Source organism: Coffea arabica, chromosome 6c, assembly GCF_036785885.1.
Source record: "Coffea arabica cultivar ET-39 chromosome 6c, Coffea Arabica ET-39 HiFi, whole genome shotgun sequence".
Lineage (NCBI taxonomy): Eukaryota > Viridiplantae > Streptophyta > Magnoliopsida > Gentianales > Rubiaceae > Coffea > Coffea arabica.
The window spans coordinates 17,638,154-17,707,621 of record NC_092320.1 but is presented as its reverse complement, the minus strand read 5'-3'; the positions used below and the strand labels follow the sequence as shown (position 1 = coordinate 17,707,621).

The 69,468-nt window shown below is 36.0% G+C and overlaps 8 protein-coding genes and 1 long non-coding RNA gene across 10 annotated transcripts; all 9 read left to right on the top strand.

Moving 5' to 3' along the window:
• The first annotated feature begins 14,061 nt into the window (after nucleotides 1-14,061).
• Nucleotides 14,062-22,425, top strand: LOC140008650 (uncharacterized). The gene is made up of 3 exons (XM_072053488.1): nucleotides 14,062-14,540; nucleotides 20,704-20,786; nucleotides 20,939-22,425. The coding sequence occupies exons 1-3, from the start codon at nucleotides 14,062-14,064 to the stop codon at nucleotides 22,423-22,425; spliced, it is 2,049 nt and encodes a 682-aa protein (XP_071909589.1).
• Nucleotides 22,426-22,451: 26 nt separating this feature from the next.
• Nucleotides 22,452-23,018, top strand: LOC113693034 (uncharacterized). The gene has a single exon (XM_027211621.2). The coding sequence runs from the start codon at nucleotides 22,452-22,454 to the stop codon at nucleotides 23,016-23,018; it is 567 nt and encodes a 188-aa protein (XP_027067422.2).
• A 10,961-nt stretch (nucleotides 23,019-33,979) lies between these two features.
• Nucleotides 33,980-35,786, top strand: LOC113692555 (zeatin O-glucosyltransferase-like). Its single transcript, XM_027210973.2, has one exon. The coding sequence runs from the start codon at nucleotides 34,234-34,236 to the stop codon at nucleotides 35,698-35,700; it is 1,467 nt and encodes a 488-aa protein (XP_027066774.1). The 5' UTR covers nucleotides 33,980-34,233; the 3' UTR covers nucleotides 35,701-35,786.
• A 3,537-nt stretch (nucleotides 35,787-39,323) lies between these two features.
• On the top strand, nucleotides 39,324-40,958 carry LOC113691842 (zeatin O-glucosyltransferase-like). The gene has a single exon (XM_027210164.2). It carries the CDS (start codon nucleotides 39,392-39,394, stop codon nucleotides 40,847-40,849), a length of 1,458 nt encoding a protein of 485 aa, XP_027065965.1. The 5' UTR covers nucleotides 39,324-39,391; the 3' UTR covers nucleotides 40,850-40,958.
• A 2,879-nt stretch (nucleotides 40,959-43,837) lies between these two features.
• LOC113692011 (zeatin O-glucosyltransferase-like) lies at nucleotides 43,838-45,459 on the top strand. The gene has a single exon (XM_027210343.2). The coding sequence runs from the start codon at nucleotides 43,904-43,906 to the stop codon at nucleotides 45,356-45,358; it is 1,455 nt and encodes a 484-aa protein (XP_027066144.1). The 5' UTR covers nucleotides 43,838-43,903; the 3' UTR covers nucleotides 45,359-45,459.
• A 1,934-nt stretch (nucleotides 45,460-47,393) lies between these two features.
• LOC113691695 (zeatin O-glucosyltransferase-like) lies at nucleotides 47,394-49,224 on the top strand. The gene has a single exon (XM_027209959.2). It carries the CDS (start codon nucleotides 47,666-47,668, stop codon nucleotides 49,112-49,114), a length of 1,449 nt encoding a protein of 482 aa, XP_027065760.1. The 5' UTR covers nucleotides 47,394-47,665; the 3' UTR covers nucleotides 49,115-49,224.
• A 1,512-nt stretch (nucleotides 49,225-50,736) lies between these two features.
• LOC113691938 (zeatin O-glucosyltransferase-like) lies at nucleotides 50,737-52,916 on the top strand. 2 transcript variants are annotated; one of them, XM_027210263.2, is made up of 2 exons: nucleotides 50,737-52,404; nucleotides 52,762-52,916. In XM_027210263.2, exons 1-2 carry the CDS (start codon nucleotides 50,972-50,974, stop codon nucleotides 52,826-52,828), a joined length of 1,500 nt encoding a protein of 499 aa, XP_027066064.2. In that variant the 5' UTR covers nucleotides 50,737-50,971; the 3' UTR covers nucleotides 52,829-52,916. The 2 variants fall into 2 exon arrangements, with proteins under 2 accessions (XP_027066064.2, XP_071909272.1); XM_072053171.1 differs by lacking the exon at nucleotides 52,762-52,916 and having other exon boundaries at nucleotides 50,737-52,518.
• A 6,407-nt stretch (nucleotides 52,917-59,323) lies between these two features.
• Nucleotides 59,324-61,073, top strand: LOC113693875 (zeatin O-glucosyltransferase-like). Its single transcript, XM_027212628.2, has one exon. It carries the CDS (start codon nucleotides 59,518-59,520, stop codon nucleotides 60,952-60,954), a length of 1,437 nt encoding a protein of 478 aa, XP_027068429.1. The 5' UTR covers nucleotides 59,324-59,517; the 3' UTR covers nucleotides 60,955-61,073.
• A 1,033-nt stretch (nucleotides 61,074-62,106) lies between these two features.
• On the top strand, nucleotides 62,107-63,357 carry LOC113691485 (uncharacterized). The gene is made up of 4 exons (XR_011815939.1): nucleotides 62,107-62,516; nucleotides 62,643-62,710; nucleotides 62,891-63,012; nucleotides 63,112-63,357. It is a non-coding gene; the product is annotated as an uncharacterized lncRNA (long non-coding RNA).
• Nucleotides 63,358-69,468: the final 6,111 nt, after the last annotated feature.

Below are 69,468 nucleotides of genomic sequence, written 5' to 3'. Positions count from 1 at the left end.
CTTTTTAGCAAGGAAGAGTGGGTGAATGTTGTAACAAATACTGTAAAAACTTTTTGCTGGCTGATGTTTCTAATTTTTTTTTTTGTTCTTTCATTTATATATTGCTGGCTAATGTTCAGCCTAGTGGTCCAATGAAATTTTTTGCATCTATTATAAAAGGAAAGATAACATAATTCTTATATTCTATAAAAATCTAAATCTTGAAAGGCAAATAAGAAAAGAAAAATACTTGAGAGTCAAATTCAAAAAAAAAATCTCATAATTATTTGGTTGAAATGCAGCTCGGGGTAACAATGGTTGAGCTGAAAAACAGATAGTTAATTATAGTTATAATTAACTTCCTTTACTCATGTAAACGAGCCATACTTTATCTTTTTTGCATGTCTCAAGATATATATTTTTTAACAAGTGATATTTACACTTTAAAAATAGTTCATGATACTCTAATAATTTTATTAATAGTTCATGATACTCTAATAATAGTTTACACTTTAAAAATAGTTCATGATATACTCTAATAAAAACAATTTATTAACGAAGGAAAGTAGAGTTCAAAGAATAATTTTGGAATGCAAATGCTATAATTCTTTCCATTTTGGAAAGAAAGGATCAATTATCAATGCCAACACAATATTTTCAAAAAACTGAACTCCTGAAAAAGAACAAATAATCGGAACGTGTCCAATTGTTTCAGGAGCCCTACTTCATTGATTGGTCTCACATTGGTTGATGTGTCATATTATGGTGGACAAAGACATAGGTGTGTATATGAAAAATTTACCTAAGGAGATTCAAACCAATTTGCCAAAGTCACCATTGACTGATGACTTACTCTTCTATATATCGGAGCTTAAGAATTCTGTTTACCTTGCTAGTTTGGTATTAGAAAAAAGATGATAAAAGAAACCTCCCTGATGGATGTTTTTAACAATTTTTCAGTAGACTCCCTGCCCTTGAAGAAGTTTCTTTACAATATCCAGTGATATGATTTTTTTTTTAAAAAAGAAGATGAATTAACTAATCTGCCCCTTATAATATCTCAAACAAATAAAAAAGAAAGTTAATGCTTTGTAGAAAGTACCATGAGAAAATTTTTAAAATCATCATGAAACAATTCCACTTTCCCTCTATAAACAACATAGTTGATTTCTCCTCGTTCTCACTCTTGCTTGCTTACCCACATCCCAACCTTTCTCTCCCTTTTGCCATTGCTGAGACTTTCCTAGGCACCTATTTTCCAAATCACGTTTTTTTTTTGTTTTGGGGTAGAAAAATGAGTAAAGTTGTGTAAAAACAAAGGGTTAACTAAGACTTGCCCAGTTAACACTTCATATCATCAGCTAATCGAAAAGGACATTATCCAGTAGGTAATTGATTTGAAACAATCACGTTTAATTTGGTAATTTGGTTGGATTGAACTTCTAAATTTGCGAGAAGGAACAGTAGAAAGTGAAAATTTTATTTCGTACTCCATTCCCATGAGAAAGTTTAAGCATTTTGCAAAGGCTATTATAACTCTTTTACAAAGCCAGGGGAGGTCAATGCTTCATAACATTAGGGTGGTAATTGACATCGTCAAAAACGTTAGGGAAGGTTTATGCAAATAATCCATAATAATTAGGGTAAATTTTAATTTGGTTCTCTAGAGTAGATCAAAATATCAATTCAACCCCTGAAAAAGAAGAAGTTCCAATTAAGCCCTCTAACTAGAAAATTCATTCTTAATAAGCCCTTCCAAGAATTCACAGTTTGGTCAATACCATTTGACCAAACTTTAGTGCTAAATTCAAATCCTACCAATTATTTTAAGGACTTTGAAACCATTAATTTTCCATCTATTTCAAAGACTTAAAAATTGCAGCAAAAACACTTTGGATGAGAATAGCAATTTTGTATCCCTTTTAGTTTATTTAGATAGGAAGTTAATTGTTTTAAAGTCCCCAAGTAATTGGTAGGGTTTCAATCCACTAATAAAGGTTGGTCAAATATTATTGACCAAACATGAATTGATGGAAGGGCTTACTTGAAAATAAAACTTTCAGTTTAGAGGGTTTAATTAGGACTTCTACACTTTAAGGGGTTGAATTGACCGTATAGTTTGCTTTGGAGGGCCAAAGCAAAATTCACGCTAACACTTAAGACTTAATTATAGAAAACCACTTTGAAAGTTGCTTATCTCTCATTCTATCCACAGTTCCACATTCAATTGGACTTTTGGAGTGATTATAACGTTGAATCACATAACGACAGTATAAGTCACAAGATTGAGTAACCATATTGAAGAAATTCTGAAATTTTTACATAAATTTACAGTAATTAACATATATTCCCTTAGAATCTATTAACAAATATTAAGTCTGCTTCTATATTGTGGAAGATTACAAGTTAAAAGTAGCATAAGTAGTACTATTGAAATTTAAGAGGACATCATGCCATTAATTAAGTGTTTGGGGATGTAAAATATTATTAATCCAAAAAAAAATCCTTAGTATTGGAGAAAGCAAACGAGTAGCAACGCTTCTTTTTATTTTTCCCCTTATTCTGTGCTTTTGGTATATATTGTTTCATGCCAAAATCTTGTCAACGTAGTTTTCAGTCTAAAGTAGTTGAATACGTACGAGGTAGCCACAGGGTCTTAGTCTTAACTTGGCAGACTTGGATATCTTAAGCTGTTGCACTTGGAAACAATGTTAAGGAATGAATAGAAAAACGATGCCCTTAGTCTAGTCTGACGAAAGATCGCATCGGAAACCATGTTAGTATTGTCCCACCTTATAAAAGAAAAAGATGGTTCACATTTAGGCCATTCAACAACTAGGTATGATGAGTGATTGCCTAGCCAGCTTGCAGGGATTCCAATGGGTAGCAGTTGATTTTTCACCGACAATGGGAAGAAAGCCAGTACAAGTCTCGTCCGCTAAAGTTTATGAAAAGGAAAGATGAGTCCGAGGTAAGTTGGGAAATGGGAGCTAAAGTTAACTAGAAGAAATCAGGAGAAAGAAAGGCATTGACAGCTCTTACGGCAACTCTCAGTTCCTGATTCGAATATCTAAAAATTTTTTCTTATGATGCTGAACAATATATTAAAATATATTTTTAAGAATTAGAGATTTTGAATTTAAATTCCTTTGTTCTTTCCAGTTTCTTAAATCTCACCTCTCTTCGGTTAGAATTTCTTTTAACCGTATTTTTTAGACGAATTCTAGGGTAGGACCAAAGTCAAGGCGTTTCTACAATGACCAGGGTGGCAATTAAATTGGATGAGGGTGTTATTGAGCATTAATAGCAAAGGATGTTCATGGGGTGAATGCCCAGGCATTTGGGTGACTTTTATTTTTTATTTTCAGCTTTTCACTTTATTTCTGTTGTTCTATTGTTCTGTCTATGTTAATTTATTTGTTATTAGAGTTACTATTCGAGTTAATTGGATGGTGGTGGCGCAGAGGCTTTCATGGAAAAGAGAACATAAACGTTATCCTACCCACCAACAAGAGAAAGGAACTGTCATTTTTCAATCAATAATCAAATTTTTGTCGGATTCTAAAAGAATTGGGATTGCCAGGTAAGGTAATGTTAAAAAAAATTCTACACTTCTTAATTTATCCAAATTTGTTGTTCCATTAGTATTCTTTAAATATTTTTTTGTAATTTTTATAATATTTTTCATTTATTTTGAATATTTACAAAACCAAAATTCGTGGGATTTACGCCCTATTAGTCAGGCTTTTCCCAAGAACACACACAAAACGCTATATACATTATGCAACGTTTAAAACACTGATGCTGAATACCACAGGTGCAAACTGGCAAAGTTTGGTTCAAGTCTTTTCCTTTTTTTTTTTGGAATTGAATTTGTGTATTGTGTTGCAACTCGTCAACGTGCGAATTCATAAACCAATCATACACAAAAGATACTAGCTAAACATAGTAACTTTCCTTCTAGATAGGGAAAGATAGGGAAACTATCTATTTTTGTATTATTGGACACGAGAATATATGAGAAGAATGATTGATTTAGTAGCTGTACTGCTGTAGGAGGTTGTGAAATCAATGTCATCAATAAAGCGTATAGCTGTATTTTGGGACTTATTCATGCCCAGAAAACTTTATAGCTGAAAAAAGTGCAGACACTTGTGTTGGTCGGTGATAAGCAAGAAGGCAACGGTTTATGCAGCTGCATTTCTCTTCAGCTGTCATTTCCTAATAATCATCAGGCAAAACATGTTATCCCATAAAGAAGCTGAAGAAGCCTGCCATTGTTTATGGCTTCAAATTGAGATATGAAAACGAAGGGCAAAACAATTTTCTTTTTTCTTTTACCAATATCTGGATACAATGTCCAGAAATGACAAGGCATGAATATGATATTATGGTTGGATGTAGCACTGTGTCCAATTTAGATGAGTTATATACAGTCGATTAGGGTAAATTACTCCAAAGATTGCTCAAAACTTTCACGAATAAGGTTCTATTGAATCCCACAATGTTCTCCCTTTTTTTTTTTATTTAGCAAATTAAAATTTACTATCTGGTCAATTTTGTTGTAAACTTTCTTTCACAAGTGATTACTTTCTTGAAATGATGTACACCTAAAGTTGACCAAAAATGTGACATGGACTGCATATAGCCTTTTTGGAGGAAATAGATTAAAAAAAAAAGAAAGAAAAAATTACATATACCCAATGAACTTTGTAAAATTTATAATTAGCTTTTCATGATACAATGCACTTGACCAAAAAACTACCAGAATTAACATACGAAGTATCTGCCGTGTAACTTTTGTCAAGCACTTCTGAGATCTGTACGAGACAATTAAGGGTCTTGCAAGAGACCTTTTATTGTCCCCCTGATTCTATTTTATAGTACAGGAGTCTTAATTATATGCTTCCAACCTTCCACAACATGATTTCTATTGAATTTTGATGTTCTTATCATACCTCTATACAGTGTTTTTGGTGTAAAATTATTGAGAAGTAGGAAAGATTGTCAACTGACTTCTTTAAGTAACGATTTTGAAGTCCAAGCCTACTTAACAATGGTAGCTTTGAAGAAGTTTGGCCTATCACAACTCAAAAGTCTTAGTAAATGCAATCTTGACCCACAAGGTAAGTTCCACTCTCTAGGTAAATAAAGGAGATATATTCAATTAATCTTGTCTAAAAATTGAGAGTTTTTTTGGTCGTTATTAGCAACGGCTGCAAAAATTTACTCTGCAGCAATCAAACATTTTTCCCTGAATACCAACAATACATTTGCAGGAGGGTTGCTCCACCAAATTTGAAGATCAAAAACAAATTTGCTTATTGGCCAAGCTCATGACCAGCCCTATTATATTACACGCACGTTTAATCCGGACAATCTGACATTTACGGAAATGCTACCCAACATCCTTAAGTGATCTCATCTTCTAATGTTCCTTAATCATAGACAAACTTTCCATACCACAGCTTGCCATAGAGATTGAAATGCGAGTTTTATAGGCTCTAATGTGTTCATGATTCTTTTTAAGGATTAAGTTTTCTCACACTGACAATATAGATATTTTTTAACACAAGTATAGGTAAAAAAGAATATCTTAAAGTTGGTGTAAAAAAAAAAAGAAAGAATACACTATTAATGCATAAAATATTAATAGCTCTTAGAGTTTTCCTCCACTATCAAGTTCAAGGTTTGAATTTTGTATCTGATTGTTGGGGGTGGGAAGGATGTTGGGGCTCTGATACCAGACGGGACGAGGAGCTAACCCCTTAAACTAGGAAAGTAAATAAAGCAGAGGGAATTGAAAGCATAAGAATTAGGAAATGGGTCGCAGTCGGACTGCCACTAGTTAGTATAGGCGGTTGAACCAGCTATGTATAAACAGAATGTAAATAAAATGTAAAAACAAGTTAGTTTGTTAGCTCAGGCGGTATAACCGGCCATGGATTGTTAGTATAAACAAAGCATATAAAAACAAGTATATGAATATGAATATAAGCGGCTCAGCCAACCATTTGATTGAATGATATTGAATATGAGAATAAGAAAGAAAACTTACATGAAGCTTGCACAAGGCTTGCTCCTTTGTTTGATTCTAAAAACTAAAATATAAAACTAAGAACTTGTTTGTAGAGAGAGGGAGGAGAGTTTCTTCAAGCTAGAGAGAGAAGTAGTCTTGAAGAAATGGTGTAAGAATGGTGTGTGGAATGTGTTGGGTTTGAGAGGTATTTATAGCAAAATTTTCATAGTGCTACAGTACCCGCAACAGTGTTTTGCTACAGCACCGCTACAGTGCGTGCTACAGTGCATCGTTTGTCTTTTGTTGCCGTGTTTGTACAGTAACTTGCCGGACTGCTACAGTACTTCTGGTGCTACAGTGAAAAATGATTTTTGTCTGAATTTTGTTCCAATTGAATCAACTTGAATGTTTCTAGAAGCATTTGTTCAACAAATCATTGCTGATAATTCTTCTGATGCTTTTTTGATCCATTGTTTGTAATGTTGCGTATTTACTCCTCGTTTCTCAAGTAAATACTTGTTGAGAACCATCCTTTGTATGTGCCTTCTTTGCATGAAGCATTGTTCCTTCAAAGTTTGTATGGAGTAATTTGATTCTTTTACTCTAACGTAATTGTATCTGTGTATATGATAGATAGGAATTCTTTTACCGGTGTCTTGGTTAAAGAATATACTATCAAAATTTCTGATTCTGGACTCTTTGTGCTCATTTTCAGAGTAATGATATTCTATCTAGAGTCGTGAGAATGCATCGTCTCGAAGTTTGATCTGAAAAGATTGAGTAAGAACTTCAGGAACTAGAAATGGATTTTCATCTTCTTTAGTTTCCTAGATCTAGTTTATTGTTGAAATCTCATTAATTGCTTGGAATTGATTTGAGATTGTTTCATTAGGTACCCAATTTGAAGTAGATTCTACAGGTATCCAGTTTGAGGATGATTCCTCAGGGATCCACTCCCAATTAGCTTGATTCTGATTGGATGATGTTTGACACTTATTAGTTTGATTGTTGGATATTTCTCCATAGGAGGTTTGTTGCCACGTAGAGTATCTATCGAAGAGATGGTTTTTCTCTTCTGGATTGTATGATGATGAACTTCCTTCACCTGCCATATTTCTGCAGAAAGAATTAGTTAGTTTAAAAAGTTGGGATATTATCCTTTTATAAATAATTTGGAAAGGAGCCAATTGATTGAGAAATGATGCTCTTAAGATGATATGGTTAGTCAAATACCCAGTCAAAAAGAAGGTATCTGAGAATTGGTTTTGTATATTTGGAAATTTGAATTCAATATCAAGTTTAGGATTATTGGTTATTCTAAGGAATTCAAAAAGTTGGATTGGAATAAGGTTTTCAGGAATATAGTTTTGGTCTAACCCTGTATCAACTAGGGCTTTTGTTTTGATTACATAATTACCAATAATTAGTAATCGTATTTGGATAGAATATTCCTGAAGTAACTAAGAATTGTTATTCAGGTTTACAAGGTTGGTTTGACGATTCCGAACTGGGGATTTGTCAAGGATTTCTTGGAAACCATGGAGTTTTTGGTTTACAAGAATTTTGTCTAGGGATTTTTTCTGGAATGTCAAAGAGAAGACCCTTTAAAGGATCTGAAATTTGGTTCAAGTATGGTTGTCTTGTTTCAAGAATATCTTCAATGATGTTGAAAAGAAGGTTTTAATCATATGTCCTTCCTTTTCACCTTCATCACTGATAGTTGGAGAAGAAGAGGTTGAAATATAATCTTCCTTTCGTTCAAATTTGATAATATCTGAATCGATCAGAGGATTTGACAGTTGGACTATTTGTTTTGGTTCATGGGTTTTTAAAATGGATAAGACTGGTTGTTTTGTAGAAGAAAAAAGGTTTTTGAGAATCATAGGTTTGGGCTGTTTATTGGGCCTTGTATGGTAGCTTAATGGCCCAAACTGTTAGTAAAAGGATCCAAGATTTCTTCCTTGGGATTGATCTTCTGTTGGTTTGGGAAACCAGCTTGCTTGTTGGTGCTGTCCACAAGTTGTTTCTTCCTAGGGCTTAATCTTCTTGTATTGGGATTCAAGAAGGCCTTTGAAGAAATCTTTGTTGTGAACTTTGTCTCTGTCTGATTTCATCAGGAATATATCTTGACATCTTCTAGAGCTTGGGAATAGTTTTGATGAATCTTTTTCCATTATTCCAGAATCATCATCAGATGTGAATATATCCAGGATATCTCCAATTGATATGATATTGAATAACATTGTTTCTGGGAAGATGTTTCTGTCTTGAAGATCAGATTCATCCTTGTTGATTGTGACTAGAATGTTGGGAATAATATTTCTATCTCCAATGATGAGATGTTTTCCCTACCATTCTTTGAATTGCCCAATAAATCCTATGAATAGGATATGAGCAGTCAACTGATTGTAGCCATGTAATGTTTGATTAAACATAGCTGTGGTTGTCATCTGTTGGGATGCCATAGGAAGATTGTTTCTAAATATTCCATCTATGCTCCATCCATAGATGTCTTCCTTATTGTTTGAATGTTGAAGGATATTGGGTTTTATTTTGAAAATATCAGAATAAATCATTTGAGAGTTGTATAGATTTTGGATATTTTCTTGGTTGGGAGTATAATTTTGTAAAAAAGAGTTTGAATATGCTTTATTTATGGTAGAAGATCCTTGAAAGTTCTGTATGGTATTGATCAAGGAAGTTCTTTGGATTTCGAACTCTTGTTTGGGTAAAGGAATTGAAAAGTATTGTTCAATCCTAAATTTTTTGTCTTCTAAAGGTTTGAAAAGCAAGTTTGAGAAGTAGGTTTTTGGAAGAGGAGTTTTTGGGATGAATTGCGTAAAAAGATTGAAGAGGTGTTTTTCTGGATAGATTGTAAGAATCTTCTCGGCATGGGTATTGGTTGCTTCTTGGTCAATTCTGATTTCAATTTCATGAATGACCAATTTTGTCGAAGCAGATTCTGCCTGAATCTCTTGTTTGGTGACTGATTTTGTCGAGGAAGATTTGTATGAATTTTCCGTCTGATTCATCTGATAGCTTGCCATTTATTTCTTGTTTGAACAAAGGGATGATCAATTCCATTCTTCCAAGAATATGAAGGCTGGATGTATTTCTTCTTGAATATCTGGTTTTTCTAACTCCATTTGATGGGTCTGATTCGAGATCTAGCCAATTTTGCTAGATCTGATTTTTCAGATATTCCTTGTATTTGAGACTGTCCCTTTAATTTGTTGAAGATCCATATCTCCTCAGTTTGTCCCTTGTATTTGCTGGATAACCATGTTTCCTCTGTATAATATTCTTCCTTGAGGCTTGGGTACTCGATATTAAGTACTTTCAGCTTATCAAGTTGCAACTATTTGTAAGTTATGAAAGAATACATAGATAAATTAGGAATTTCTTCCTGATTATTGTTTGCAGAATTTTCTTTTGAATTTTCCCGAGGAATAAGTTTGCTAAAGGAAAAATCATGAGACAAGTTTGGGATAGATAATTGTAAAGAATTTTGAATTATATCTTTAGTTGACTGGGTTTCAACTAGCTGGATTTCTTGTTTAAAAGAAGTAATACTTGTTTGTAAATCCTTAATAACCATAGGTTTGGTAAGAGGTTGAGAAGAGATAACTGTTTGGACTTTTTCGTCAATAAATTTTTCTTGAGGATCTTTAACAATTATAGGTTGAGTTTTAGTTAAGACATTTATTATGGAATATTTTATGTCAAAGGAATTTTCTATGTAAAAATTAGTGATCTTATCAGAATTATCCATTGGTTGACCAGATATCAAAGGTTTTGAAATTCCAATAGACTCTTAGTTTGGTAAATCTATTGGGTTTGATAGATCCACAGGGGAATCTGATAGATCTATGTCGGCTGGGTTTATATGGATTGATTTTGATGGATCTATGGATTCTGAAAGTTTATGAGAGGATTCTAGTATAGGAATTGTTTGAGATAGACCTATGAAGGGATCTAACGGCTTTGACCTAGTTTGGACCGGATCTACAAGATCTGTTGTAAAAACCTGAGTTTCAATGGTTTTTGACATAGAGGATGCAGGTCTTGAAATATTTTAGACTGGAATTTTAAGTTCTGGTGTGGACACCTGAGATGTTTGAGACTCATACCAGTCAAAGAAATGTATATTTTATTTTGTTTTTGTCAAAAAGTCATAAAAGTTTTCTTGTATATTTTTTCGGGTTTTTCCCTGATATTTGTCAAAAAATTGTTTTCTTTTAAAATGGTTGTGGTTTGCGTAGAATTCAGATATAAGTTTTTCTTTGTCAATCTAGAATTCAGAAGATTATTTTCTAGTTTTCTTTGAATAAGGATTGATTGCTCAATTCGAGCAATTCTAGTTTGAAGATCATTTAATGGTTTGTTGTTTAAAGAAGAATTAGGAGAAATAAAGTATGTTTTAACAGGTGAGGCCATAAGCAAAACAAGTAAATAAATAAATATTTAAACACGTAAAAGATTTAAACAACTTATAATCCTCTTCCCTTTGGCACAGAATCCTTCGGGATCCATGGAGGATAACCATTTTTCTAAACAGATTATAAAGAATAGTGTGAAAACTACAAGAAAAGATCTAAACTTTTGAAAAAGATTAACTATACATGACGACCATATTTCCATCATAATAAAGATAGTAATAAAGTTACAAAAATAGATCTAAATTCTTTGAGAAAGATTAACTATGCACGACGACCATGTTTCCAAACAAAATCATAAGATCAATAGTAAAAATCCATTAACCCTAGATCTGTCCTTTTGGCACTTCACCGTCCTGGAGCATACCACCCCAAGAACCTTAACATCCCTACAGTGCCAAATCCCATGGTCTTACCTGGACCGGATGCTAGCAATTACAGGCTCCATGCCCCTTAAATAGATCCAAAGTCATGTAATCAATACTAGCAAAATTATAATAAGTTTGAATACATTAGATAATAATCACGAAAAGCTTCTTTCTCTTCTTTGAGAGCTTCTCTCTCTTCTTTGAGAGCTTCCCTCCTCGGTGTAGGAGCGAAAAACCGTTTTCAAAAAAGTTCAAAAATTTCAAAAATTTTCGACCTTGAGCTCTCTTCATGAGCCCCAATACGCTGCGTTAGAATGAGCCCCAACCCACCATAATTTACTCCGGCAACGGAAATCAATAACAAAAAAAAAACCAAAAAGCCTGTTTCGTTTACATTTTTATTGATCTATGACCTCAACATCTTTTATTATCCTTTGATAAATCTGCAACCGTTTCCTGGTACGGATCATGATCCAAAAACACAAAAAGATAGGTTGAAATCTAGACATCTAGTGACGAGAGTGCTTGTTGTGGAACTAGGGCTTGTTGTGGAACTAGGACCTGCAATCTTAGGATTGAATGTGTGTGAAATAAATATGCAAAAATTTCTGATGGCTCTGTAGAGTTTTTCTTAGCTCTGCCTCTTGGCGTCTACAGTTTCGCTGCGTTGGTTTTTTTTTCTTTCTTTCGTTTGTTCTAATCTGAGTTTTCTTTGACAGGTTTAATCTGACTACTCTTCATAGTCGGGTAATAATTCGAAGGCATCCTCAAGAGGACAGAAGGGATGGAGGAAAACCTAGCAAGAGCCTTTGACAAGTTTGATCTGTCTGAAAAAGAAGTAGAGGGGATAGATTTAAGTAATGAAGACATTCAAGAAAGTGTTAGGGACTGCAGTGGGAGTTTGGTAGGAAGGCTGGTTGGGGAGAAAGTGGCACACTACACTGGAGTAAAGAACTTCACAAATCATGCTTGGGGTTATCCCAGGAAAATGAGTGTTACCGAACTGGGTCCGAACCTGTTTCAGTTCCAACTGGAAAGCGAAGAGGACAAGGAGAAGATAATCTCAGGGGGCCCTTGGATCATGGATAACCAGATTTTGGTAGTGAAAAAATGGATGGCTGGTTGTGAGAGGAATCCCAGTTTCTTTAGACAAGCTCATCTGTGGGTACAAATGTGGAATTCCCGGTGCACTGGATGAGCAGATCAGCAGGTTTTAAGGTAGGAAAAATCTTTAATGAAGTCAGGGAGGTAATTATACCTTTGGGAGGGGGAAAAGATGGAAGGCATATGAAGATTCTGGCTGAGATTGATGTGTCCCAACCTCTTGTACGAGAAACTATAGTTAAGTTAGGAGGTGAGGTATGTTGGGTAGAGTTCAAATATGAAAGGTGCACGGATTTCTGCTACAATTGTGGAATTATAGGGCACGGGGACAAGACGTGTAAAGAGGGAGGAAAACTGAGGCAGAAACACAGGGAGGAACAATATGGGGCATGGATGAAGGCAGGAAACATCATGATATCCCCACTGAAAGCATGAAAAGGACAGGAAAAAGAAGCAGCAGGGAAGCAGCTGCAACTAACCGCAGGGGGAGCAACTCTTAATAGTACTGATGGACGACAGGATAAGAATGAAGAAGGTACAAGGGTGAATATTCAAGCAAGAAAGGAAGAAAGGGAAAACAGCTCTAGTGCATGGGAAAAAGAGAAAAAAGAACAACTATGGAGTGAGCTTCTGGCAGAATCTAGATTTCAAAAGGAGGGGAGTAGAAAAGAGGATAATATTCAGAAAACAAAGGACGGAAGTATAGAACAGATACAAAAGCAAGAGCAGGAAAGGGGGGATGAAGGCTTGGGAAAAGATGGACATAGTGAAAAAAGAGCAGATGGAGAAACGATTCCTATGATCATAGAGGAAGGAAATAATATGGAATTAATGCCATTGCAAAATCAGAAAGCAGCAGAAGTGACTGGTAAGTGTGTGGAGCGAGGGGGAGGGAATGAAAATCAGGAGCAGGGAAGTAGTACCAAGAGAGGTGAAAAGAGATACATAAAAAGGGTGTCCAGGAACAATAGAATCCCAATGCAAGACATATCAAACAAGAGCAGGATAGAAGGGCAAGGTGAGAAAAGGAAATGGAATGGCAAGCAGCTGGATACAGAACCAATGGAGGAAGATGAGACACAAGCTCCAAAACAGAAAACAATGAAGCTGGAGAAAACAGACAGTATGGCTATTGGGGAATGGGAGGCTAACCCCGCAATGCCTCCACTATCTAAATCAAGATAGTGGCATGGAATTGTCGAGGTGCAGGAGGCCCCTTGACAATTCCCCAGCTGAAGGAGGTTATTCACCTCCACTCTCCTAGCATTGTGTTTTTATGTGAAACAAAAAATCAGGATGTTTATATGAAACAGGTTCAGAAGAGGATCAACTATGATAATAGTTATATTGTTAGCTCTACAGGCAAAGCACGTGGATTAGCGTTGTTTTGGAACAAGGATACAGTTGTTGAAAGGGTGGGAGGAACAAGCTGGTATTTGGAAGCTAGAATTGAGGACCAAGAGACTAGAACGCACTGGTGGCTAATAGGAATATATGCTAGTACTGATGAGAAGCTGAGGAAAGAACAATGGGAATATATTTCACAAAGACAGAAGGACTGGGAAGAGAGATGGGTAGTATTAGGAGATTTTAATGACATCTGCTCAAATGGGAAAAAATGGGGGGGAAGAGAGAGAGCGGAGGGAAGCTTCAGGGATTTCAATGGATTTATAAGTAGAAATGAGCTAGTGGATTTGGGATATGAGGGATCTCCCTAGACATGGAGTAATTTTTGGGAAGGAGGGGGGAAGTGAAAGAGAGGTTAGACAGAGTTTTGGGAAGTGTTGGTTGGGTCCAAATATATGATAAAGCTTCATGCACACACCTAGAGAAGGAAGCTTCAGATCATTGTCTTTTATTCCTAGATACCAATCCAGCTAGGAAAAAAAAGAAAAAGAGGTTTTATTTTGATCAAAGGTGGGCGAAAAATCCTGAAACCCAAAAGGTGATCCAAAAAGCCTGGGATCAACAGCAAACAGGTTCCAGATTCTTCAAAGTGACCAGAAAGATAAGAGAGTGCAGGATAGCTTTGCTGGAGTGGAATAAGAAGATGAAAGGGAACTCACGGGTAAGGATAAGAGAGTTACAAGAGGAACTGAGAGAGGTAAGGGATGGTGTAGGACCTACCAAGAAATAGCAACTGAACAAGCTAAAGATGGAGCTGAATAGGGCTTACAAGGATGAAGAATTGTTCTGGAGTCAGAAGGCTAGAAGCAGGTGGCTTAAGGAGGGAGATAGAAACACAGCATTCTTCCATATCAGTGTCATGGCAAAGAGAAAAAGAAACAGAATTTCAGCCATCCAGAAAGCAAATGGTAACTGGTGCACAAGTGAAGAGGAGATAGAAAAGGAACTTTGCGATCATTACACAGAGCTATTCAAATCATCTCAGCCGGAGGGACTGCAGGAAATCTTACATGAGGTGACACGGACTATTACCAGACAAATGAATGAGCAACTCATTAAACCAGTTGAGAAAAGTGAAATTAAGCTGGCTCTTTTTTCCATGCATCCCAATAAGGCTCCAGGTATAGATGGCATGTCTCCTCTTTTCTTTCAGCAATACTGCCAGATTATTAGTGTGGACATCATTAATGCTGTTAACGGTTTCTTTCATAGTAGCAATTTGCTCAGGTCTGTTAATAAGACTGATAGAACGGTTATTTGGCGTATTTTGCACTGTTATTTTGTCCTAATTTTGGCTATTCACAGTACTAAGAATTGGAATTTCACTCATATTCGATTTTTGTGTGAATTGTAGGTGATAGGCATGAAAAATGATCTCGCGGGATAAATTTTCAGAAGACTTCTCGTCTCAGGGCGTGGCCACGCCTTAAAAGGTGGACGAAATCGAAAGCTGGACTGCGGCCCACGTGAACCGCGAGGAGCACGGGATTAAAACTCCAAAAGTCCCTTTGTTTCAATTTTTTGGGCCAGACGTTTCTTTTGGTTGCTTGACCTCCTGCGGCGGCTATTAAAAGATAGGAAAAAGCCAGATTCAGGACATCATCTACTTTAGGCTTTAGTTTTCTTTTTCCTAACCGTCAGACGTCGGCAAACCTTTTCGTTTTCGCTCCTTTTACTTTTACTTTGGCTCTGTACAATTTCCGTTGGCTTGTGCGTTATACTTTTGGGCTTCAGTACAAACATCAACGCGGAGACAAGGAAGACTTTTTCCTTTTTCTTTCTTCGGTACTTCAGCGTTCCAAATTCTGTGATGTTTGCGCGGGTGTTTTCAATTAAATCACGCGGGATTGACATGATGAGGAGCGGCTAATTTCCTCCTCTACCCAAAGGTTGACGCGAAGGCGTGGTCCATAACATCTGTGAGATCTAACCGAATCGTCATTATTTCCTCCATTTAATTGCTATTCGTGCGTTTCCTGAATTAATTGTTCATGAGTATTTTATTAATTGAATATCAACGGCCGGGTATTTGATTTAATTTAATAGCCTACTGCCACGTTAATTAAATAGAATCCGCAATTGTTCTTTTAGTTAACACCTCGTGGCAACCACCATAATTGGTTTTATGATGGGGAAATGCAAGATCTAATTTAAATAAACCCTCTTAGCGTGTTTATTGGTTAGAGTTGGGTTCTTCTAGCTTTAATACAATTGGATAATTAAATTCCTACGGTCGTACTTAGGGTTGTTATTTGGTTAGAGAAGCAGTCAATGGTCGTACCTTGACTGTCGAAAAAGTAAGGAAGAGCTGGTTGTCAGAGCTTATTGATGGCTATAACCAACCTAGTGAAAAATGGATGAAATATCTTTGCATCGATGAGCATTTATTTGGACCGTACCTGAGCAGTTGATCCTTTGGGTAGAACTTTTATTAATTGCTATTTTTAGTAAATTGTGCTTTGTGAGTTAGTTTTGAATTTTGTTGGTTTTATTTTTATTTTTATTTTCCTCCCATCAAAAACCCCCCACTTGTCTTGACTCGAAAGGAAACGAATTATCCCCAATCCCTGTGGATTCGACCCTACTTGCCGCTATATGTAAAATTTACATTTTTCTCGAATAGGTATTTATTATTGCACAGGTTCGGCACCTGTCAATTTTTGGCGCCATTGCCGGGGGACTGATGCCTGATTAATTTGTTTCATTTTTAGTTCATTTTTCTCTTATTTTATATATATATATATATATAGTTTATGGCTGCTAACATTCCGTATTTTGGTGATAGACTGGATTTTATTTCTAGAAAGGATTATGAGGCTTGTGCTTTTTCTAATGATCAATGGGCTGCTGTAAATTGTGGAACTTATTTTGTCTCAAATCATTCAATCGACATATGCCCTGCATTTCAAGATGGTCTAAATGCTCCAATAGATACTTTTGAAAATTTTTCGCCTCAATATCAAACGTGGTATGACACTTATTCAAACGGGTATGATCAAGGATGGTACGATGATTCCACTTTTAATTATGAACAAAGGCCAATAGATTTTCAACAGCTAGAATCTCAAGAACCGTCATCCATGTCAGGTATGTCTCTTGAAGAAATAGTTGAATTAATAGCTACTAACACATATCAAATTCAACAGGAGACACATCAAATTCAACAGGAGACACGTCAATTTCAACAGGAGACACAAAGATTGATTAAAGAGATGGAAGATGAAAGGCGTGAATTGGCATCTAAAATGAGCAAATTGATTTCTCCATTTTGTGAATAATTGCCCTCAGCGACTATTATCGACCATGAAGAAGATGAGAGTATAATTATCCTGACAAATGACATGGAACTGCAAGAGTCTCATGAAGAAGAATCTAAAGATGCAGTTGAAAAGGGAATTGAAGTACAAGAAAATGAACCCCAATATCAAATTGTTCAAGTGGATGAATCCAGTGAACAATCTCCAAATGCGGTGAAACCTCCCCTATTCCTTGATCAATATTCTCCTGACTCTTATTCTTTAATTCCTGTTAGTGAGATTGATTTTATTATACCAGAAAATTTTGAGTTTCATGACAGGAATAAGTTAAGAGTCATGATGGCAAAATATCTCGAACCAATAAGTGCTCTTGATGGAGGAATGAGTGAAGGTTTAAGGTCATCACTTGTTTGTTTGGTGCCATCTACTGATCCATGGAAGACCGTAACTCGTGTGCTCAAGAATTACTCTATTTACGAGGGATATCAGGACTACATAGAAGATGAAGCGCTGAAACGAGCTACACGATTTTATCCTCCGTAAATAAACATGACGATGTCTAGCCAAAGACATTAAAAAAAGGCGCTGCTTGGGAGGCAACCCAAGGATTCTTTTGTTTTAGTTTTCTTATATTTTTGGAATTTTTATTAAGTGTTAGTGTCATTTAGTGGATTGTTGTTTTGTGGCAAGAAGCTGGCAGTTGGACATGCTCACTCTAGTTGATCATGCCTAAGGAATGAAGCTTTGGAATTGATGGTCAGAAGACTCTAGCTTCCAAGGCATGCCCACGCCTTCCAACCCTTCCGAAAACGAAACTTCAGTCTTCTCCTTCCTGTTGGTGTTGCGTCCATCGCCGCCACTCCACATTGTGCACGCAGCCGTCTCCCCTCCTCCGCCTTAGTGTCTCCTTTCCCTCCCCGGTGGTCAGGGAAGTTTCTTTTCTTTTCTCCTAATACTTCATTTGTCTTTTCTACATTAAGGACAATGTAGGTTTTAGACGTGGGGGAGTGGCTTCCATTATTTCTTTTTTTTTTTTTGCTTTGTTACTCAAAAAAAAATTGAAAAAAAATGAAACAAAAAATGAAACAAAATGGAAAAAATGAAAAAAAAAAGAAAGCATTGTAGTTAGTCGGCTTTTTGGTTATTTCTATGCTTGTTAGTGTTGGGGCATGTTGCTGTGATGAATGACACAATCAAAGTGAGTGGTTATGTGGTCAAGTATGCTAGCTATGCATTTTGTTTCCCTTGGCAATGTCATTGAATGTTGAATATGCAGGAATTGACCCATTCTTGTAATTTTTGGGGAGCTTTTGAGCCTTGCTTGAGCATATTATTCTTGTTTGCTCTATTTTGTTTGATTGAGTGGGTATCACACATGGTATTGGCATTCTAGAACTTGCTAGTTTATGCATGTCGAGGCCACATTTTTGTTGAATTGGATGCATTTGAAATGATAAGGGCATTTAGGATTTAACCTTCTTCAGCTATCTAAAAAATCAAGCCCTCATCTTATCTCCCAATAGTGAACCAATTTGAGCTTTTGTCCTTCGTTTCTGGTTGATATCCGTGTTTGTTAACCCAAGACCTCTTTAAACTTTCTTGTTTACCCCTGCGTTGTCAAGGGATGCCTGAATTCCATCATTTGTGCAAAGCAAACAGAAATGGGGTTGCAAGTGCTGATAGATTAGGAGCTATATGATGCAATTCTTGTGTAAAGGAGGAGAAATTGAAAAAAGGCCACTGACCAGAGAACTTTGGCTTACAGGGCGTGCCCACGCCTTACAGGGCTTTCTCCTGAAAAAAAAAAATTTTTTGAAGAGACCTCATGACCAGAGGACTATGGGCTACAAGGCATGCCCACGCCTTGCGAGCAGTATTCAAAAAAAAAAAAAGAGAGAAAGAGAAAAAATTTTGAGGCACTTGTACAGGGTGTACAGCAAATGGAAACTGCCTTGTTAGTGAAACTCCTCCGGTAAAGCACTGTGGTTATTAGTGAGTTTCGGACATTCTCTTGACACTTTACCCCCTATCCATACCTTCTTAACCCGCCTTTCACCTGAGCCCCATTACAACCCTATTAAAGTCCTTTTGATTTATGTGTTTAATTCACTTTTAAGGGGTGGAGATGTGATAAATGTGCAAGCCTATGGTAATGGCATTCCGTGATGTTGAATTGAGCGTTCCTAGTATTCATATATATTCTTTGAATTACAACATGTCCGGTGTATTCTATCTTTGGTGATATTGTCAGGAACCCTAGATGCTTGTGTTAGTATAGACTACTACATGACCTCTGCTCTCTTGGTTGTACTTCTGAGCTCCGAAATGCTTGAGGGCAAGCATTGTCTAGGTGTGGGGGGATTTGATAGAACGGTTATTTGACATATTTTGCACTGTTATTTTGTCCTAATTTTGGCTATTCACAGTACTAAGAATTGGAACTTCACTCATATTCGATATTTGTGTGAATTGTAGGTGGTAGGCATGAAAAATGATCTCGCGGGATAAATTTCCAGAAGACTTCTCGTCTCAGGGCGTGGCCACGCCTTAGAAGGTGGACGAAACCGAAAGCCGGACTGCGGTCCACGTGAACCGCGAGGAGCACGGGATTAAAACTCCAAAAGTCCCTTTGTTTCAATTTTTTGGGCCAGACGTTTGTTTTGGTTGCTTGACCTCCTGCGGCGGCTATTAAAAGATAGGAAAAAGCCAGATTCAGGACATCATCTACTTTAGGCTTTAGTTTTCTTTTTCCTAGCCGTCAGACGTCGGCAGACCTTTTCGTTTTCGCTCCTTTTGCTTTTACTTTGGCTCTGTACAATTTCCGTTGGCTTGTGCGTTATACTTTTGGGCTTCAGTACAAACATCAACGCGGAGACAAGGAAGACTTTTTCCTTTTTCTTTCTTCGGTACTTCAGCGTTCCAAATTCTGTGATGTTTGCGCGGGTGTTTTCAATTAAATCACGCGGGATTGACACGATGAGGAGCGGCTAATTTCCTCCTCTACCCAAAGGTTGACGCGAAGGCGCGGTCCATAATATCTGTGAGATCTAACCGAATCTTCATTATTTCCTCCAATTAATTGCTATTCGTGCGTTTCCTGAATTAATTGTTCATGGGTATTTTATTAATTGAATATCAACGGCCGGGTATTTGATTTAATTTAATAGCCTACTGTCACGTTAATTAAATAGAATCCGCAATTGTTCATTTAGTTAACATCTCGTGGCAACCATCATAATTGGTTTTATGATGGAAAAATGCAAGATCTAATTTAAATAAACCCTCTTAGCGTGTTTATTGGTTAGGGTTGGGTTCTTCTAGTTTTAATGCAATTGGGTAATTAAATTCCTACGGTCGTACTTAGGGTTGTTATCTGGTTAGAGAAGCAGTCAATGGTCGTACCTTGACTGTCGAAAAAGTAAGGAAGAGCTGGTTGTCAGAACTTATTGATGGCTATAACCAATCTAGTAAAAAATGAATGAAATATCTTTGCATCGATGAGCATTTATTTGGACCGTGCCTGAGCAGTTGATCCTTTGGATAGAACTTTTATTAATTGCTATTTTTAGTAAATTGTGCTTTGTGAGTTAGTTTTGAATTTTGTTGGTTTTATTTTTATTTTTATTTTCCTCCCATCAAAAACCCCCCACTTGTCTTGACTCGAAAGGAAACGAATTATCCCCAATCCCTGTGGATTCGACCCTACTTGCCGCTATATGTAAAATTTACATTTTTCTCGAGTAGGTATTTATTATTGCACAGGTTCGGCACCTGTCAGAGACAATTATATCTCTGATCCCTAAGGTTGAAGCTCCTGTGAACTTAGCTAACTACCGTCCTATTAGCCTTTGCACTGTCCTATACAAAATCATCTCCAAAATTTTGGCTAATAGGTTGAAAAAAGTCCTTAATCATTGCATTAGTTGTTCCCAGTCAGCTTTCATCCCTGGAAGACAGATCCTTGACAATGTTTTGATTGCTCAGGAAATCCTCCACTTTTTGAAAAACAAAAGAAAAGGTAAAACTGGTTTCATGTCCATGAAGTTGGATATGTCTAAGGCCTACGATAGAATTGAGTGGACTTTTCTAGGGAGAATGATGTTAAAAATGGGTTTCTGTCCTATCTTCATTAGGTGGATCATGGTCTGTATCTCTTCTGTTTCTTACTCGTTTAATCTTAATGGTGGGAAAGTTGGTCATGTTCTGCCTAGCAGAGGTCTGCGACAAGAATATCCTCTATCTCCTTACTTATTTATTATATGTGCAGAAGGTCTCTCTAGATTGCTCAAGAAAGCTGTGGATGACAAATCCTTGACAGGATTAAAAATTTGCAAAGATAGTCCTGTTATTTCACATCTTTTTTTGCAGATGACTCTCTTTTGTGTTGCAAAGCAACTAAACAGGAGGCAGGAACAGTAAAAGTGATCCTCAAAAAATATGAGAAAGCTTCAGGGCAAATGGTGAACTACGAAAAGTCAGCAATGATTTTCAGCGGGAACACACTCAACCAAGATCGAAAGGAGATTGGTGAAGAGCTTGGCAATATGACAGAAGCCATAAGTGGAAAATATCTTGGATTACCAATGGCAATTGGTAAATCTAAGAGGCAAGTTTTTGAGTATGTAAAGAGGAAAATCAGTGACAAGATGCAAGGATGGAAACATAAGTTGCTCAGTCCGGGAAGTAAGGAGGTGCTGATCAAAGCTGTTGTCATGGCTATTCCAAACTATACAATGTCCTGCTTCAAACTCCCTAGGAGTCTGTGTAAGGATATTGGCTCAAGAATAGCAAAGTTTTGGTGGGAGAATGGCGAGGGAGAGAATAGAATGCATTGGGCCAGTTGGAAGAAGCTGACAGAGGTGAAAGGGAAGGGAGGGATTGGTTTCAGAGATTTAGAAGCTTTCAATACAGCTCTGCTTGCAAAACAAATTTGGAGATTCATCACTGCTCCCAATTTGTTAGTAAGCAGAGTGATGAAAGCCAAGTACATGAAAGACCAGTGGCAGGAAAAGAAACCACCTAGCTCATCCTCTTGGGCATGGAAGAGCATCCATAGTGCCAGACACCTGCTACTCAATGGATTATGGAAGAGGATTGGAGATGGAAGCACTGTGGAGATTTGGAAAGATAAGTGGATAACAGGAAATCCGAATGGCAAACCTGCATCAACTAAACCAGCGAACTGTAAGATACAGAAAGTAAGTGATCTGATTCTGGAAGGAAAATGGGACAAACTAAAGCTACAACTGGTGTTTAACCAAGAAGAAGCAAAGCTGATAGCCAACATTCCACTAAGCATATTTAGGAGAAAAGACAGAATGTTTTGGAAAGATTCCAAGTCAGGATCCTATACAGTAAAATCTGGTTATGCAAGGGCCAAGCAAGAGAGGCAAAGTGAAGGAAGGAGAGAGGAAGCAGGTGAGGAGACAAGCTGGGAAATAAGAAAGCATACAATCTGGAAGAACCTCTGGAAGCTAAATGTAAAGGCAAAACTGAAACATTTCATGTGGAAAGTTTTGCAAAATTGCTTGCCCGTAAAAGAGGTTATTCACAAGAGAACAGGGAAAGGAGACCCCATATGTGAGGGCTGTGGGGAGGCAACTGAAACTGTAGAGCATCTGTTCTTCCATTGTCCAATAGCAGAAATGACATGGAAGATGGCACCAGTAAAATGGGAAGGGGCTATGCTACTAAGGGATAATATATGGAGGTGGTGGGAAACAGTTATTCAGGTCGAGGAGGAAAATCAGGGAAGAGATCGAGTTAACATCACAATCAACCTCCTGTGGCAGCTATGGAAGGCAAGAAACAAACGAATATTTGAACACCGAGTGATAGAAGAGAGAGACAAGTAGCTCAACAGGAATGGCTGGAGTTCGAAATGGCTAATGAAGCTGAGGAGCGAATGGCAAAAATATCAATACAGCAAGAGCAACAGCGCAGATGGGAACCACCAAAGGCAGGGGTGATTAAGATTAACACTGATGCAGCCATCTCAAACCAGTCGGTAAGAACAGGGAAAGGGATCATAGCAAGGAACTGGACTGGGAAACTGATGAGAGCAAAAGGAATAATGGAATGCAAGATGGGAACAGCTATGGAGGAAGAAGCATTAGCAGTAAGAGCTGCGCTTGTGATGGCCAAAGCTGTAGGATGGACGAAAATAGAAGTCCAATCAGACTGCAAATCCGTGGTCGATCAAATTAATGCAAGCAGTGTCCATGACATTAGCATTGCAACAGTCTTAGAGGACATTGAGGAGCTGAAGAAAGAATTTCAAGAGTGCAACTTTTCTTTTGTGTATAGAACAGGCAACACGTGTAGCCATACACTAGCTCAAAATGCAATTAAGCTAGTACATGACATAGAATGGAACAATGAGTTTCCGGTATGGCTGATGGATATGGCTTGGAAAGATATGAGGGCAATTGCCCCGTTTTGTAACTAACTCTTGTATTATCAAGTTTAATATATGAAAGTACTAATTCCGTTTGTTGAAAAAAAAGATGATAATCACGAAGTTAACCAGTCTCATTAGATAGATCTAAACTTGTAGATCTACACTAGCAAGATCATAAACAAAGATAGAAGATAATCACGAAGTTAACCAATCTCATCAGGAAGATATAAACTTGTAGATCTACACTAACAATATCATAATAAGTAAAGAAAGATAGTCATCTCCTCACTTCCCTCTTTGGTATCAGAGCATTGTTTATATATATATATGTATATATATATATATAAGTTAACTATATGTGAAGGTTGGTGAATGGAGATTAATGTTTTGGTGCAAAGATTTTTGGCTTTGATGGGGATTTGGTCCCGTTGGTAGTTAGGTAGTTGGTTGATGGTGACCACTTATGCCTATAGGAAAGTGAATTTGATATTGTGATAGTAAAACCTCCATTCACTTAAAAAAAATTAATGGCAAAATTTTGTGAGTATTTGATAAGTTTGTCGATGAATTTGATAATTTGCTACAAAACCTCTATTCAGTTAGAAAATAGATGGCGGAATTGTCAAAGGTTTTTCAGGGCTAATCACATTTTGTTACCCAAAACTCTGGGAGTAGTCACGCTTTACTACCATGAACCTTTAAAATACATATTTTGCTGTCATGATGGCTGATCAAATGCTAGATAATTAACTCCATCCAAAAATGGATTACGATCATATTTTTGTCATTCCATTATTGTTGAAAATACAAACTTGGTACCATAAATTTTCAACAATAAAATAGAAAATAATTACCTAAAACTCTAATGTGCCTTAACAATAGTCAAACTTAAACATAGAAAAATGCACTCTCTTTAGTATAACCAATAATCTCAATAAAGAATTAAAAAATAATAATCTCTATTTGGATTGATATTGCTAATTGTCTAAAAGCATATTTTCTTATTCTTATTGGATATGTTATATATATATATATATAACTTTCTCACTAAAGAGCAAGTATCTTATGTATAATACAATATATCCACGTGGTTCTGATATAACCGAAACAATACAGTCATCAAGTTTTAGTAATATTTTATTTATTATCATGTTGTGAGGTGCAAATATCGACAATGTGCTTTCAAACAAAAAAGTTTGAATCATTGTCCAAGAAAAATAAAATTTTTTTGACACCAAATCTATTAACTTTTTACATATCTAATTTCCTTTTCATTCTTTGAGATCAAAGATCTTCAAATTAATACTCAAAATTATAAAATTTGTTAGAACAAATAAGGTTAATATAATGTAGTGTGACAAAAAAAATTAACAATAGAAGTACCTAACTCCATCTAAAATGCATGAATTTTAAAAATATCATTTAGAGAATTTTGAATTTATTTTGAAACTCTATGAAATTTATTTTGTTGAAAATATTTTGGAATTAAGCATATTTGGTTTTATGCATTATAAATTATTTGTTGGCTTATAATTGTTTTACATATACTTAAACTAAATTGTAAATTGACAAGAAAAAAAAATTTTGGGTTATTATGTTAGCAACCTATCTTATAATTGTTTATGTACACTTAAACTAAATTGTAAATTGATAAGCCCAAAAAAGAATATTGGGTTATTATATTACCAAATCGCTTATTTTTTGTATGTAATAAAACTTAAATATTGAAAATACACACTTTGTCTCTCTAAAGTTTGAAGAAATCGCACTATTTAACAGCGGCAATTTCAATATAAAGTACTCATGTAAGTTGTCAACATGAAAAAATGCTAGTAGTGTTGCCTTGAGTGAGGGGGAGAGGGAAAAGCGTAAGTTTGTGATGATAAGGTGTAACCTTCCCCAAAATTTAGGGGGGCAAAGTGTAATTAATCCATTATTTTTAAAATATGGTAATCGGGAAATGTCCTAGTCTTTGTCATGAGGTGGAGCTTAAACAATTATCCTTTCGAATTCTACAATCTACTACATATGCTTAAGGGAAATTATCTCAAACCCCCATGTAGTTAGATACCTCGCCCTTAACTCCCATTTGGTCTTATGACCAATTCATAACCCCAGTTTGCTTTGAACTAGAATGACATTGTCACAAAAATCATTCTACTAACAGTGTTCATTTCAGGCACATACTTGCCAAACAAATGCGAGCAAGTATCTAGTAAAATTGATTTAATTTCCTGCAGTAAATTGTGCCATTTTGCTCCCAGAATATCTCTACTGTTGTCTATAAAGCTCCCAAACTATCAAAGCTTGGTATTTAAGGTGCACCTACAAACGTTGGTCCAGGACATTAGTTTCATGTTAGTAGCATTTACTTTTCTTCAAAGCACAAAAAAGCAAGACATAGCATGATTTAGGGCATTCAAATGGCACAAGATCTTTTGCTAGAATTGCTATTTAAAAGGTAAAATTTTTGATTTCAATGCACAATATCTAGCAGTGACGTTACAATCTTAACTTGTATATGTACTACATATCATGTTCAATAACCTAATTTAACACTCAACTTTAATAGGTTCAAACTTTAATATGTTCAGACATGTTTGATAACTAAAATAAAAAATATTAATTAATTATGTAGTTTTGAATTTCTTAGGTAAAATCTATTCTGAAAAATAAGTAATAAATTATTCATTTATCACTTAATGCAATACACTCAAATGTTAAATTTCAGTACTTAACAATTCAATAAATTAATATATTCATATTTCAGATTTCAATTTTATCAAATGCATCATAAGGCTAATGTTGGAGAATTGGTTGGTCCAATGGAAGTGCGCAAAAGGTCTACTAAAACACAATGAAGAATCAAAGGACATCTAGACGCACATCAGAGAATTACTTGAGCAGCTTGCAGAAATTTATAAGCTAATGGTTTTTCAATGGACTAGAATAGAAGTAAAATTTTCGTGTCAATGAGGATGGAAGGACTTTAGTTGGAATGTGAAGGGGGCACATCTTTTGGTGTAAAAAGTTTTGTGCTTTTTACTAAACAAAAATTCCTACAAAATTATTAAAAATTTTGCTCATTCCCGTCCTCAGCAGCTAAATTTGGTCAAGCGTTAATGTCTTATTGACCAACTGCTATTAGATGGGAGGGCTTAATTGGAATGGACTTTCTATTTTGGGAGCCTTAATTGAGAGGTTTCAGCTTTTATGGACTTTACAGAACCCGGCCCTACTTTAGAGGACCAAAATGAGATTGACCAATCTTTCTAGTAAATGTTTTGTTTTGACCTCAGTTAAAATTTGGCATTATTTAGGAGTGGGCAAAAATACTCGATGACTCGAAAAGCTGCAATATTCAATTCGAGTTGATTCGAAAATTAGCATATCTGATCTGTATTATTTGATTGGATCAAAAGAGGGTCGGGTGTTCATTAATATGCAAGGTGTGTTAGGGTCGTAGGATTAAGAGTTAGCAGGTACTCGACCTACCTTGTATATACATATTTTTATTTTTTATGATTATACATATACTACAAAATAATATTTTTAGAGCTAACTATGTCATTTCATCAAACAAATTACATTACAAATATGAAAGACTATAATTTGTTTTCAAAATTTCTTTGCAAAGGTCATGATCTTATATCTTTTAGGAAAGAATTTAATCGATGTGGAATATATATTAAAAAGAAGGGGGTACTACTTATTTCAAATTTTTATTGATTTTAAATTCTTTCAAACTTGTTCCTTTTTCTAATATTCTCTTTGTATGTTCGAATCTTAGATGAATATATAAAATAGAAAATTAAATTAGTATAAATCATTTTTTAAAAAAATTAAATGATGACTATTGACTCGATCCTCTTTGAACAGGTATCCGGATATGTACGGTGGATAAGAGTTAGAAAATGAGTAACCCACAATGTACAGGTTGGGTCAGTCAAACGATGCATGAAGCGGGAATCTGATCCGTGCCCACCCCTAACATTATTTAAATGGAGCTGGGCTGTAGTTTTAGAAAAATTACAATTGTTTTCTTCCAATTCCATATTATGTCACTTAAATCTAAACATTCTTGAAATTCTTAAATTAACTCATGAGTTACAGAGGGAGGAGATGTCACAAAATTTAAATAATAAGGGGCAAAAGCATGAAAAGCCAAGGAAAACTAACTAAAAACCAGGATCTGGGATTCAGCCCAATCTAAGGCATTGGTAATGGCCCATTGCCAAATAAATGATGAATGGTCGCCCAGTAGATGATTTGACTTCAAGCCAGCTGTTCAGTGCGATTGGGCTTAAATATGGCCGACTTCGCAAAGTAACCTTATCTGTATGCCTGAAAAGCTTGGAATCAACCTTACGTTTAATTAAGTTGAATAGAGTTTGAGTCTAAATATAAAATTCGATTTAATTTTGAGGAATTTAAAGTTTCATTAGATTCGACCCAATTAAAGACCAGATCGAATAATTTTATGTGTATATATTATGACTATAATAACGTATTTAATATACAATCATGTATATTAAAATGTAAAAAATTAATAACTTATATATGATTTTATAATAAAATCAAATTATTCGTAAAATCAAACCCAATGTCATCTCGAGCAACAATTATTGTTAAAATTTAAGTGGTGCGTTGATGATGCGCAAGGTGTTACGTACTTGCACATCATCAATGCCTTTCCCCAATAAATTCTTTTCCTTGGTCGTAAAATTTGTGCACTCATCACTTATTTATTTTCTGTTTTTCAAATTGTGGAGCTTTCATGGTTAACCATGGAGCATCCTATCATTATTGAATAGTGAGTTTAGAGTTTTCAAAAATTGTAAAAAACGTAAACAAATCCTTAGAATTTTCAGCATTTTAATCATGTAATGTCCTTTGATTACTTAATTTGTTGGTTGGACTTTTAGAATTGTAGGATTGCATTTTTTATTTAATTTGAAAATATATTGTACAAAAATAATGTATTGTCTATACGCCCTTTTAATCTTTCACTTGTTGCTCTTTATTTTGTTATCCAACATGTAGTTCTCAAAGCTTTATAAAGAAAAATTTCTTTAATACCTGTATAGATTACAGGATGCTACGTACCTATATAAATCCCTAAATTACAGGATAAATCCCTTTAGTACTCGTAAAATATACCTTTTTTTTTGGATAAATTACTTATTACCCTCATGTGATTTTACATAATGTCAGATGATTCCCCTAAGGTTTTAAAAATAGCCACATAAGTCTCTTGTGATTTTATGTAAAGTAAAAAATGGATGGAATGCACAATTAGTTATAGTATTTATACCAAACGTGTTTTAAAAGCATGATAAAATCTTATAGCGCACTTAGAATTTGTATAAATATCCACTTCACCCTCTGTGATTTCTACATTTATCCACATAATTTTCCTATACTTTTATACAAGTCATCGATTGATTTAGTATTTAAGTAAGGACACTATTGATATTTCAACTACTACTATTATATAGGCTATTTTTTTGTCAAATCTTCACTTTACATAAAACAATAGGGGGGTAAAGTGGACATTTTGAAATATTAGAGAGGTCATATGGTAAAGGATAAAACTACGAGGGGTTACATGTAATTTACCCTACTTTTTTAGAATGTTGTTTGGTAAAATTTCATCTGAACATGTATCACTACTACAGAATCGGGTGTAATCCCGTGGATAATAGGAAGTTTTCCTGTTTGAAGAGTTTGCACCGAGTTTACCCTTTTCATACTTTTCTATCAACAAAAGTATACCGAGTTTACCCTATCAACAAAATGTTACTTTTGAAGCATAACATACAACAAAAATCATGGTCACCTTTGCAAAGAAGATTTTACACAATCAATCCTATAAAGAGTCAAAAAAAAATCCTATAAAGAGTCAGAGTAGTTAAGCAAGGATGGTCAATTGGAAAAACAGGTCAATAGATCACGAATTAGCACGACGGGATGTAAGCCAAGTAACATATCCAGCAGGATCATCTTCTTCGGTATACTGCAACAAAATATCTCTACAGTCCACAGAAATGCCATGACAATTAAATCCCATATTGGAAGTGGTTTGGGCAATGTTTTTACAGGTACAATCATTTCAATCTTCCTGACCATTTTAATCTAAAACCTGATCGTACCACTTATCGAATCCAAATACAAATTTGTTGGTTAATCAATCTTCAGCTAACCAGTTGAATAGAATTAGGATGTGGAATTAAATTTTGCTGAATCGAGACATATGATTAGGGCCGATGAAATTACAAATAAGTTAGTTACTCGGTCTATGAGCACCGTACCCGCAGTCAATTTGCTATACTTTGCACGATTAACTAAATCTCTAAACTTCCTCATTATTCAACAAGTTTTTTATTTGGTAACTTCTTCTTCTGTCGCATTGTCAAATTTTCTGTCCTCCCTGGTTAATAGATGAAAAAAAATCCTTCAAACTAGTAACACGTACCAACCAATATGAGATATCCTCTCCTAATCTCGTTTCCAGCACACAGAATCAATCTGACTATCTCCAATGCTAATGGTAAAAGTCTAAAATTTATGAGTTCTAATAAAAAACAAGTCGATGATCTGGAGGATAATAATCACTCACAAAATTTATGTAGGTGAGAACATAATAATAAAATTAACACACAATAATATCAATATTTCGAATGATGGAGAAAGTTACACCAAAATAAAGACTCAATGAGCTCTTTGCATACCTTCTCCAAAAAATACTCTAGCAAGTAGCGAGTTAATTACGTGATAAATAAAAAACAACCGCATAATGAATTGCCAAAATGAACTACTGAATTATAATGTAAGATATTATCAAAAATTGAAACCTATTAAAACAACTAGAAATCTATATCTATATATATTACAGGGGAGGTTTTAGAGGAGGCCTCCTGGATGGCTTCCTAGTCTTCCATCCTTTTTTTTTTCTAGATTTTTCATTTATTTTAATTCATAAATTCAATTAGAAAGTTTGAAATAGTGTGATTTACAACTACTCCTATGACAATTTAAGTTTAGAATTTAAAACTTTCTTTTCCACTTCAAATGAGTGCTTAATAAATCGTTTATAGTTTATTTTGCAGACTTTAAACCCTTGTTCCTTCCATAAGTAAAGAAAATAAATTTGGATAATTTGACATGTTAAAATCATTCACCTCATTACAACTTTATCACTTTAGCCTATTTTATTCCTTGATTAATAAGATTGGTTTGTCAAATTTGAGGGATAATGTGATTAATCCCATTTTTTAATCATTTATATAGTAACATTTTTAGCACTTTCCTTCCAAATATATACATAGTTGTCAAACATTCAGATAACACATCCAATTATAACCATTTTACCTTTTGCAACTAAATTAATTTTTTTTAGCTTTAAACCTATCCTATTAGACAATAATTCCAACCAATGAAATAAGCATTCTGACATACAACGTCATCTAGATAATTTTTTACATGCGCAAAATTTCATCTGGATAATTTTGCATATGACGCGTACATCAGAAAGTGCACATAAAACAAAATTTTGATATGAATTTTAAATTAATAAAAGGGGCATTTAGATGGTTGTTTTCAGAGTGTTTATAAAAAGTTTTAAAATAAATATTTGTTTAAACGATTATCTTGGGTGATTATCACAAAAAATAGTAGTATTTTGCCAAAGTTATACCCAATTACTTTTCCTTCATGACTATAATTCGAACTCTTTATTTGAAAAAAAAAAAACACTTGAAAAGTGAGGTAATGAATCTTAAATAATAAAAGAAATAGAAAGATTGGAGTATATGGTCGAGAAGGGGAAAAGTAAGGTAATAGATCCTAAATAGTAAAAGGAGTATAGGATTCGAGATGATAAAGTCAAGGGAGCTGTGATTGTGGGTTGGGATGAAATTATCAAAATGAATGATTTATGTGGGTTAAATGGATATAGTTTTATATGGTTTTGGTTATCTTACCCATTTACAATCCACTACAAAATTTTATTTATTTTTTCTCCCATATTCTTTGAGCAACAAAATAAGATTTCATTGTAATCAATAAAAATAAGAGCACATTGCATTAATAAATAAATTTTTACCTAAAAAAATACATAGAAGAACCAATAGTGGTGATCATATGAGTTTCAATTTGTCACTCTACAAGAATCTCAAAATAATTTAGGTATCAATGCAAGAAATCAATTAACACCTAATGAGTTAATTAAAACTTTGATGGAAGGGAGGGAAGAAGTAGGATAAAATTTAACAAAAATTTAAAAAAAATAAAAATTACAGAATATGACAAGAACATTAAATATGCCTTTGCAAAAAGTAAAATATGATTATTGAATTTGTAGTGATTTAAAATTACTTACTAATGAATTTGAATCTACGTCTAATTTAATTAGGTCTAAATAGATAGTCCCAATCTATTCATTTAATAGCCACTAATTAATGAGTTTAATTGGGTTTCCCATTTGGCGTTAAAAAAAAAATGCATATCCATAATCATTTATTGAAGAGCAAGTTGAAAAATTGGTCATTATTTACAACTGCATATGGGTGAAAAGAGTAACAAGATAGAAGGTAAATAGGTTGCGAAATTGGGTAAAAAGTTTCATAATTTGATAGAAGTAGGGTAGAGTGAAAGAAAGGTAGAGTTTGTAGGAGAGAGAAGAGTTGGAGGAATATGGAAAGTTTGGGTTAGAAAGGTGAGAAAGAGAGTAATGAAAAGTAGGTGAATGTTAATGAGAAGTGGCACAAAAAAAAAATAACATGAAAAAGGAGGGCTAACAATTTGTGTTTGGCGTGCTTTTAGTATTTCTTTAGATATTTTTGTGATCTTTGCTTATATTTTTTAATATACGTTAAGGTTTTAGATAAGGTACATAAATACAATATAAAATAGATACTAAAATAACACTCTTTTGATTTTTTTTTTTAAAACTTTTTTCATGTCATTAATATAAATAATTCAATTAATATTATTATTATATTAAACATAAATCCGTGCATGTCACGGCTGAAATACTAGTTGAATTAGTAATCTACAAGACCTGTATAATTTGCTACTGGGACGGTTCTCGGGGAAAGTTAACTGTCCCGGCCGCCTATCTTGAATATTCATATCTCGTATTCTTCTGCTGCTTCCTTCCTGTAAAAATGATAACGACTTCCACTTCGCCATATTCTATCACAGTCTACAGAGGTGTTTGTCTACCGGAAAGGCATAATATCAATGTTTTAAAAATCGGACCGTTAATTGAACCGGTGAAGTGAAAGGGTCGAGGTTCAACCGGTCGGACCGGTTCAACCTCGGTTCAATGAATTTTTTAAAAAATAATTTATATAAATATATATATGTACAAAATAAGACATGTAATGGACTAATTTAATATTTTATATGATGAAAAGTTTACTATTTTTTAATAACTTGGATTTTTAAAAATAAATTTTTTAAATTATAAGTTAAAACAAATAAATTTCATCTCAATTTCAATTACATCTAAATCCAATCCCAAAATATCACAATATTTTGAAATTATACAAAATTCATGTCTCTGAGAATTTAGATATTATGAATTTAAATTTTAATTTACGTTTTGGGATTTAGAGATTGCAATTTAAAAAAGAAAATTTGGAGTTCGAAGGAAATCAAGAAAATCGAAAATAGAAATGTAAACTTGATAAGAAACAAAAAAATAAGATAAAAGTGAGTGGTTGTGGCATTAAATAATTTGGGTTAAAAAAATTCTTTTTTAACTTTTTTCAATTTAATGGACAAAAACAAAATTAAAAGATGGAAGAAAACATCAATAAATTAAAAATAAAGAGTTTTGATTAAAAAGGGAGTGACAAAAGAAAAGAGGATAGAGAGAGAGAGAGAGTTGAAAATTAAAAAGAAAGAGCCATGAGGGGATGAGATTTTGTAAGAAAAATGGAAAAAAGAAATATGAGTGTTTGCTTTATATAAATAAGTTATCAAAAAAAACTAATAAGATGTAATGGTGCAATGGTTAATACATTGGTCTTTCATTACAAAGGTCTTGGGTTCGAATCTTGATTGCTGCATTTTGCAAAACTTAAAAAAAAAAAAAAAAAAAAAAAAGAGGGAAAGCTGAAAACCGAAAAACCGCCGGTTCAATCCGGTTCGCGGTTTTCACGGTTCAACCGGTCTTTGACCGGTTTTCTAGCAAAGTCAACAATGCCATTGAACCGGACCAGTGCCATGGCCGGTTCGCGGTTCAACCGGTCGAACCGGCCGGTCCGGTCCGGTTTTCAAAACATTGCATAATATTGTGTCACCTCAGCATCCTCCCTCAATTCTTTGATCCCTGTGGAGATGCAATAATCAAAGAATTGAGTACTTAGATCAAAATCAAAATTTGCCAAGTTGGCAGTCTAGATGTTGAAGTTGCAAGTACTTCCAATAACCAATTGACTTCAGTAGACACGAAGGCCGATAGGAAATTGGCAAAACTGCTTTTCTTCCGAGGATATTCCTACTTTTCCTCGATTGCTGTCAGATGGTATCTTAGCTAGCAATCCATCGACTTATTCATCTTGAATACTCTATCAAGTTTTCACAAACTATTCAAACCAAAGAAAAAGGCTCAAGCTACAAAGATGACGGGCGGAAGTGCTGGTAAACATGTCAATACCATGATGAATAGCTTTGCTGTTAAATTGACTTTTCTTCAGTTTGAATGGAATAATCTTGATTTGAAGATAAACTACATCTTGGTGTCCCAAGGTTACTTCATGTTACTAGTAGAGGTGATTTCACGTCCCATTTGATAATCCTGACTTGTGCTACAAGTAGGATTGTCTAGCAATCTTATATAGTTGGTCCTAATATATTACGCGACATGTCATGTCAGTCGATGCACAACACAACAACTTTTCTTTCTTGGAATTTATCAGTATCTAAAGCCAGTTGATTAATTGTGTTTTTATGGTGTGGAAGTCCTCTAGCCACGCAAATTAACATAACCCCCAGAAAAAGATTCAAGCCAAAATTGGACACTTTCCGAGATAATTCGGGAAATACTGCCTGGTGTAGCTATGTGGATTGGAAAATTCCGGGGCAATCTGCTGGCTTATTCCAAGAAGAAACACCAGAGTTAACAGATTCTACCTTCAACTAATAAGTACCCTATACCTTTCATCTTAAACCTTGTGAAACCAAAGCAATTCTAACAGATTCAAGCTGAGAAAATAAAGAGGTTTCCAAAATTTCCAATTCCCAAATCTTTCCAATGGCCATACTTGATCATTCTACAGTCCAAAGCCAAAACCAAAACCAAAACCAAACCCAAACCCAAGATGCTACCATTCAAGGAACTCATGAAGTAACTGTGGTCATGGTTCCCTTTCCAGCACAAGGTCATCTCAACCAACTCCTCCATCTATCCCGCCTCATCTCCTCCTATAATATACCCGTTCACTACGTTAGCACGGCCACTCATACTCGTCAGGCAAAGTTTCGCGTCCAAGGTTGGGATCCTCTTGCCATTTCCAACATCCATTTCCATGAATTTTCAGTCCCTTCTTATGAAAACCCTCCTCCCAACCCAAATGCCCCAACAAAATTTCCCACACAACTCATCCCAGCAACACATGCATCGTTCAAACTCCGCGAGCCAGTTTATGCACTTCTGCAACAACTTTCAAACACAACCAGGAGACTGGTAGTGATTCATGACTCTCTCTTTCAATATGTCATCCAGGATGTGGGTTTAATCCCGAATGCAGAGTCCTACTGCTTTGAAAGCATCTCAGCCTTCACTGACTACACAATTGATTGGGAAGATGAAGGGAAACCTGGACTATCCGAGCCTGAACTACTCGAATTACTTGAAGATATTCCGTCACTGGAAAGTTGCTTCCACCCAGCGCTGATAGACCTTGTAAATTTGCAAAAGAACACCAAGCCAATCAGCTCTGGCGACATATATAATACATGTAGAGCTATCGAGGGTCCATACCTTGATCTCCTTGCAAAAGCCAAAACAGCCAATTCCAACAAGCAATGGGCTATTGGTCCATTCAATCCAGTTGAGACAAACGAGCAGAAAAACTCAAAAAAGAGACACTATTGCCTGGATTGGCTTGACAAACAAGCCACAAACTCAGTCATTTTCGTTTCCTTTGGTTCAACAACTTCACTATCAGACGAAGAAGCCGAGGAGATCGCAAGTGGATTAGAGCAAAGCGGGCAAAAATTCATATGGGTACTCAGGGATGCAGATAAAGGAGATGTCTTCCAGGGAGAAGTTAGGAGAGCTCAATTGCCTGAAGGATTCGAAGAGAGAACTGAAGGAAGAGGAATAGTTGTGAGGGATTGGGCCCCCCAACTGGAGATTCTTGGACATGCATCAACAGGTGGATTCATGAGTCATTGCGGATGGAACTCGTGCATGGAAAGCATTAGCATGGGAGTACCCGTGGCAGCATGGCCTATGCATTCTGACCAGCCCAGAAATGCGGTACTGCTGGAAAAGGTGCTCAAGATTGGCCTATTAGTAAGGGATTGGTCGAAGAAAGATGAACTTGTGACATCCATGACTGTTGAAAACGCTGTGAGAAGACTAATGGATTCAGCCGAAGGAGAAAAGATGAGGCAAACGGCAAAGGAACTGAGCAAAGCTGTGAAGGGTTCTGTTATGGAAGGTGGTGCTAGTCGCTTGGAGATGGATTCTTTCATTGCTCATATTCGGAGATGATTTTTTTTTTTTAGTCATATATGTTTTTTGATCAGGAGAAATTGGTTTCATTTCCCTCAATAAAATGTACCATTTTATGCCCAAAATATCTTTATTGCTGTCCATAAACCTCCCAAAGTATGAAAGTGTGGTATTTCATGTCAGTTAAATCTAAACACTCTTGAAATTCTTAAATTAACTCATGAGTTAAATAGGGAGGTGATGTCACAAAATTTAAATCATAGGGGCAAAAGCATGAAAAGCAAAGGAAAGGTAACTAAAACGAGAATGAGGAAGTTTATTTTGTTGGACTAAGCTTTTTTTAAGCAAAATGTAAATCTTTATTGATAAAATACTGGTAAGGTCACACTCAGTAACATCAGTAGCTTGTACATCAAAATGAACACTGTTTATACTATCACTACTGTACGTAAAGAAGAAATATCATGTCTATCAAAATTTGTGAGAGATGCGGCATTCAAGTCGTATTGGAATAACTTGAGAGTTGAATGAAGAAATTCTTGGTCATATCGAATATCTGTATTGGTAGGGTTAGAGTTTCGTAGATAGAACAAAGAGGTCATGTAACCTAAAAAGTCATAAGCTAAGCTAAGTATCTATTTTACTGCCAAAGCAGAGGGAGATTAGTGTCATTTAACCAACAACTTCAGTTAAACTCGTCAACGGTCCGATTGCATACTTCTTCAAGTGTTTCATAAGTTTAATTAGAACTTTAGAATAATATAAAAGAAGGGAAAATGACCAATTTTGAACCTAAACTTTTTAACTAGTGCGGATTTTGTCCCTAACTTTGGTTCCTATCCAATTTGATATGTGAACTTTTTCTCACAGCTTCAATTAGAAACCTCCATGGCAGTACCACCACCTAAATACTAATTTGATTTCTAATTGACCAACTAAACAAAGGTATTTCAGAGAACGTCACTTACAGGATTATAATAAATCAAGTAAATCATGTAACAAACCACAAGATTGAACTTTAAAAAGGTTTTATCTGATGATTTTTTACACTATTTGCTAGTTTTATTACAGTTCCTTGAGTGACGTTTCCATAATACCCTTGTTTAGTTAGTTAATTAAGAGTCAAATCAATTTTTGGTAATAATGGAATTGCAAAATAGTTCAAGTATCAAATTAGCCAAAAAATTAGGAGGGGTGGGAGAGAGATAGATTAGGTGGTTCGGAGGAAGAGAGTGTAAATAAAAAGTCCCGAATTTAAATCTTCCTACTTACACAAAAAAAAAGACCAAAAATAAAAGTTAGAGACTAAATCAACACCAATAAAAAAAAGTTTAGCGATGAGGTTGGCCATTTTCTCATAAAAGAAATTGGTTCCGTGGCATGATCTAAACCTACTAATTTTTTTTAAAAAAAATTATACACTGACAATGTAAAATAAAGTTGTCCATACATAAATCAGCAAAAGAGTACTTTACCAAAACAATTCTCGAATCATGAATGCCCAATTGATGATTTTAGAATTCAAGTGGGCTAAATCATCAATTGGGCTGTCCGGTATGATTGGGCTTGGACATGGCTTGCTTTACAAAGTAATCCTTGCTGCATGTCGGCATGAAAATCGTCAAAAGAAGCATGTAAATCAGTGTAGTTGATAGACTTTTCCTCTATTCAAACAAAGGTTTATACACCACACTCGGGGCATAATAGTACTTAAATAAATGTGTATTTTGTTGGCATATTAAAACAATCTTATGTTATATATCATTGTTTAGAAATTTTTGATCAAATTAGCTTTTAGTAGTTTGAGTATGGTACTAGGCAATTTCTTGTGATATTTGTTTCTTGTTCATGACATATGGTCTATAAGTAAAGTGTCCTGAAATTGTTCAACTAAGAAGAATGAAGAGTTAAAACTCTTATTCTTATGTGTGTGAGTTAAAACTCAATTCAATGTATAATAGCTAAATTTTTCGATCTAGGTAGCTTAGTAATATTCAATTTCTTGGAAGATGTACTAACTTTTATAAATATATCCTAGAGCAGGTGCCCAAATACGTGGTATAAATTCAAATGAACAATAGAATTTTTTTGCTTTCGGGATACCTCCGATGCTTAAGATGGTATTTAAATTTAGAGAGAATAATTTAAAAGTGGTAAATTGTATGTATTAGGAAAGGAGGCGATAGAATGGGATAACCAAATTTGCCCTCTAATTAGGAGTCTACAAGACTTGTTTAATTTGCTAATAGAGGAGGGTTCTTGGGGACAATTATCGCAGCCCTCATCCTGAATATTCATTCATATCTCGATTTCTTCAGCTCTTTCCTTGCTGTAAAACTGATAACGACTTCCCTTTTGCCCATATTCTATTACGGTCTACAAAGGTATTGTCTGCAAATTAACCAAAAAATAAAAAAGTTATTGTCTGCGTTACCCAATAAACAGCCCACCTCAGTGTCCTTATCATCTGTTCCCTGCCTCAATTCTTTATTCCCTGTGGAGATCTAATAATTGATTACTTAATTAGATCACAATCAAAATTTATGAAGCCGGCAATCTAGACTGTCGAGGTTAAAGCAACTTTCAACTTTGTCCGATAACCAATTGCCTTTACTAGACAAGAAGGACAATGGGAAAGTGACAAAACTACTACTGTTCTTTCGAGGATTTTCCAACTTCTCCTCAGTTGCTGTCTTGGATACCCCCTTTATAGTTTTGACAAACTATTCAAACCAAAGAACAAGGTTCGAGAAACAAGGACCACGGACCGAATTTGTGGTGATTGGTTTAAACTTGTCAATGCCCTTGATGGATTGCTTTGCTCTTAAACTGACTTTTCTTCAAGTTTAAATTTAGTGTTCTTGATTTTAAAATAAGTGCATCTTGGTTTCCCAAATTCACTCTATATCACTAATATGGACATTATACCCCTTTAATATTGTGTTTGTTTGGATGCGTATATTATATTATAAAAAGTGCTATAATATTATTTCAAAAAATCTTATGGTTCAAAGAGGATTGTCGTCATTCGGAAATTTAGTTATGGACAAAGATCATATAAAAGGTATAGTTAGTGAAGGGCGGAAATGCCACTGGTATAGTTAGTGAAGGTATAAATGCTGCTCGTCATTTGGTCCAGTGGTCATCACCCTTTTTGGTGATGCTGGAGGTCAGGAGTTCCATTCCTGACTCCCTCAAATTTGCCACAATATATGGCTGGTTTTAGTTGACTATCTCTCCTTACCCCTTCCCCCTAGATTAGGTTATAGGACATCTACGGTTGCAAATAAAAAAAAAATTAGTGAAGGGCGGAAATAATTTTATATTTCTTGGACTTTTTTGGTATCCCCAGCCAGTTAATTAATCGTAATTTTTTCTGGTGTACTATTCCTCAAGCCGCACAAATTACGGAACCCCGAGACAAAGTTTGAAGCCACAATTGGACACTTTCTGATATAATTCGGAAAATATCGCCCAGTGCAGCTATGCGGATTGGAAGGTCAGAGTCAACACCAGAGTCAACAGAATCTAACTTAAACTAAGGACTCGGAAGGAATGGGTCGAGTGGCGCCGAGAGTAAATGTAAGTAAAAAGTCTCGAGTTTCAGGCCTTTCACTTAATTTTAAAATAAAATTAAAAATAAAAGGACCCTATAACTTTCATCATACACCTTATACAATCAAAGCAATTCTATCAAGCTGAGAAAATAGAGACCTTTCTAACGTTTCCAATGGCCATGGATGGTCATTCTAGAGTCCACGGCCAAAACCAGAACCTCAGCCAAAATGGTAGTAGTATTCAAGAAACACATGATGTAACTGTGGTCATGGTTCCCCTTCCAGCACAAGGCCATCTCAACCAGCTTCTCCATCTCTCCTGCCTCATCTCCTCCTATGATATACCTGTTCATTATGTTGGCACGGCCTCTCACAACCGCCAGGCAAAGGTTCGCGTCCACGGTTGGGATCCTCTTGCCATTTCCAACATCCATTTCCATGAATTTTCCATCCCTTCTTATGAAACTCCTCCTCCCAACCCAAATGCCCCAACAAAATTTCCCACACAACTCTTCCCAGTGTTCAACACATCGATCAAACTCCGCGAGCCAGTTTACACACTTCTGCAACAACTTTCTGGCACAACAAGAAGATTGGTAGTTATTTATGACTCTCTGATGGCATATGTCATCCAGGATGTGGGTTTAATCCTGAACGCAGAGTCCTACTGCTTTCCAAGCACCTCAGCCTTGACTGTATACTCGATTGTCTGGGAACAAGAAGGGAAACCTGGACTATCCGAGCCTGAACTACTCGAAACACTCGAAGATCTTCCAACATGGGAAAGCTGCTTCCCCCAGGAGCTGACTGATTTTGCAAAATTGCAACAGGATTTTAAGCCAATTAGCTCTGGCTACCTGTTCAACAGTTGTAGAGCTATAGAGGGTCCTTACCTTGACCTCCATGTTAAATCCAAAATTACCGACTCTGACAAGCAATGGGCTATTGGACCCTTCAATCCAGTTGAGATGAATGGGCAGAAAAACTCGGAAAAGAGACACTATTGCCTGGATTGGCTGGACAAACAAGCGCCAAATTCGGTCATTTTCATTTCTTTTGGTTCAACAACTTCGGTGTCTGATGAAGAAGCCAAGGAGATCGCAACTGGATTAGATAAAAGTGGGCAAAAATTCATATGGGTACTGAGGGATGCAGATAAAGGAGACGTCTTCCAGGGAGAAGATAGGAGAGCTCAGCTGCCGGAAGGATTTGAAGAGAGAATTGAAGGAAGGGGAATTGTTGTGAGGGATTGGGCGCCCCAACTGGAGATTCTTGGACATTCATCAACAGGTGGATTCATGAGTCATTGCGGATGGAACTCGTGCATAGAAAGCATTAGCATGGGAGTACCCGTGGCAGCATGGCCTATGCATTCTGACCAGCCCCGAAACGCGTTACTACTGGAAAAGGTGCTCAAGATTGGTCTAAAGGTGAGGGATTGGTCGAAGCAGAATGAACTTGTGACATCCATTACTGTTGAAAATGCTGTGAGAAGATTGATGGATTCAGCTGAAGGAGAAGAGATGTGGCAAACGGCCAAACTATTGAGCAAAGCTGTGAAGGATTCTGTTATGGAAGGTGGTGTTAGTCGCTTGGAGATGGATTCTTTCATTGCTCATATTCGTAGGTAGACTCTTACTTCATCCAAATCGTTATCTTCAATCAGCAGGAATCCTGAGTAATAAAAATTGTAACTTGTTAAGTTAAATCAATTGCAATGAAATTTCTATTATACTGCCACTGATCAGCTTTCTAATAGTATTAATTTCGACTAATCAGACACTTTGCTCTTGTGATTCGACACTGTTCACTTGTTCAAAATCTTTGTAGTCCACCACATGATTCAAGGTAGGGCAAATTACACTTTATCCTCTGTAGTTTAGTGTTTTATTACATAACCTCTTGTGATTTCAAAATCTATACATAATCCCCTATGATTTCAAAATCTTTACATAACCCCTTTATAATTTGGATCAAAGTGTCAAAGTAATAAAATTTGTAATTCATGACGGAGTCAACTAAAATGTCAAAAATACCTCTATGTAAAGTTGAAAATTATTTATTAACCACATGGGGGTATGTATATATTTTGAAAACCACAAGAGGGTTATATTGTAAAGTATTAAATTATATGGGATTAGAGTGTCATGTATTTTATATTTATATGTTTTGATTATTTCAGCCATTTTTGTTTTTAAATAAGGGTAATTTCGATATTTTTATAGGTTTCGTTATGAATAATCATTTCCGTCATTTTGATACTTTAATCCAAATTATGAGAGGGTTGGTTATATATAACTTTTAAAGCTATAGAAGGATTAGATAAGACGTGGCTATACCACAAGGGAGCAAAGTGTATTTTGCCCTTCTCCTACTCCTACTTAGGTTGTTAGTTTGATGAACTTATTTTATTCCGTCATTATCTGGAAATTGTCATCCAACATGTCATGATGGAAGAAATGCAGTCTCTCAAAATCCACATGCATAATAGTCGTACAATTTGGTTTATTAAATTTAATAATGTTGTTTCATTGGAATATCTTAGCTACTAAGAGATACGATCCAACAACCACATATAGACTTTTATGTTGCCAACAGGAATTTGGCTTAAGAAGAGTCCTGAAAAAAAAAAAAGAAGATATGCTCATTGAACTTCGATTTTCAATAACCAGACAAATATGCATGGTAGTAGGACAAAGAGCTTTTCCTTTTTGCTCTCTATCATTCATGAAAAGGAAGCACCACAAAAACCAACCAAATTGCCATTTCTGGCACTACAAGTTTTTGAGAATTTCGGTCCACAACTTACTGAACATCTTAGGCAGTGGCAGAGCCACATTCAGACTACCCCTCAATTTTTTAGAAACTGTAAAATAATCTGTAAAAATTTAGAAATTTTAATATTGTCTTGCTCTTGCTCCTGAATTTTGATTGTAATCCTCCTAACCCTAAGATTGTCCTCCAAAAGTATTAAAATTTTTTACAACTACCCTCAATATTTACACAATGAAACATTGAACTAAAATATATAATAGGATGTTATCTTTTTCCTTTCTTATATAAGTTATTTAATTAATATTGAAAATTTTTTAATGTTCAATTACGTGAATTACAAGTGAACGTAATAGTTATTTAATAGTTCGATCATGTATAAAAAAAAATTCACTGACAACACGTATTAGAATTTAAATATTGTATTCTAATGCTTAATTTTAATTGCTATACCATTTTATACCATTAGAATAACCTGGCAAACGACAAATCATGAGCTATCACCTTGGTTATTGAACAAATTAGGGTGCTTGTATAATGAATAGATAGTGTTTTTAAAAATCTACAAATCAATACATTGTAAGTTTAAACTAATATTATTGTACACCTGAACAAAGATCCTGGCTCTGCCTCTATCTTTAGAAGTTAAAGCTGATAAATATCAAAATTTTGAGAAATGGGATTTTTAGAAAACAAACAGGCAATTAAAGTGATGAACATGCTCTTTGGGGATGAAAACAGAGCTTGGCATGATAGTCCGCTGGACATTTTGTCTTTGTCCGACCAAAAACAATCAAACCTAATTTATCCAGCAAAAATGTAATTTGGCGGTTTTCAATTCGTCAAAGAAACGTTACATCATTCAATCTTTATTGGATTCGAAATAAACAAGAAAAGTAATCTTTTTTCATGTTTTATTGTCCTTGTATGGCTAAGTCGTCTATTGCGGGCTTCCACTGACCAAGCAATTTCCAATCTTGAAGATATCATTCTAACGGAACTTTCTAAAAAAAACTACTTCCACAACCTTCTGGGCTTATTAGGTGCTTTGTCTTAAGATCAACGTTGAAAGAGGGATTAAAATATCTATTGCAGGAGTGGAATTCAACCAGAAATAATTGTCCAAACATATCATTCAAGGGGCAAAATGCCTATTAGTATAGTTTATGAGGTAAACTGCAACTGAATATATAGTTTGTGGGGGGTTTTTAGCATTTAACCCCTTTTTAAATTGATTGAAGAAGAATAGTCAGAATGAGTCCACTTTTCTTTGGGTTAAAAAACAGAAATTTTATTGACTTGCATTACAATCTAAGTCTGCTAGGTTATTCAAATGGAAAACACTATAGTCAACAGAATCTACATTAAACTAACAAGGACTTTTAGTGATATCTCAAGTTTGAAACCCCCGACTTAATTTTAAAAAAGGGCAAAATATAGAAAAATCCCTTGAGATTAAGCGAACATACAGAAAACCCCCTCTAATTTTAAAACATACACTCCGATATCTCTTTGTTTGAACTAATTTAAAAAACCTACGAAAATCATCTGAATTAACAATTGGGTTTTATCCCACCAACTGTTTATTTCGTTGGGTTTGGATTTTATCCCACCAACTGTTTATTGCTTATATATACTAGGATAATTGTGTCATTTCGTTCCCCTCCATTAGTTTTGATGATTTCCATTGTTATTTCAAATCATAAGAGGTCGAAATGTATGATTTGAAATCATAAGGGGCTTTATCATGGATTAACTTAACCACAAAGGACTTTTTTGTATTTTACCCTCTAAAAAAATTAAAAATAAAAGGACCCTATGGCTTTCATCATACACCTTATATAATCAAAGCAATTCTAACAAGCTGAGAAAATAGAGAGCTTTCTAACATTTCCAATTCCCAAACCTTTCCAATGGCCATAATTGAACATTCTACAGTTCACTGCCAAAACCAAAACCAAAGCCAAAATGGAAGTATTCAAGAAACTCATGAAGTAACTGTGGTCATGGTTCCCCTTCCAGCACAAGGCCATCTCAACCAGCTCCTCCATCTCTCCCGCCTCATCTCCTCCTATGATATACCCGTTCACTATGTTGGCACGGCCTCTCACAACCGCCAGGCAAAGGTTCGCGTCCACGGTTGGGATCCTCTTGCCACTTCCAACTTCCATTTCCACGAATTTTCCATCCCTTCTTATGAAACTCCTCCTCCCAACCCAAATGCCCCTACAAAATCTCCCACACAACTCATCCCAGCGTTCAACGCATCGATCAAACTCCGCGAGCCAGTTTACGCACTTCTGCAACAACTTTCTGGCACAACAAGAAGATTGGTCGTTATATATGACGATCTGATGCCATATGTCATCCAGGATGTGGGTTTAATCCTGAACGCAGAGGCCTACTGCTTTCAAAGCATCTCAGCCTTCACTGTCTACGCATTTGTTTGGGAGCAAGAAGGGAAACCTGGAATATCCGAGCCTGAACTACTCAAACCACTCGAAGATCTTCCAACACTTGAAAGCTGCTTCCCCCAGGAGCTGATGGACTTTGTAAAATTGCAACATGATAACAAGCCAATTACCTCTGGCTCCCTGTTCAATACTTGTAGAGCTATAGAGGGTCCATACCTTGACCTCCTTGCAAAATCCGGAATAACTGACTCGGACAAGCAATGGGCTATTGGTCCATTCAATCCAGTAGAGATGAATGAACAGAAAAACTTGAAGAAGAGACACTATTGCCTGGATTGGCTGGACAAACAAGCGCCAAACTCGGTCATTTTCATTTCCTTTGGTTCAACAACTTCAATATCAGATGAAGAAGCCGAGGAGATCGCAATTGGGCTAGACAAAAGCGGGCAAAAATTTATATGGGTACTGAGGGATGCAGACAAAGGAGATGTCTTCCAGGGAGAAGATAGGAGAGCTCAGTTGCCTGAAGGATTCGCAGAGAGAACTGAAGGAAGAGGAATAGTTGTGAGGGATTGGGCCCCCCAACTGGAGATTCTTGGACATTCATCAACAGGTGGATTCATGAGCCATTGCGGATGGAACTCGTGCATAGAAAGCATTAGCATGGGAGTACCCGTGGCAGCATGGCCTATGCATTCTGACCAGCCCAGAAACGCGATACTACTGGAAAAGGTGCTCAAGATTGGTCTAATAATAAGGGATTGGTCAAAGCAGAATGAACTTGTGACATCCATTACTGTTGAAAATGCTGTGAGAAGATTGATGGATTCAGCTGAAGGAGAAGAGATGAGGCAAAGAGCCAGAGAATTGAGCAAAGCTGTCAAAGGCTCTGTTATGGAAGGTGGTGTTAGTCGCTTGGAGATGGATTCTTTCATTGCTCATATCCGTAGGTAGACTTTCAGCTCATCCAAATCATTAGGTTCTTCAATCAGCAGGAATTCTGAGTAATAAAATTGTAACTTATTAAGTCAATTGCAATGAAATTTTCAGTAAAACTGCGGCTGACCAGCTTCCTAATAGTATTAATTTCGATTAATGAGACACTTAGCTCTTCTTATTCGATACTCCACATGATTCAAAATATAAAGAAACAGCAAGCATCATCAGTCCTAGGTAGAAGCACTTTAATGTTTGTGTCTTGGCCTTCTCCTAGTCCTACGTAAGTTGTTAATTTGATGAACTTATTTTATTCCGTCATTATCTTTAATGCTGATTTTGGGAAAACATTGTGAAAAATATTTATTTTTTAAATTGGTTGAAGAAGAATAGTCAGAATGAGTCGACTTTTCTTTGGGTAAAAAAACAGAAAAATGGGCCCATCTGGTTATCGTTGAATCTGGGGGACGTACAATTGTATTGAATCCGATTCCTCGATTACTATATTTGTTATAATATTTGGTATACAATCACATTATATCATTATATCGAATATATATATATATATATATATATATATATACATATATATTATTCATGTATATTAATATTTTTAAGAAATACAACGATGTAGCGTATTGTGCTCCAAAAAAATATAAAACAACTGCATAGAGCTGTGAACTTGATAACATACAGTTCAGGTATCATTCCTCTATGTTGAGGTGAGCTGTGAACTTGATAACATACAGTTCTGATCGAGCAAAGCCACAAAAATTGGTCCCGCAATATTTAGTTCGTGAAGATTGGACCATAAATTTTATCATGAAAAGTCAGATGGATTTAGGGTGTTAAAAACGAGATTAGAAAAAAGGATCTCGTGAGAATTTGTTATTCCTATAGGTTATTGAATCGAAGCAAGATAAATAGAGATTTAATCAATGATAAAACTATAGAATTGTGAATGGTTGTCCTAAAGCTCAAAATATATTAGTATGGCAAGGAGTGATGGGAAAAAATGTTTAAAATTAAGTGGTTTAAGTGAAATTCGGGTAGGGGTTTCAGCTAGTCGCTCATCAGAAGAAAAAGTTGTTCTTAAAAGCTATGCTCATGTTAATGAGTGAGAAATTGCACATGAGATTTTATTTTCATTCTCAAGTGTCTCACATGTTCAAGGACGATATTTGATTGAAGAAAAGTCAAATTCGGGCAATTTACAGTGACGAGTCTATACTTTTGTTTGCTGTGGTAGATAAGTTTTGCTGAAGACAATTTATTAGAAGTACTGGCATTGACTTTGATGTGGTTGAAAGTTTAATTTACCTTTTTCTATGTATAAGGTGATAAAGGATGGAAGTTTTTTTTTTTTTTTTTTTCCCTTTTAAGGGTAAGAGGTGAAGAATTTATGACTATGAAAGAGGAAAGTGCCGCTCTGTTTGGATTGCTTGTTTTTAAAAAACAAAATTTTTAAATATAATATTATAATAATATACAAATATATAAAATTCAAAAAAAAATCTCAAAATTTTTTTTTATATACACTAATATCATAAAATTTTTCAAAAACACACTCAAAAATAGTTAATTCAAACAGAAATACACGCTCATTCAACTAGCAACTTTTTTCTCTTTTGATCTTTGAGAGATGTTGTAAGCCTGCCTACCCTTGGCGCTTTCATGGACAATCCAATGGCACACACCCCTATCCTATTATTAAATTTTCACTCTTTAATGGTTTCGAAATTTAACTTGAAAAAAGTTAAACCACTTGCGAGAGAATTCAACTAAGTGACAAAATACAAGAGATCATGAGTTTAAAGTCACTCTACTTTTCTTTTATACGCTTCCCAAATTACTTACGTTCCTTTTATCCACTGAATCTACTATCTTATCCTATTCTTCACTCGTAATAACAAGATTTTACAAAACAGAAGAAAGTGGAAAAGCCAAATTACATTTCGAAATTCGAACAGTTATTTTTTTCTTTTACACCCGCCACTCATATCGAGAAGATTCCATCAATTTATGACACACATTTGGGGAGGGCCTACTACAACATTGTCACTTTCGCATTTTTCTCCCTTGTCCCACAATAATGGATTGAGTACGGGGCTCATTTTCGTCAAACCGCACAAGACTTGGATGAATTGGAAAATGTTGCCCCGCAACATTATTACACATCCGAAGAGTTACCAGCCACAGATTCTAACTCCGATTAATGACCCTAGCTTCCATCAATTCTTACAGGACCAAACGAGCAAATCAATTCTAACGAGCTGACAAAATAAAAGAGCTTTCCAAAATTTCCCAGTTCCAATTATCTTTCCAATGGCCATGGATGATCATTCAAGAGTTCAAAGCCAATACCAAAGGCCAGTTGGTATTATTCGAGAAACCCATGAAGTGACTGTGGTCATAGTTCCCCTTCCAGCACAGGGCCATCTCAACCAGCTCCTCCATCTCTCCCGCCTCATCTCCTCCTATGATATACCTGTTCACTATGTCGGCACGGCCTCTCACATCCGCCAGGCAAAGGTTCGCGTCCACGGTTGGGATCCTCTTGCCATTTCCAACATCCATTTCCATGAATTTTCCATCCCTTCTTATGAAACTCCTCCTCCCAACCCAAATGCCCCAACAAAATTTCCCACACAACTCATCCCAGTGTTCAACACATCGATCAAACTCCGCGAGCCAGTTTACGCACTTCTGCAACAACTTTCTGGCACATCAAGAAGATTGGTAGTTATTTATGACTCTCTGATGGCATATGTCATCCAGGATGTGGGTTTAATCCCGAACGCAGAGTCCTACTGCTCTCCAGGCACCTCAGCCTTCACTATATACTCGTTTGTCTGGGAACAAGAAGGGAAACCTGGACTATCCGAGCCTGAACTACTCGAACCACTCGATGATCTTCCAACATGGGAAAGCTGCTTCCCCCAGGAGCTGACTGACTTTGCAAAATTGCAACAGGATTTTAAGCCAATTAGCTCCGGCTACCTGTTCAACAGTTGTAGAGCTATAGAGGGTCCATACCTTGACCTCCATGTTAAATCCAAAATAACCGACTCTGACAAGCAATGGGCTATTGGACCCTTCAATCCAGTTGAGATGAATGGGCAGAGAAACTCGGAAAAGAGACACTATTGCCTGGATTGGCTGGACAAACAAGCGCCAGATTCGGTCATTTTCATTTCTTTTGGTTCAACAACTTCGGTGTCTGATGAAGAAGCCAAGGAGATTGCAACTGGATTAGATAAAAGTGGGCAAAAATTCATATGGGTACTGAGGGATGCAGATAAAGGAGACGTCTTCCAGGGAGAAGATAGGAGGGCTCAGCTGCCAGAAGGATTTGAAGAGAGAATTGAAAGAAGGGGAATTGTTGTGAGGGATTGGGCGCCCCAACTGGAGATTCTTGGACATTCATCAACAGGTGGATTCATGAGTCATTGCGGATGGAACTCGTGCATAGAAAGCATTAGCATGGGAGTACCCGTGGCAGCATGGCCTATGCATTCTGACCAGCCCCGAAACGCGATACTACTGGAAAAGGTGCTCAAGATTGGTCTAAAGGTAAGGGATTGGTCGAAGCAGAATGAACTTGTGACATCCATAACTGTTGAAAATGCTGTGAGAAGATTGATGGATTCAGCTGAAGGAGAAGAGATGAGGCAAAGAGCCAGAGAATTGAGCAAAGCTGTCAAGGGATCTGTTATGGAAGGTGGTCTAAGTCGCTTGGAGATGGATTCTTTCATTGCTCATATTCGTAGGTAGATTTCAGTTCATCCAAATCATTAGGTTCTTCAATCAGCAGGAATTCTGAGTAATAAAAATTGTAACTTATTAAGTTAAATCCATTGCAATGAAATTTTCAGTAAACTGCAGCTGACCAGCTTTCTAATAGTACTAATTTCGATTAATCAGACACTTGGCTCTTCCTATTCCATGATCCTCACTTGTTCACCGCATGATTCAAAATATAAAGAAACACAAAACATCATCAGTCCTAGGTAGAAGGCACTTTAATGTTTGTGTTTTGGCCTTCTCCTAGTCCTACGTACGTTGTTAATTTGATGAACTTATTTTATTCCGTCATTATCTGGAAATTGTCATCCAACCGGTCAGGATGGACGAAATGCAGTCTTTACAAAACCACATGCATCTAGTGGTCGGACAATTTGGTTTATTAAATTTAAAAATGTTGTTTCATTGTAATTTCCTAGCTATTAAAAGATATAAATCCTATAACCTCATGAAGACTTTGATGTAGCCAAAAGGAATTTGGCTCTCTATCATTCATGAAATGAAGTACCCCAAAAACCAACCAATTTGCCTTTTTCTTACGCTGCAAGTTCTTAAGACTTTCGGCCTTCAACTTCTCGACATCTTTAGCCGGTGGCAGAGCCACATGCAGTCTGACCACTCCCTCAATAGAAACTGTAAAATAATCTGTAAAAAATTTAAAATTTTTTGTCTCACTCTTGCTCCTTGTGAATTTTGATAGTATTCCTTCTAACCCTCAGACTGTGCCCCAAAAGTATTAAAATTTTTAAAACTACCTTCAATATTTCCACAATGAAACATTGAACTAAAATATATGATAGGATGTTAGCTTTTTCCTTTCTTACATATGCTATTTACTTAATATTGAACTTTTCTTAATGTTAAATCACATGAATTACAAGTGAACCAAGTATTCATTTCATGGTTCGATTGCATACAAAATATTCACTTTCTAGACGTATTAGAATTTAAATATTGTATTCTAATGCTTAATTTTAATTACTATACCATTTTATACGATTAGAATAACCTAGCAAACGAAAAAAAATCACGAGCTATTGATTTTTTGTTCAATTTTTGTAACATTGGTTATTGAACAAATTAGCGTGCTTGTATAATGAATATACAATGTTCTAAAAATCTACAAATCAATACATTGTAAGTTTAAACCTAACCAAAGATCCTGCCTCTGCCACTGTCTTTAGAAGTTAAAGCTGATAAATATCAAAATTTTGAGAAATGGCAATCTTAGAAAACAAACAGGCAATTAAAGTGATGAACATGCTCTTTGGAGATGAAAACAGAGCTTGGCACGATAGTCCGCTGGACGTTTTGTCTTTTTCCAACCAAAAATAATCAAACCTAATTCATCCAGCATAAATGTAATCTACCAGTTTTCAATTCATCAAAGAAATGTTACATCATTCAATCTTTGTTGGATACGAAATAAACAATAAAAGTAATATTTTTTTCATGTTTTCTTGTCATTGCATGGCTAGTCGTATATTGCGGGCTTCCACTGACAAAGCAATTTCCAATCTTGAAGATATCATTGTGACGGAACTTACTAAAAAAAACTACTTCCACAACCTTCTGGATAATGTTAAGGGACTAAAAAATAATGTTAAGGGTAAAATTGATAGTAGCATCAAACGTTGAGGGAGTAAAGTGATAATAATCCGTAACATTATTACACATCCGAAGAGTTACCAGCAACAGTTCCAACTCCGATTAACGACTCTCCCCAGCTTCCATCTTACACCTTATAAGAGCAAACGACCAAAGCAATTCTAACAAGCTGACAAAATAAAAGAGCTTTCCAAAATTTCCAGTTCCAAAATCTTTCCAATGGCCATGGATGATCATTCAAGAGTCCAAAGCCCAGTTGGTATTATTCGAGAAACTCATGAAGTGACTGTGGTCATGGTTCCCCTTCCAGCACAGGGCCATCTCAACCAGCTCCTCCATCTCTCCCGCCTCATCTCCGCCTATGATATACCTGTTCACTATGTTGGCACGGCCTCTCACAACCGCCAGGCAAAGGTTCGTGTCCACGGTTGGGATCCTCTTGCCATTTCCAACATCCATTTCCATGAATTGTCCATCCCTTCTTATGAAACTCCTCCTCCGGATCCAAACGCCCCAACAAAATATCCCATACAACTCATCCCAGCATTCAACGCATCGATCAAACTCCGTGAGCCAGTTTACGCACTTCTGCAACAACTTTCTTGCACAACAAGAAGATTGGTAGTTATTTATGACTTTCTGATGCCATATGTCATCCAGGATGTGCGTTTAATCCCGAACGCAGAGTCCTACTGCTTTCCAAGCTCCTCAGCCTTCACTATATACTCGTTTTTTGGGGAACCAGAAGGGAAACCTGAACTATCCCAGCCTGAACTACTCGAACCACTCGAAGATCTTCCAACATGGGAAAGTTGCTTCCCCCAAGAGCTGACTGACTTTGTAAAATTTCAAAATGATTTTAAGCCAATTAGCTCTGGCTACCTGTTCAACACTTGTAGAGCTATAGAGGGTCCATACCTTGACCTCCATGTTAAATCCAAAATAACCGATTCAGACAAGCAATGGGCTATTGGACCCTTCAATCCAGTTGAGATGAATGGGCAGAAAAACTCGGAAAAGAGACACTATTGCCTGAATTGGCTGGACAAACAAGCGCCAGATTCGGTCATTTTCATTTCTTTTGGTTCAACAACTTCGGTGTCTGATGAAGAAGCCAAGGAGATTGCAACTGGATTAGATAAAAGTGGGCAAAATTTCATATGGGTACTGAGGGATGCAGATAAAGGAGACGTCTTCCAGGGAGAAGATAGGAGAGTTCAGCTGCCAGAAGGATTTGAAGAGAGAATTGAAGGAAGGGGAATTGTTGTGAGGGATTGGGCGCCCCAACTGGAGATTCTTGGACATTCATCAACAGGTGGATTCATGAGTCATTGCGGATGGAACTCGTGCATAGAAAGCATTAGCATGGGAGTACCCGTGGCAGCATGGCCTATGCATTCTGACCAGCCCAGAAACGCGATACTACTGGAAAAGGTGCTCAAGATTGGTCTAATAATAAGGGATTGGTCGAAGCAGAATGAACTTGTGACATCCATAACTGTTGAAAATGCTGTGAGAAGATTGATGGATTCAGCTGAAGGAGAAGAGATGAGGCAAAGAGCCAGAGAATTGAGCAAAGCTGTCAAGGGATCTGTTATGGAAGGTGGTCTAAGTCGCTTGGAGATGGATTCTTTCATTGCTCATATTCGTAGGTAGATTTCAGTTCATCCAAATCATTAGGTTCTTCAATCAGCAGGAATTCTGAGTAATAAAAATTGTAACTTATTAAGTTAAATCAATTGCAATGAGATTTTCATTATAGTGCAGCTGATCAGCTTTCTAATAGTATTAATTTCGATTAATCAGACACCTGGCTCTCCTGATTCCATAGTCCTCACTTGTTCAAAGTCTGTGTAGTCACCATATGATTTGAGTCAAAGTATAAAGAAAAATAAAACATCAGTCCTAGGTAGAAGCACTTCAATGTTTGTTTTTTGGTCTTCTCCTAGTCCTAGGTACAGATTCGTTGTTATTAATTTGATGAATTTATTTTATTCCGTCATTATCAGGAAAATGTCATCCAACAGGTCAGCATTGAAGAAATGCAGCAGTCTTTCAAAAACCACCAGCGTCTAATCGACATGCAATTTGGTTTCTTTGTAATTTCCTAGCTACTAAAAGACATAAATCCTATAATCACATGCTGACTTTTATGTTCCCGAAAGGAATTTGGCATCTTTAGGGGGAAAAAAAAGGAAGAAATGCTCATAGAATTTTGATTTTCATTAACTGGACAAAGTAGTAAGACAAGAAGCTTTTCGTTTTTGCTGTAAATTGGCCGGGCCATGTGAGCTCTCTATCATTCATGAAAAGGAAGTATCCCAAAAAGCAACCAAATTGCCTTTTCTGACGCTACAAGTTTTTGAGGATTTCGGTCCACAACTTCTCAACATCTCTAGACAGGGGCAGAGCCAAATTCAGACCACCCCCTCAATTTTTTAGAAACTGTGAAGTAATCTGTAAAAATTTTAGAAATTATAATACTGTCTCACCCCTCCTCGTCCTGAATTTTGATAGTAATTCCTCTAACCCTGTGATAAAATATTGAAATTTCTTGCAACTATCCTCAATATCTCCACAATGGAACATTGAACTAAAACATACAATAGGATGTTATCTTTTCCTTTCTTTTAAATGTTAGTTACTCAATATTGAACTTTTTTGTTGAATTATGAGTGAACGTAATAGTCATTTAATAGTTCGGTCGTGTACAAAATATTCACTTACTTCACATATTAGAACTTAGATATTGTATTCTAATGCCTAATGCCTAAGAAGAGTAGTCAGAATGAGTCCACTTTCTTTGGGTAGAAAAAACAGAAAAATGGGTACATATGTTTATATATCATAATTGAATATGGGCAGGCACAGTTGTATTGTATCCTATTCTTTGATCATTGTATTTGTCGTAACATTTGATGTAAAATCATGTTACACTATTGTATCAAATGTATATGAAATATTTTATTTACGTACACTAAATTTTTACAAATACAATAATATAACATAAGCACAACAACCATATAGGATCAGACAAAAGCACAACCGCAACAATCCCAATCCTGTTATCATTCAGTCTACGTAGAGGTGTACCTGATAACATAAAGTTCTTCTTTTAAGCGTTGCCAATTTTAATCACTTGCTGTAAATGCAATAGGTTTCAGGTATTGATGCCAATTCAAATAAAAAGCCTGAACAACTACTGGAGGGTGGGCTCAGAACTTCTGTTTTGTTTACATATATCTTATGCGTGCTTTGCACGTTGAGGTCTCAACCAAGTTCCTTAATAATTTTTCACTCCACGCGCATGTTTATATAAACTTTTCAAACACATGAATACTGAACAAGTGGGCTCAAAGAGCTGACTTAACTTGATTATTGGGGGACCTTTTTATTCTGACAACGATAACAATTATATAATCTATTCTATTCTAATTTACAGGGAGGGGGAAGCCTAAGAAAGCTTGTGTGTTAGGAGCTAGTACGTATGCAAATCTGACTAGACCAAAAGGGTGCTATGGCATCACCCTTGAATTTTTTTTAGCTGCAGGTGGGGGCTTCAAGGAAGGACTTAAGGCCCCTCTGGTGGCCACTGAGCTAAGCAAAAGGGTAAAAGAGTGAAATTGAATAAAAAGTCTTTACTATTTTTAGCAAGTGACAAATATTTGGAGATATCTCAAAATAAAAAATATGACACTTTCAATGGGATAGATGGATTATATCATGTTATAATTTTCACTTAATACAAGATCCAAATTACTTTTTTCAACTACATACCCATTATCAAACATGATCAATAACAAATAATCCAAAATTTTACAACCAAAATATTACATAGAACAAACTTTAACATCATAAATGTTCTTATCAACATATTAAAGTTAGTTGTTGAGAATTTTATGGTAATAATGTTCATTCTTTGTAATATTTTGGTTACAAATTTTTTTAATTATTTGTTGTTGATCATATTTGACAATGAGTTTATAATTGAAATTATCAATTTAGATGTTACATTAACTAAAATATATAGAATGATATACTATTTTTTAATACCATATGTGATTTAATCTCTGATGATAAATAGCAAATTCTAATATTTTTTTAATGTTTTGGCGGGTATTAGATTAATTAAATAATTTATTAGATGAGGAGCAATGGTGAAATCATATTATTTTCTCTCTCCTAATATTACTTTTTAATTATTGGTTGGACCTAAATGTTATAAGTTAATAGATCTCAAAGGAGATTAGTGTAATTTTTAAAACTTATAGAGAGACTAGTGAAATAGTCAGAAACTCCAGGGGAGGTTTTTGGAATTATCCCTTGGTTTTGTCAACTGACAATGGAGGTAGTAAAGATTTTAGAAAAATAGCCTTGTTTGGATTGCAGTTTTTCGTCGAAAAATTACGTTGTTGTTTCCCGTGATCACATTTTCCTATTACTTTTTTCTCTCACATACATCAAATTGATATAGTAATTTTTTCATAAAAAAAATGAAAAATACAATCCAAACACAAGGCTGAGTGATATTATGAAAAGCGTGAGGGTGGTTTTGGGAAATTATCCCTTACAAATGTCAATGGACAACGGTCCCAGCACCTAACCCTCCATGTTCACATCTTCCGTACAGTTCTTCTGCTGCTTCTTTGCTAAAAGGTTATAAAGAAATCCACCTCACCCATGTTCTATTACAGATTCAATAATTGTGAGTACTTGGATCAAAGTCAAATTTTGCTAACTGGCAAACTTGATGGTCAAGTATAAAGTGTTTTTTCAACTGTGTCCAATAACCAATTATTTTCACTATACATGAAAAATGATGGGAGATTAACAAAATCCACTTCTCTTTCGAGGACATTCAACTTTTCCTCAATTGCTTTGAGATGCTTCCGCAGCCACCAATCCATGGACTAGTCCGTGTTGGATGTCAAAGTAGTTCTTTTATTCTATTAAATTACATGCAAAGTAGTTGACCGTATCTTATAATTATATTTCATTATATATTATATTTTTTGATTTAATATATAACTTATGATTTTTCTGTTTAATATCATATAATAAAATTGTCATACTTCAATTCTTATACTACAAAATACCAAATAATAATTATTAATTATCTTTAATTACAAGTACTAAACTCCCACGCATAGCGTGGGCTTTTCCCCCAAGTAATGAATATACAATGCTCTAAAAATCTACAAATCAATACATTGTAAGTTTAAACTAATACTATTGTACATTTAAACTAGGGGTGCAAACGAGCCGAGTCGAATGGAATTTTGGCCTAATTAAGTCGAGCCTCCAATTAATTTTATGAAGCTCAAACTTGAGCTCGACGAGCTCAAAATGTCAAGCTCAAGCTCGAGCTTAAAAAATAAAAAAATAATTATTATTTTATTTTTAAAAAATAAAAAATAATTATTTTATTTTTAAAAATGAATAAAATAATCATTTTTTAACAAATAATAAAATATTATGGATATATATATATATAATTTTACTATTAAAATAAAAATAAAAATAAAAACATATATATAATCGAGCTCGTGAGCCAACGAATTTAGTGTTTTTGAACTCGAGTTTGAGTTCGATCTCGACTTAATTAGCTCGAGTTTGATATTGATCGAGTTTGAGTCAAGCTCGTATTGAAGCCGCTCGCGAGCCGATTCGTGAACAGCCCTAATTTAAACAAAGATCATGACTGCCACCAGCCCTTTGACCTGGTGGTCACTGCCAAGCACTTAAGTCTTGGTGGTGTTGGGAGATTAAGATTCAATCCTTGCCTCCCACCAAATTGTCATTATATGTGGCTGCTTTCGGTGGCTTTTTCTGATAGAGTTTCTACTTCTAGTGCCTCCCCCTCCCCCTAGATTTGGATAGATTAGATTACAGGAAGTCTTTAGAAGTAAAGCTGATAAAAATCAAAATTTTGAGAAATGGGAATCTTAGAAAACAAACAGGCAATTTAAGTGATGAACATGTTCTTTGGAGATGAAAACAGAGCTTGGCACGATAGTCCGCTGGACATTTTGTCATTGCCCAACCAAAAATAATCAAACCTAATTCATCCAGCAAAAATGTAATTTGGCAGTTTTCAATTCATCAAAGAAATGTTACATCATTCAATCTTTATTGGATACGAGATAAACAAGAAAAGTATTTTTTTTTTTTTCATGTTTTATTGTCATGGTATGGCTAATCGTCTATTGCGGGCTTCCACTGACAAAGCAATTTCCAATCTTGAAGATATCATTGTAACGGAACTTACTAAAAAAAACTACTTCCACAACCTTCTGGACTTATTAGGTGCTTTGTCTTAAGACCAACGTTGAAAGAGGGATTTAAATATCTATTGCAGGAGTCGAATTCAACAAGAAATAGTTGTCCAGCATAAGACGAAGATGCAATTAACAATCAGGTTTTGGTCTTTCGCCGTAGAAAGACAAAAGTGTTGAATGTTCAAATCAAAGTGTATCTCGGACTAAAGTTCACTAATAATGCATGTCAGCCACTAGTTTTTCAAGCATCTAGAGAGTACTGAATACGTTAGTGCAATATGGTGGTGCTTTTTCTTTATTATTTTTCCGATGTCCTTTTTCTTTAATGCCGATTTTGGGAAAACATGGTGAAAATTCTTTGTTGTTTAAATTGATTGAAGAAGAGTAGTCAGAATGAGTCCACTTTCTTTGGGTAGAAAAAACAGAAAAATGGGTACATATGTTTATATATCATAATTGAATATGGGCAGGCACAGTTGTATTGTATCCTATTCTTTTGATATTTTGGATAGATAATTATATTTTGATATTTTGATTTATATAAAGTTTCTTAATAGTGAAAAATGCTTATTTACTAGATAAGGTTATTGATATGTAAAATAATTGTTGGGGCCAAAAATTTAGGATGTGAAGAAAATATTTCGTATCTTTTCATTCAACATTTTGAATTACTAGCCTGTATTCATGATAGGTAGTTTATTTTCATGATTTTAATTTTCACAAATAATTGCCTGAGAATAAAAGAAGTGTAAAATTAGATTTCAGAATCTTTTGTTTAAATTGGATCTATATGACTTTGTACTCTTATCCTTTTTTATTGTCTCTAATGATAGATAATGTAATTAGAGTTTGAGGTGATTATTAGGTGTGAAACTGGACATTCGTTATTATTTGAGTGAAGGAGTTGGTAATACATGCAGGTTTATAGAGCGTCCATAACTTGATCTTCTTGCAAAAGCCACAAGGAATGGGCTGTTGGTCCCTTCAATGGGCAAGAGTTCCTTGATGGAGACATTTGGTTTTAGGGATAATTTCAGAAACCTCCCTTGAAGTTTCTGACTATTTCACTGGCCTCCCTCTAGATTTCAAAAATTATACTAACCTCCCCCTGAAATTAATTATCTTGTAACATTTAGACCCAATTGATAATTAAAAAGTAATATTATGAGAAAAAAGATAATATGATTCTATCATTGTCTCTTATCTATTACATTATTTAATTAATATAACACCAACCCACACATTAAAAAAAACTGCAATTTAATATTTATCATTAGCGATCAAATCTCATATGGTATCAAAAAATAGTATATCATGTTATATTTTTCATTTAATATAAGATCCAAATTACTCTTTTCAATTATATACCCGTTATCAAACATGATCAATAACAAATAATCAAAAAATTTACAACCAAAAATATTACATAGAACAAACTTTAATATCATAAATGTTTTTATCAACATATTAAGGTTAGCTGTTGAGAATTTTATGGTATTAAATTTCACTCTTTGTAATATTTTGGTTATAAATTTTTTTTGATTATTTGTTGTTGATCATGTTTGACGATGAGTTTGTAACTAAAAAGATCAATTTAGATGTTACATTAAATAAAATATATAGAATGATATACTATTTTTTGATACCATATGTGATTTAATCCCTGATGATAAACAGAAAATTCTAATATTTTCTTTAATATTTGGGTGGGCATTAGATTAATTAAATAATTTAGTAGATGAGGGGTAATGGTGAAATCATATTATTTTCTCTCTCCTAATATCACTTTTTAATTGTTGGTTGGATCTAAATGCTACAAGATAATAGACCTCAAAAGAGGTTAGTATAATTTTTAAAATCAAGAGAGAGGCTAGTGAAACAATCAATAGTAGTAACTTTAAGGGAGGTTTTTGGAATTATCCCTTGATTTTGTCAAACTGACAGGGGAGGTAGTAAAGATTTTAGAAAATTTAAGAGGCTGAGTGATATTATGAAAAGCGCGAAGAGTGGTTTTGGGAAATTATCCCTTACAAATGTCAATGCACAACGGTCCCAGCACCTAATCCTCCATGTTCACATCTTCTGGACAGTTCTTCTGCTGCTTCCTTGTTAAAGGTGACAAAGAAATCCAGCTCACACATGTTCTATTACAGATCCAATAATTGAGTCCTGGGATCAAAGTCAAACTTTGCTAACCGGGCAACCTTGGTGGTCAAGTTTGTGTGGTCAACTTTGTCCAATAACCAATTGTTTTCACTATACATGAAAAATCCACTTCTCTTTCGAGGGTATTCAGCTTTTCCTCAATTGCTTTGAGATGCTTCCGTGGCCACCAATCCATGGACTAGTCCGTGTTGGACGTCAAGTAATTCTGACTACGACTAAGGACCGCATCTTTCATCTTACACGCCTTATAAGAGCAGGGCAATTCCAACAAGCTGAAAGTAAAAAGAACTTTCCAAAATTTCCAAATCCCAAATTCTTCCAATGGCCAAAAATGATCATTCAACAGTCCAAAACCAAATTGCTAGTATTCAAGAAACACATGAAGTAACTGTGGTGATGGTTCCCCTTCCTTTACAAGGTCATCTCAACCAACTCCTGCATCTCTCCCGCCTCATCTCCTCCTACAATATACCCGTTCACTATGTTGGCACGGCCACTCATACTCGCCAAGCAAAGGTCCGAGTCCAAGGTTGGGATCCTCTCGCCATTTCCAACATCCATTTCCACGAATTTTCCACCCCTTCTTATGAAGCTCCTCCTCCCGACCCAAACGCCCCAACAAAATTTCCCACTCAACTCATCCCAGTGTTGAATGCATCCGTCAAACTCCGGGAGCCAGTTCACGCACTTCTGCAACAACTTTCTAGCACAACGAGAAGATTGGTTGTTATTTGTGACTCTGTTACGCCATATGTCATCAAGGATGTGGGTTTAATACCGAATGCAGAGTCCTACACGTTTATAAGTATCTCAGCCTTCGCTATTTACACGTTTTCTTGGGAACAAGAAGGGAAACCTAGAGTATTTGAGCCTGAAATACTTGAAGCACTCGAAAGTCTTCCATCACATGAAAGTTCTTTACCTCAGGAGGTGACAGATTTCTTAAAATTGCAAAAGGAATCCATGCCAATTATCTCTGGCGATCTGTACAACACATGCAGGTTTATAGAGGGTCCGTACCTTGATCTTCTTGCAAAAGCCAAAACTGCCGATTCCCACAAGCAATGGGCTGTTGGTCCCTTCAATCCAGTTGAGATCAATGGGCAGAAAAACACAGAACAGAGACACTATTGCCTGGAGTGGCTTGACAAACAAGGCCCAAACTCGGTCATTTTTGTTTGCTTTGGTTCGAATACTTCAGTATCACACGAGGAAGCCGCGCAGATCGCGATTGGATTAGAGAAAAGCGGGCAAAAGTTCATATGGATACTGAAGGATGGAGATCAAGGAGATATCTTCAAGGGAGAAGTTAGGAGAGCTCAGTTGCCCGGAGGATTCGAAGAAAGAACTGAAGGAAGAGGAATAATTGTGAGGGATTGGGCACCTCAACTGGAGATTCTTGGACATTCATCAACAGGTGGATTCATGAGTCACTGCGGATGGAACTCGTGTATGGAAAGCATTAGCATGGGAGTGCCCGTGGCAGCATGGCCTATGCATTCTGAGCAGCCCAGAAACGCAATAATACTGGAAAAGGTGCTGAAGATTGGTCTATCAGTAAGGGACTGGTCTCGGCGGGACGAACTTGTGACATCCATGGCTGTTGAAAATGCTGTGAGAAGATTGATGGATTCAGCTGAAGGAGAAGAGATGAGGCAAAGGGCAAAAGAATTGAGCAAAGCAGTAAAGGATTCTGTTATGGAAGGCGGTACTAGTCGCTTGGAGATGGATTCTTTCATTGCTCATATTCGTAGGTAGATTTTCTGTTCATCCAAACAAAATAATTATGTTCTTTAATCAGGAGAAATTCTGATTAATAAGGACTGTAACTTCTTGAGTTAGATTAAGTGCAATGAAATCTTAATTAGACTGCAGAAGATCAGCTTTCTAACAGTATTTCCATTAATTAAACACTTTGGCTCTCCTGTTGCGATAGTTCTTGTGCTATGTTTATGTTTATTGGCTAGTAGTTCTTGCTTGTTCAAAATTTTTGCACATCTCGATTTTGATCTCTAATTGTAAAGTAGAGACAAACACAAAACATCAGTTCTTGGCTCATTCAATTGTCTTTTTAGACAATAATATTAAATTGTCTTTTTCCTTAAAGATAATTGAACCTCATTCATTCATCCAGCAAAATCCAATTCATCCAAGAAATGTTACGTCATTGAAGAAGAATAGTCAAGAGTGCACATGATTCCTGGTCATTCGTGTATGTGCCCGTTAACCACTGGGCCATTGGCTCAGTGGCCACCACGTAATTGGTGGGGTGGGAGGCAAGGATCATCAAAAATATCACATCTAAGTGGATTGTTTCCAAAAAAAATTCAAGCGAGTGTGTTGTGCACCGTCTATCTAGTCCGATGGTAATTCAGTCTCTTCCGGATTATTTCTTAGCCTCCTTAGATCCGCCCCCTTCCCTTAATGTAGGATAGATTAGATTTATCGTCTAAAAAAAAATGTATGTGCCAGTTGTACGTGACAAACATAAAAATTTTCTTCTCTGATGAATTTTGCTTTTTCAATATTTAATCACTTAAGATTTTTGTACTGGTTCTCAAGTCCCAATTGTATATCATATGCTAAATTTGTGGTATGGGATTGAATGACACAGCAATTGTGATGTCGTGCCGTTCTGTACTATTATAGTGCTCGTTCCATCATTTGATTTACAAATACATTATTAATTTATTATATTGTTGTACTCGTTAAAAAAAAAAGTAATCTTCATTCCTTGTATATAAGAAAAGATGAAGGTTTAGTGCTTTTCTTTTCTTTTACCAAGTGGCTTCTTAATTATTTGACAAGTGACAAGGTCAAATATTTCTTGCAAATTGTCTGAAGCCTTCTCTTAATATTTCTTTCAAATTGTCCGAAACCTTCTCTTTCTTTTGGCATTGAACTGTTTCTTTACCTTATTAGTGCTTTCTTTTTTCTTTTGCCATGTGGAAAAGTCAAATATGCCTTCCAAATTGTCCGAAACATGTTCTTTCTTTTGGCATTAAACAGTTTCTTTCTCAAATTGCCATTGAAGTCTTTTCTTCCTTTCTCTCTACCAGACGGCTATTCTGAGCCAAAATATGGTGCGCCTATTTTGAGCAAATCCAATTCCAAACGGCTATTCTACCAAACCCAATTCGAAACGCCTATTCTAGCCAAAAAGTTGGGATTTTTTACATGATTTGGGAGATGGGTTTTGTGAGTTCCTTCTTCAAGCCAGTAGGTCAACTGCTACTCCTGCAGACACTTGATTTCATGTTGTAGAGATTGCTGGTCACTCATATGGTGTTTGTACTTCAAAGGAGGAAAGTTAGGAGCAGGTGAATTACTCTTGTCTACACTTGCTGTGGTTTCCTCTTTCTCTAATATCAAATTAACCTATTTCATGTTGCAAGAATTGATTTCATGTTAACCCATTTCTCTTTCTATTAATTTCATGTTGCAAGAATTGTTGGATACTCACATGATAATTGTACTTCAAATGAGCGAAATTGGGAACTTTTTGTTAGATTAGGTATGACATTCTATTCTCATTAGCTTTGCCATTCAATTTTCTGCTCAAATCATGCTTTCTTTTCAATTCTCATCAGCCGTACGATTATGATGAGAAATATTTTTTCTGATGTGATTTTTCCCTTATTCCAATTATGATAAGAAATAGGTTTCCTATTCATTTAGCCTGTAACCTTTCCAGTGAATTACGAAATCAAAAAATGGAATAGAGGTATTTATCAGTGCATGGTGCTGGCTCCTCTGTCTTACAAAATGCAAGAAGAAGCATCTTGATCTTTACACTTTCTCTTTGGAGTCTCTTTGGTGAGAAAAAGTTTTTCCCTTTTTTTTTGTCAAATTTTCCCTGTATAAGTAATAGACAGATTAATAAATTCTAATATACACATATGTTTCAATTGATAGGTTCCTTCTGCTGCAGTTCATATCATCAGTCAAGGAATCCTTTAACTTGAAGGTCAGCTTGTTGTCTTTCTTGAATCTATGAGCAGCTTTTCTTCATTTTATGTGACTATATTTTCAAAAGTGAAATTTCACCTTTCCTTTTTTTTTAGTAGTTTTTCTTCAGTTTCTGCTTCATTTATTTTAAGTTTGCTGGTGCTATTTGTTTTATGTGATCCTTTGTGAAACAAATGGTTGTTTATTTGAGTAGGTGATTGTGTTAATATTTTCTCAATCCAATTGTGTTGCTGCAACCCATTCACCTAAAAAAACAAGCCAAAAATGAAAATACGAATCCAGCTCCCAGTTCAATAATCCTTATTTTGAAATTTGGTGAATTCTTGAATATATATATATATATATATATATATATATATTATTAGTGGAATACCTACAAAAAAGAGAGATCCATTTGCTGATGTGATTCTGGCCAATTGAGCTATCCTACTGGTTTGTATATAATCAATGTACTATCAAACAGTCAAATTGCTATATACACTAGATAAAAAATTGTAGTAATGGACATCAATAACATATTTTGTGAGCCAAAGTCATTAGCACAATATATTTTGTGAGACAAACTTTTGCTTGTGCTGATTTTGGGGTTGTGGCTGCTATGCTAAAGTTATTATTACATGACAAGTTCCTTTTTAACTAATTTCAACCTCCTGCTACTGGTGTTTTTCTCTTTAATCACAATGGACAATTTGGTAACACATAAAAATAAGAAGTTATACAGAACCTAAGATAGTTTTTCTTAGAATGAATTATAGTTATAATATCTCAGATGAGATATGTGACCTGTTGTTGTTCTAAATGAGAAATAGGAGTGATTAACAATTTTCCAGAGAACTTAGTGTGTGCCTTGTTTGCTGTTTCGTTTAGTCTAGACTTTTTTAGGGCATGAAAAGCTTTTAGAGAAAACACCATCTTTCTCTAACCTTTATTGTACCTTCTCAATTTCAAACCATTGATCAACCTAGAGATCATTGATAGATTTGATGCTTCCTTTAAGCTTTTTTCACAAGTAATCATGATCATTTATTTGGTTTAAGAAGGATAAGAAAAAAAAAAAACAATTGGTGTTTTGCTCTTGTTGCTTCACTTTCCCCACGTGGTATGGTTTATTTTTTTGCTATCTTTTTTTTTTTTTTTTAATTTTTCATTTTTTTTAGTGTAAGTTGAAGGATTCGAACCTGAGACCTCTTACTTACACTCCCTCCCCCCATGCCACCTAACCCATCCCTCCCCCATCTTTTCTTGTTCATCTTTCACCTGATAAAAAACAATAAATTACCTTTACTCTCTTGCTTATTTATATTCATTTATTAATATTTTTTTAAATTTTGAACTTTTCCCCCTTATCTGCATTGAATTTTATTCTTTTTTTTTTTTGCTTTAATTGCAAAATTAAAATTTTCATTTAAATTGAAGTTGCCTCTGTTGTAGGCTATTTGTGCTTTGTTCTTGCAAGTTTGCATACGTTGCTATGAGGTTTGTCTAAAAAACTCAAGATCAAATTTAAGATTTATGCTTTTGATTTGCACTTTTTTTTATGTACTTAGAGTTTTGAAACTGTTATGTTATTGATTAAATTAGAGGCCACATGTTTTCTGTTGGAAAGTTTTAGCTTTTATTAACATTAATAACCATTAAGAAATATAAAATATGTTCTTCTCCTTAAAATCTGATAGTAAGTTTTGTTTATTATTGCTTGAGTTCTTGGTTATTATCTTGGTATCTATACATGACATGTTTGGCTCGAGTTAAAACTGACTATGTGTATGTACTTTTAGTTGCTATTGTATTAGTTAATCATTAGTCAGACCTCTGTGCTATGCTATTGAATGCGAAAAAGAAAGACAAGCGAACACTCAAATTCAATAGATGGTCTCTTTGACGAAGTTAGTTGTAACAACCCCACTTTCCCCTAAGGCGAACCAAAGGGGTTAGCGGACTGCCTGCTCAGCTCTCGCCAGGACTACGGATCAGATTAGCACGATCTAATACTTTTCGGGTCATACCACCGCGTGAAAACAAGTCGAACCCACAAAAATAAAAAAAAAACAAAGTCGGAGTCGGCCATGAATAGTAACCGACCCGTCAGAACCCAATCGAAAGAGCACACAAACACTCATATCGGAACTTTAGCGATAACAATCCAAAATGACATACAAAAGTTTTCAAAAGTTGATACATATACACGGTTTGCCAAATCAAAAGAGAAAACGCCCCAAAAGTACGCTTAGGGTTTTAATACATGAGCTATACAAAAGATATGTTCCACTAGCTCAATTTGGCAGCCATTTGTCAAATCCAGACCAAAAGTATTTATTTTTCCTGTAAGGAAAACAAAAGGAACAGAACGGGGTGAGCTTGCGCTCAATGAGGTACCAAACAGATAGCATTAAAATCATGGCATTTCACATTTAACAAATCAGATGTAAAGCAAAGGAACTAATGATTCAAATCAGAAGGATACAGGTGGCTCTCAGGAGCCAAATTTCCAGCGCAGTACTTGATCCAAACCAGTTGACTCTCCGTCAACGTATATAGAACCAACGCGTCCGTAGACCCCTCTTTACACCGAATTCCGTCCACCAAACACCCCTTTGCCGGGCCCGCTCACCGTAACCGAACAGAAATGGTAATACTCGAGTATACCCGGAATCAAGGGTCTCAATACCCACAATCCCCGAACAGACTACCGTGGTTCGTTATCTAATCGTCCAGGCCCTTGCCGGCCCGACTCGAATAACTTAGCCACAGGATTGAGCTCATAGGTCATAGAAATCCGAACAGATGCAGACACAGATAACAGATTCAAATTTTGCATAGTAAATTGGCATATGAACAGACTAGAGAACGAGTGTGATAAAGTACACCCTCGTCTCGAACAAATAAACAGATTGCAGAGCAGAAATCAAGTTAAACAGCAATGGAGGGGAGTGGTACACTCACCGGCTCAACTTCAAAAGTTTTCACTTCAGATTGGCCTTAATCGCCAAGAAACCCTAAAATAATCAAAATAAACCAATTGAAGGTTTCACATCCAGAATCGAGTAAACAGAGTGCACATGTGAGGCTCGACTACTAGTCGTATACCTCACCAAATAATTACTAATGCAAGGGTGCAAAACCTGATTTTCGGGAATAAAAGGGTAACATGAAAATCTAGGCTCAAGCAACCCAAAAGTCCTTTCATTTTCACCAAAAGGCAAATCCAACTTAAAGAACCAAACGGCCTAGAAAATCGGGCAGCACTTCCCCTAAATTCTTACTTTTCCAGCCATTAAGGCTTCATTATTTCCTCAAATCAGTCCCAACACCTCACACAAAAGTCATCTCATTCCCAAAAGCCGTTCACTAGGCTCAAAGTAGTACAAGTACAAAAGTTAGGTAGGAAACAACCGAAATGAAAGCAAGCCCTAAAAGAGACTCGATAACGAGTCATATAGCAATGCTAAACACAACCCCAATAGGGTTTCATATGCATAAATGAGCATAATAGCAAACCAGAAATTAGAAAATGGCCTTAGTCTTGGCCCCAAATAGAAAACTGTTTTGCCCTTATTATGCGGTAATGGTGTAAAATTCTCTACGGTCATCGGATGGGGGTGTAAGACCCACCGTTTCGAAGCTATGAAACAGGGCTACAATAATGTAGAAGGCCACTCAGTCCAAATCCTAGCACAACTAGGTCGAAAATGCAGAATACCACAACCTGAACCGTAATTGCAGGTTTACAAATCACACAAAACTGTAATCAGTATAATTCGGTCTATACAGGTCCAAATGCATTGATTCCAAAGGCATAAGGTAGCTAAGACATCCCTCTACATTTCATCAGAAGACACCAACAACAAAATCCAAACCAATTCCAGTCAAAACAGACAATTACTATCGCAGTTCGCACATTCTGTTCACCCAGAACAGCAACAGTAAAAACGGCATAACTCACTCTACACTACTCCAAATGCCCTGAAATTTTGCAGGCACTTCAAACTCATCAATACCTACAACTTTTATGTTTTGAGTAAAGTCCAATTCGGCCTCTATCTATGACCTAAAATTTCGGACAGAATGTTCAACCAAGAACCCAAATTTTCCAGAAATTCTTCCAAATCCAAAATTGATTGCAATTTTCTATCATATGCACCTACTAGAGCCAAAGCCCCTTATTACCAACCATCAAAAACAACCACACCATCAAGATCATATGAAACCAGAAAATTCCTCAAAAAATAAAAAACTCAACCAAATCACTTCAAACCAAGAAATAATCCACAATTTCTAACACAATAGCCACCATTAGGCATAAATTCAACATCATTAGCTATAAAAGAATGTTCAATCATCACTTACCTAGTAAACAAGAGAAGAGGAGTTGTAGACCACCTTAGCTCTTCCAAAAAACTTCACTAAGCAACTCACTAGCACCTAATGGAAGGCTTTTATGGAATAGAAACTAAGTTAGGCAAGTGGTTTGGAAGATTGAGCTATATGGAAGCTTGAAATTTGAAGCAATTCTCTTCCTTCTTGAGCTCTCAAGAGTCGGCCAACAAGAGGTAAGAAAGAGTGAATTTTTAGTCAATTTTTGAGATATTTAATCCATGGTAAGAAAAGTCAAAAATGTCCAACAAGTGGACCAATCACATAGTGCCACTTGGCACTTCATTTAATGCCTTCCTATCACTTGATTCCTCTCACATCAATGCCATGTCACCCTCTACTTATCTCTTAACACCCGATAAATTTCCACCAGTATCCGAAATTTAACCTAATTGGCCGAATTTTTCCGAACTTTTCGCACTAGTGGGTCCCACGTCCAATATATATTCTTAATTTTTTAAAAATTCTCCAATGCTAGAAAAATCATCTCAAAACCATAATTGCTCATAAAATCCATCCAGAAAATATTTCTAAACCAGAAAATGCAAAAATTACGCAATTAAAGGAACTAAAACCCTAGGAAAATATTAGGGAAATACGGGTTCTCACACTCTCTCCCCCTTAAAAGAATTTCGTCCTCGAAATTTTCTTATCAACGGAATCTATCAAATCTAAAGTACCCAACGGACCATACCTTCTCCATCCTCAGATGAGTCAGGGACCTGATGCTGCTCTAGAGAGTATACTCGAGCTGGTGCCTTCAATCCCGTCCCTTCTCCTTTCGTCTGTCCAGGGTTGCTCTTGGCGGGTTGCTGAGAATTGGGCTTGGTTGGTGGCAGAGTCCCTCTCCGCTCGCGCAGGCGAGCTGGACAGTTAGCAATCCGATGTTCAGCGCTTCCACAGCGCAAGCATTTTCCTTCTTTCTTCCAGCAATTTGTTTCCGTATGACTTGGCCCTCCGCAATATCCACAGGGACCACGAGCAGCAGAGACCGGTCCTCCCTGAGGGACATCACGCGACACCCCTGGTTGTCGTACTCCTCCGTTACCCTTTCCAATCTTAGGGGGTGTATTTGTACCTTCTTGTTCAGAGCTACTCCCAGGAAAGCTCCTTTTCTTGGTTTGGAAGTTCTTTACCTGCAGCCTGGCATTTTCTACTCGTTGCGCCTTCTCTACGGCCTCGCTAAAAGCATTAATCTGGGCCACCGCGAGATCCTTCTGAATTTCTACGTTCAAGCCCTGGATAAAACGCCTTATTCGCCGCTGCTCGGTCATGATCAGTTCAGGGGCAAATTTGGATAGGCGGGTGAATTGGCTCTCATATTCCGCCACTGATTGAGCCCCTTGGCAGAGTCGAATAAACTCATCTTCCTTCCTTTCCTGAACTAAAGGAGGGAAAAACTTCGCATTGAACTCTCTGATGAAGTTCACCCAAGTCCTAGGTGTCTGTTCTCGTTCCCACTTCTGCCGAATTACGTTCCACCAGGAACGGGCTGCCCCCTCAAGCTGGAACACGGCAAAAGTCACCTGTCGTTCGTCAGGGTAGTGTAGGGCTGCAAATATATCCACCATCTTTTCAAGCCATCTTTCGGCAACGTCTGGGTCGGGTCCCCCAACAAACTTTGGCGGAGCGAACTTTTGGAATCGTTCGAGAGCTCTGTCTTCGCTCTCGATATGGTTACCAGGGTTTCCAGGGTTAGGGTTTGGGTTTTGGCCCTGTTGCTGCACCACTTGTGCTAGCAAGTCTGTCATTTGCTGCATAGCAGCAGCTATTTGCACATTAGGGTTTACTTGCGGTTCCAGATTGGGTCCAGTAGAGGTTTCCCCCGTACCCCTAACCGGTGTGGGTTGTCTAGTTCCGCGCCCACGTCCCCGACCACTCCGTGTACCTTCCATGAGTTTTACTTGGTCTAGGCAATAATACTAAACC

What these genes read in the sequence shown, in the direction of transcription:
- LOC140008650 (XM_072053488.1), top strand. Translation starts at nt 14,062, where the DNA reads ATGGAGCTGAATAGGGCTTACAAGGATGAAGAATTGTTCTGGAGTCAG. An exon ending in CATAGTAGCAATTTGCTCAG is followed by an intron (nt 14,541 to 20,703) that starts GTCTGTTAATAA and finishes TATCTTCATTAG; the next exon opens with GTGGATCATGGTCTGTATCT. An exon ending in TCATGTTCTGCCTAGCAGAG is followed by an intron (nt 20,787 to 20,938) that starts GTCTGCGACAAG and finishes CTTTTTTTGCAG; the next exon opens with ATGACTCTCTTTTGTGTTGC.
- LOC113693034 (XM_027211621.2), top strand. Translation starts at nt 22,452, where the DNA reads ATGGCTAATGAAGCTGAGGAGCGAATGGCAAAAATATCAATACAGCAA.
- LOC113692555 (XM_027210973.2), top strand. Translation starts at nt 34,234, where the DNA reads ATGGCCATACTTGATCATTCTACAGTCCAAAGCCAAAACCAAAACCAA.
- LOC113691842 (XM_027210164.2), top strand. Translation starts at nt 39,392, where the DNA reads ATGGCCATGGATGGTCATTCTAGAGTCCACGGCCAAAACCAGAACCTC.
- LOC113692011 (XM_027210343.2), top strand. Translation starts at nt 43,904, where the DNA reads ATGGCCATAATTGAACATTCTACAGTTCACTGCCAAAACCAAAACCAA.
- LOC113691695 (XM_027209959.2), top strand. Translation starts at nt 47,666, where the DNA reads ATGGCCATGGATGATCATTCAAGAGTTCAAAGCCAATACCAAAGGCCA.
- LOC113691938 (XM_027210263.2), top strand. Translation starts at nt 50,972, where the DNA reads ATGGCCATGGATGATCATTCAAGAGTCCAAAGCCCAGTTGGTATTATT. An exon ending in TTCATTGCTCATATTCGTAG is followed by an intron (nt 52,405 to 52,761) that starts GTAGATTTCAGT and finishes CGTCATTATCAG; the next exon opens with GAAAATGTCATCCAACAGGT.
- LOC113693875 (XM_027212628.2), top strand. Translation starts at nt 59,518, where the DNA reads ATGGCCAAAAATGATCATTCAACAGTCCAAAACCAAATTGCTAGTATT.